At 43.5% G+C, this 65,745-nt stretch overlaps 4 protein-coding genes and 1 long non-coding RNA gene across 5 annotated transcripts in view; all 5 read left to right on the top strand.

Moving 5' to 3' along the window:
* Positions 1 to 5,448: 5,448 nt before the first annotated feature.
* Positions 5,449 to 19,519, top strand: LOC307077931 (ceramide synthase 2-like). The gene is made up of 11 exons (XM_079739448.1): positions 5,449 to 5,532; positions 7,099 to 7,308; positions 9,771 to 9,888; positions 11,260 to 11,378; positions 11,754 to 11,811; positions 12,193 to 12,243; positions 13,444 to 13,536; positions 14,251 to 14,379; positions 15,614 to 15,720; positions 16,113 to 16,269; positions 17,176 to 19,519. The coding sequence occupies exons 2-11, from the start codon at positions 7,100 to 7,102 to the stop codon at positions 17,398 to 17,400; spliced, it is 1,266 nt and encodes a 421-aa protein (XP_079595574.1). The 5' UTR covers positions 5,449 to 5,532; position 7,099; the 3' UTR covers positions 17,401 to 19,519.
* A 23,144-nt stretch (positions 19,520 to 42,663) lies between these two features.
* On the top strand, positions 42,664 to 51,916 carry LOC307078314 (lymphocyte function-associated antigen 3-like; the record flags this gene model as incomplete). Its single annotated transcript, XM_079740057.1, has 5 exons — positions 42,664 to 42,758; positions 49,983 to 50,123; positions 50,210 to 50,338; positions 50,833 to 51,005; positions 51,722 to 51,916. Exons 1-5 carry the CDS (start codon positions 42,677 to 42,679, stop codon positions 51,914 to 51,916), a joined length of 720 nt encoding a protein of 239 aa, XP_079596183.1. The 5' UTR covers positions 42,664 to 42,676.
* Positions 51,917 to 53,268: 1,352 nt separating this feature from the next.
* On the top strand, positions 53,269 to 53,818 carry LOC307077749. Its single transcript, XR_013811955.1, has 3 exons — positions 53,269 to 53,294; positions 53,412 to 53,475; positions 53,706 to 53,818. It is a non-coding gene; the product is annotated as an uncharacterized lncRNA (long non-coding RNA).
* Positions 53,819 to 56,290: 2,472 nt separating this feature from the next.
* Positions 56,291 to 57,423, top strand: lsm7 (LSM7 homolog, U6 small nuclear RNA and mRNA degradation associated). Its single transcript, XM_079739714.1, has 4 exons — positions 56,291 to 56,302; positions 56,562 to 56,652; positions 56,784 to 56,855; positions 56,935 to 57,423. Exons 1-4 carry the CDS (start codon positions 56,297 to 56,299, stop codon positions 57,075 to 57,077), a joined length of 312 nt encoding a protein of 103 aa, XP_079595840.1. The 5' UTR covers positions 56,291 to 56,296; the 3' UTR covers positions 57,078 to 57,423.
* A 646-nt stretch (positions 57,424 to 58,069) lies between these two features.
* The window catches only part of tmprss9 (transmembrane serine protease 9), a gene marked incomplete at its 3' end in the record, with an annotated part of 8,242 nt that continues 566 nt past the window's right edge, over positions 58,070 to 65,745 (top strand). Inside the window, exons 1-16 of the mRNA XM_079739498.1 lie at positions 58,070 to 58,185; positions 58,310 to 58,375; positions 58,983 to 59,185; positions 59,294 to 59,421; positions 59,519 to 59,586; positions 59,687 to 59,862; positions 59,964 to 60,008; positions 60,320 to 60,433; positions 61,313 to 61,478; positions 61,679 to 61,953; positions 62,277 to 62,419; positions 63,045 to 63,333; positions 63,727 to 63,840; positions 64,121 to 64,289; positions 64,613 to 64,878; positions 65,046 to 65,182. Of these exons, the coding sequence (XP_079595624.1) occupies positions 59,041 to 59,185; positions 59,294 to 59,421; positions 59,519 to 59,586; positions 59,687 to 59,862; positions 59,964 to 60,008; positions 60,320 to 60,433; positions 61,313 to 61,478; positions 61,679 to 61,953; positions 62,277 to 62,419; positions 63,045 to 63,333; positions 63,727 to 63,840; positions 64,121 to 64,289; positions 64,613 to 64,878; positions 65,046 to 65,182 (2,235 nt within the window). The 5' untranslated portion in view covers positions 58,070 to 58,185; positions 58,310 to 58,375; positions 58,983 to 59,040. The remainder of the gene's footprint in view (positions 58,186 to 58,309; positions 58,376 to 58,982; positions 59,186 to 59,293; positions 59,422 to 59,518; positions 59,587 to 59,686; positions 59,863 to 59,963; positions 60,009 to 60,319; positions 60,434 to 61,312; positions 61,479 to 61,678; positions 61,954 to 62,276; positions 62,420 to 63,044; positions 63,334 to 63,726; positions 63,841 to 64,120; positions 64,290 to 64,612; positions 64,879 to 65,045; positions 65,183 to 65,745) is intronic.

Here is a 65,745-nt window from a genome sequence, read left to right as displayed (position 1 = left end):
AAGGCCAAAGAACAGAAGGCTGACACGTGGAAAAATATTCCAGGGAAAACTGGAATGTGGGTCGAAAAGGCAAAGAAAATTTGACCTCTGACCTCAACTGTAAGGTCTCGCAAGGGAGTCAAAACAACAAGACAAAAGACTAAAGAAATCCAAGCAGTGGCTAGCTGTAGCTCCTTCTAGAAGTTACTGTAGGCTCTGTAGGGTCCTATAGAGCTGTCCAAGTAAGCAAGGCTAATGCCTTGCTTACTTGGACACATTTAAATTTTAAGGAATCGTTTTAAACTCAGATGATGCATTCCTATCTCCCAGCTGTTAAGGCCTACACACACGCACCATGGGAGAGACAAGAGAGAGAGAGATTCCCCACGAGGACCTCTCCTGGGGTATCTGTCTCAGGTATGTGGGATGTAAATGAGAGGGTATGACCAGCCCTGCTGGAAATTACAAGCGTCAACCTCCTCAATCTGTCAAACACAGGTTTTCCCCAACACCTACGAAAGAGAGGGCCTTCCTTTCATTTGTTTAAAACACAATGTCTTCTCAGGAGCAAACCGAAACACAGAACGAGGACGAGAGAACTGAGAAGTTGTTGAGGAAATGGTCGTGGTCTTTCCCCCCCCTTCCGGAGGAATTCTACGTTAGAGAGCTATTCCTGCGACCTTTGACCCGAGCAAATGACGCTAAACAGCAGTTGTACGTATAGTTGCGGGTCATCACCGCAAGTAACTGTCAGCTGGGAACAGAGACGGGAGACAATAGTGGTGATTTAGCGGCAGGCTTCACCTGGTTTCTCTTTCAAGGTGAGTCTGCTGATCCTGAGTGGGCAGGTAGGGCTGCATTGGTAGCGCCATTGTTCACAAAACACATTCTAGTTTCGCCCTATCAATGGGGTGATGGATCTCCTTTCCCAATGTGGAAAACGGTTAGGGGGTTTGGTTTGGTGGGGTTGGAAGTTGTTCTCCAAACAAAGGTTGTTTGTGATGTGTCATTTGTTCCATTGCCCCCCCCCCCCCCCCTCAACCATGTTTTCTATAAATGTTTCAACGACATGCTGCTTTGGTTTTTATTTGCACTGGGACACACCTGCAAACAAAGCCAGCTCCCATAAAGCTTAATCAAATGAAAGCATTTGGTCTGCTGTGTTCCCCCGACCGGGGGCCCAACAGGAGGCATGTTGTCCTGTTCCCCCAACAACGCCGCTGTTCCCGTCAGACGCCCGGTGACGCCATCTCTCTGTGTTGGTCGACGACCCAGCCGGCCAAGAACCGCAAAAGTACTTCCAGAGAGAGGGGCTGACGTGACGATCTGTGACTTCCCCCACTGACGCCACCCACCCCTGACCCACCCCACCCCGTCCACACACCACACCCCTGCCCCACCCCCCCCGCCCATCCACATCTAAACTGGCCCTGATGACATAGCCCTCCATCTGAGTTTGCATTTGCTTGTTAATTAAGGCCGTAAACAGGCGGGTGAGAGAGGCTTTGTAGGGGATCCGGTCCTGCCGTTTTACAGGGCCGTTACCGCCGATGACTTTCTACTTGACAATCAGGCCCCCCCCCCCCCCACGCCCGTCGCTGACAGAGGGAGAACTCATCACCAGCACACACACACAAACAACACCCCCTGCCGACAAAACCAGCACCATCAACCGCCTCACCCACAGCACCACGGCCTGGCCTGTAACTCACACACACACACACACACACGCACATATAAACAAAAAGGCACACACACAGACACACAAACTTACACACACACATGCAGATACGCATAAACAAACACACCAAGACACCCATAGATGCAGATACATAACCACACTCACGCATGCACAAATGCACGCACATACATACACATACACTTACACTTACACTTACACGCACGCACACACACACACACATACACACACACACACACACACACACACACACGTGCAAATGCATACACAAACAATTGATTGCTAAACAGCCGGCTTGGGGATTGGTCAGAAGTTCCCTCGATCCCCATCACTCCATTGGTCATTGTTTGTTTGTGTCGTAACTAAGAACATTTGGGAAATGTCACACTGATGTCATTGATTTCAATAGGGAATTAGTGGTGATTTGACGATTTATACAACAACACAAGAGCAATGACATTCCCCCAACGAGGTTAAGTGTTTCCTTTACTGAGTGCAAGAACACTCACACAAGAGGGCTACTCAAACCACAGCGTATCCATCAGGTTGAGTCATTACACTAGGGCTTTGTTACGCAAACCGTTTTGATTATAGTCAATTTCTATTCAGAAGTGTTTTATTTATTTAGATTCTTATTAGAATAACGTTGTTGTATTAAAATAGTTTTGATACAACTCACCACAACGCACGCCCTCTGACCTCCGAAGCGGCGCTACACTATGTGCCTCCCTCTGCTGGCGGAGAGCAGTAGCGCAGTTCCACCCTCCAGCGGCAGAGTTAAGTCGCACCTTAGCAATGACATACCTCGGTCCATTTGCTCTTGGTATATGCCTGAAGTTGTTGTGTTTAATCAGTCTCGTGGGATGTGTGGGGGGTAAAAAGTCAGCCCTGCTGTTGTTATTGGAGGGAAATAGTAAACCGGCCTTAACCTGGAGGTCTGAGGAAGGGCCAACGCCAAAAACAACAGGATGAAAAACAACCATGTCGGGTCACACACAGGGGGAGCGTGAATGAAAGGGAGGGAGAGAGTAAGAAAGCTAGTGTGTGTGTGTGTGTGTGTGTGTGTGTGTGTGTGTGCGTGTGTGTGCGTGCGTGCGTGTGTGTGTGTGTGTCTGCGTGCATTCATGTGAGAGAGACTGAGTGAGAGTGTAGAGGCTGTAGAGACGATGTCATTTAAAAATAAGAACAATAAGAACAAGAACAAAATATAAGTCATGAAGAAAAGACAGTGACACAGTGTGAGAAGGGTATAGTAAGGTTGACGAGGAAGAATGACATTAGGGCGGTAACCAGTCAAAGAAGACACCACTGAAGGGAAGAGTTCTTTGGAACAAGAAAGAGAGGAAGCAAATCAGTGACAAGGCGCCCAACCTGTCTTGCTAAGGCGACTGGGAACAGTAGCACTGTTTTGTAGGCAGTTGCGAGAGGGGAGAGGGCGAGATAAAGCGAGAGGGCGATATAGGGGGAGAGGGCAAATAGAGAGAGAGAGAGAGAGAGAGAGAGAGAATACAATAACTATTAATATAATAATTAAAAACAGAACACACAGATACAAAATGTTTGGCTGATGGTTGCTGGTGGATATCTGGACATAATTGTGTGTCTTTTTGTATGTCTGTGCGCGCTAAAGCTTCTGCGTGTGTGTGTGCGCGCGCACATGCGTGTCTGCGTGCATGCGTTTGTGTGTGTGCGTGCGTGTGTGTGCCTGCCTGTGTGTGCCTGCGTGTGTGTGTGTGTGTGTTTGCGTGCGTGCGCGTTTGTGTGCGTGCATGTGTGCATGTCTCCTGGAGGACACCCCATCACCTCCTATCCCTCCACCCCCTACTCACCCGCTCCGTCTCTGGCTTAAACGAGACCATTGCTGGGGCTAGCTCTTCAGAAGGGGGCCGGCTAAGCTGAGCTAGGAGCTCAGGGCCGCGCCAGCTGCTATCCGCTAACCGCTACTGCAGCCGCCGTGAGACAGAGCGGTTTCCTGTGCTGAGTCCCACTCAGCCCTGGCCTGTGTTATTGTTGGCCCCGGCAGAAGGGGCTCCAGCTACGAGGCTTGGGAGGCCCTACAGGGGCCCCAGACCCAGGCGGCCCAGCCAGCTGTGGCTGGAGGTTCTGCTGTAATGGGGCTGATATAAACACGCCTCTGGGGGGACCACAGCACAGGGGCGGCAGGGGAGACAATGGAGTGGCACAGTGCGAGCGCCCCGACCCCGACTCTGATGAGCTTTATTAGGTTTGGCTCAAAATCCGATCCTGTTTTCACATGTTGCCAAACAACGGGGACACGGACGAACAGAGAATACATTGTGCATTGTGTTCCCCCCTTTCCACCGAGAAGGACGAAGCTGGCAATGTTTCCTCATTGGGTTGTCTTGTCTTGTTTCGGATGCACTCTGCTCTGTCTAAGCTCCCCCCCCCCCCCCCCCCCCCCCTCCTCCCCCAGAATATAACCCGGGACCGCTCCTAGGTCCCTGTGGGTCGGACCGGGCCCTGTTGTCCCCTCTCCGGGTGAAACCCGAGCCCCGCTTTACTGTAGGTCACATCAAACGGAGGGACAAGCTGTCTGTGTTCCCGTGAAGTGGAGCGGACCAGAGACGAGGACTTTGATCAAAGACAAAGCCCTCATTATGGGCCAGAACCAAGGGCTGTGATGGAGAGGTGGACTGGAAGGGGGGGTGGTAAACAGAGAGAGGAGAAACAACCAACAAGAACAGCAAACACAGCAATAAAATAAGGTTTGTCACTGCAATACATGATTCACATGCGCTTTAGTCGCAACTCAGACTTGCACAATTGACATGCTTATTGAGTGTTGTTGTTTTTTGCACAATCCAAAAAAAAAGGATGAGCCAATATTGCCGATGAAAAACACAAACATCAGTGAACACTACCTTAGCATGGCCAGGTCATTCGTTGGCGCTGAGATGCTATCACATGCTATCATCACAACCCCATAAGCACAACACAGGCGCCTGTGTCAGGCAGCAGGCGTGTCAAGGTGCCCGCGTCGTGCCACCTCCCGAGGAGCACGGCAGTGGCTGTGCGCCCTGCGGGATCACGTGATCAACGGCGGCGTATCGACACTCTCTGAAGCGTGTACAGATAGTTACTAAGCAGCGAAACGCAAACCTCCCCGGTTCCAAAACTGCATATAATGTGATATTTTGTGTCATTTCCTACATTTGGAGTCCCCGTTAGAACAAGAACGAACCCTTGTGTGCCCCAAGGAATTTGCATATTTCAGAGCACTCCGTGCTGATAATGTCATAATAAAAAACAGATGTAAACAAATACAAATGGTCATTGATGTGTTCAACCTGTAATAAACCCTTGTTTCCATGTGAAAATGCATGCATAGTCGGTTTGAATCCCTGGTAGATGATAAGATGCATAAGTACACAGAAAGTTACATTGGCTGCATCCCAGACTGCAATAACATCTGTCCGTGTGTTTATAGGATGACATTGTAAACAAACCTGCATGATGCGAATACATTGGTAATGCCATATGGATGGGTAGTACTGTGCTCATATAACTCTTATCTTTCACAAGCAAATGAATCATAAGGATGGACAAATCCACTGGAATTCTGTCTAATCTTGTTATTGTTTCATTTCCAGAGAGGGCTGATGAGTCGCAGAGTGTTGGACTGGGAACAGCTCGCTCACAGCTCGCTCACAAAACGCTGACGGTGTTGATGACAGCGCACCGTCTTCCGTTTACATCCAGTGGGGGAGCAGCGACGCTCCGCCCCCCTCACCCACCACCCCTCCCGCCCCGTTTGGAAGCAGGTTGCGTCAAAACGCTCCTCCTCAGAATCTCTAGTCTGCCGCTGTGCTTTCCATCCTAAAGAGTGCATGCAGGTAATCAAAATATCTATTTTAAATCATATTCTTAAAAAATATATAATGATGATTAGTTTGTATGTTTTCTTTTGTATAGCCCAACTAGACGCCTTAGCGTAACGACTTTGGTGGGTTTGATGGAGATAGATGCTGCATACTTAATCAAGGCTGTTGTGGTATACATGGGGTAGATGGACAAGCTTCCTGGTGAAGACGGGACTCGATAATCGTTAGTGGATCTGGAAAGCATTTGTGTTTAAAGATGCCTCATATTGTATTTGTTTCTGTAATACAACGGCACGCAGTAGCCTGTCTCTGGCAGTGTTCTGCGTGCCCCTGTGTTTTGGAGTGTGTTTTGGTTCGTCCAATCAAAGCAGGGTATGGTGTCGCGATGCTGTGCTGATATTGGGATTGGGCCAGGACAGTTTTTTTTTTTTATTGTTACGTTCAACATGGATAAATAAAAGGGTTTGTGTGTGTGTGTGTGTGTGTGTGTGTGTGTGTGTGTGTGTGTGTGTGTGTGTTCGTATGTTTTGTTTGGTTTGAAAGTTAAATTGGTTTAAAACCAGCACAACCCCGAGGCTACCTTTTGCATTGTAATAATGCACTGTGCAAATATGCTTTCTTGCTCTAGTCCAACCGACACACATAACCCGTATGGTTGGGTTGGGGGGGGGGGGGGGGGGGGGGTATTTATTGTTAAAAACACAGAGCATTCAGCGACACTTTGATCTCCACTTGGATCCCAGCTGCTACCTCCCATCAATATTAAAACGGCATAAATGTTTTAGCACGTAGGGTCTGCTTTTAGGGCGGGTCAACAACTCCCCCAGCCCACCCTTCTCCTCCTCCTCCTCCTCCTCCTCCTCCTCCTCTCTTCTCCTCCACCTCCTCACTCCTCTCTTCTACTCCTCCTCTTTATTCTCCTCCTGCTCACTCCTCTCTCTTCTCCACCTCCTCTCTCATGTCCTCCTGCTCACTCCTCTCTTCTCCTCCTCCTCTTTACTCTTCTCCTGCTCACTCCTCTGTCTTCTCCTCCTCCTCTCTCTTCTCCTCCTGCTCACTCCTCTGTCTTCTCCTCCTCCTCTTTACTCTTCTCCTGCTCACTCCTCTCTCTTCTCCTCCTCCTCATTACTCTTCTCCTGCTCACTCCTCTGTCTTCTCCCCCTTCTCTCTCATGTCCTCCGGCTCACGGCCCTCTCTCCTCCTCCTCCTCCTCTCCTCCTCCACTGCTGAACTCCTCCTCTTGTCGTCTCTGTCTCTGTCCAATTCAAGATTCAAGAGTTTTAATTACACATTCAAAACCGAGGGTAGTTCTGGGTAATGACGTTCTAAAGACAGGGCACGCACATCTAGTTTTTAACCAAAAAAAAGAAGGAAAACTACACACATGAGTGAAATAATGAGTTAAAAAATATCAGATTGAAAGAAGTTAGACATTTTGATTAAAATATAATTACTCTCTCTCTCTCTGTCTCTCTTCCTCCCTCTCTCTCTATTCCTCCCTCTCTCTATTCCCCTCTCTCTCTCTCTCTCTCTCTCTCTCTCTCTCTCTCTCTCTCTATTCCTCCCTCTCTCGTCCAGCATGGAGGGGCTGTTGAATGATTGGCTGTGGCATCAGGACTACTGGTTCCCCCCTGGCATTGGCTGGAAGGACATGGAGGTGGTGGAGGTTGAGGAGGAGGTGGAGGTGGAGGTGGGCCAGGGGAGGGCTCGCTACCCGATGCCCAGAGACCTCCTGGTCACCCTGCCTCTGGCCCTCTGCTTCATCGCCCTCCGGTGCGTGTTTGAGAGGTGAGACGTAGACACACACACACACGTGCACACGCACACACAAATACACATGCACACACATTTATGCACGCACAAATGCACAGACACATAAAAACAACCACTCACATGCACACAGACATGCACACACAAACACACGCATGTGCACACACACATGCACACATACAAATACATGCACTCAGGCATACACATTCACCTACACTTAAGCACGCACAAACACACACACACATGCACCCACACATATGCACACACAAACACACGCATGCACACACACATGCACACATACAAACCCATGCACACACTCATACACATGCACACACACATACACACTTGCACACACACACATGCACCAACAAAAACACACGCAAGCACACACACGCACACACACGCATTCAAGCGAATAACACACACCACAGAGGAGGCCTGTATCGTTCTGCTTTAACTAGGCGATTCATATCTTGTGCAACGCTAGTATAAACCCATAATCGTATCACCAACTCTGCTTGTCGTTAATTGGCGGTTCCATTGATTGTGCTGCGGTTGCTACATAATTAGCTCTTGTGTGGGTAAAGCACTCCCATGCATTTCCATGCTTTCTACTGTTACCGTTGTCTCTTTCGCTTCCAAAGCTGTGTCTGCAGCTTGGTTGGTATCTAATGTATGTAAGTAAGCCAGAGACCCCTTCCAGTTAAAGCTGCTGTGATAGTGCTAGCCTGCGATCCTCTCAGGGGCAAATGCGTGTTTAATGCAAGTGATCAATATGTACCAAGTCAGACCTTTCATGACCACACCTGCTTCCCGTACATTCTGCTCGAATCTTTGAGGTTCCAGCCGCTCACCGTAGAGAGAGAACTGTTTTGTTTTGTGTTTGTGGCTGATGTATAATCAGGGATAGTAGTAGTTAAATCTAGACACAGGCAATGTTTCACAGCTGTTTCTACAGATACTACAGCAGAAGGGAAAAGGCGGTTGAACCATGAAAGGATTGTTGACGGCACCAATAATTTAAATGGTGAGCATTGCAGGGACATAAACAGAAAACCGCTTACCCTCTATCCGTCGATGGGGGGGGGGGGGTCAGCCCCAAGCCAGGCAGTCCCTGAAGAACAAGGATGCTTATGTTGTTCCTTATCTGACATCACTAATGGTGAAAAGCAAGAACACTTTGGTGAGGTTTGTTTCTGAGACAGAAAGACAGACTTCCATGCGCCTGTTTGTCTACGTTTCGTCTGCCACTTCACTTGACTCTGAAACAGCAGGGGGAAAACACAACCTTGTTTATAAAAACACAGAACGACATACAACTCATGAAGTATTCAGTCTCCTGCAGTAATTAACCCCCTGGCCTCTCATCAGCAAAGCAAAGAATTACAGAAAGTATGTGATTGCCATGTTAGCTCCCGACGGGGGCCTATTACAGGTGCCTTGAGGCCTGAGCGATGGAAGATCAAAACACTGCAGTAGTGGTGACGCCAGGGACTGAGTCCCCAGGTTTCTGGGGCACAGGCGACAAAACAATTAAACTATTCTTTAACCGGTGTCAAAGTGAAAGTAAGACTAGGGTAGGCTGGACACCGTGTCGAGCACATATGGCGCAAATTGTTTGAGTACTTCCCTTGGTAGGCTGCTCATCTGTCCTTTTAAGGAACGCCGAGCAGGTCTGGAGTCTTTGCACATCTCATGCTCCTGTTTTGTTAGTGCTCCGTCTCTTCATTATCTATTCATCTACACGAGAAGCTGTTAGGGTAGAGGCAGCTACCATAGTAGGTTAAGGAAAGACAGAAGCAACATAAGGATACTAGATTAATCTGTGTGTGTGTGTGTAGGCAAAGTCAAGACCTTTTTGATCAGATATGCAGCATAACATTGGCTTTCTGTACATTTAGATGTGTGTGTGTGTGTGTTTGTGTGTATGTGTGTGTGTGTGTGTGCGTGCGTGCGTGAGTGTGTGTGTGTGTGTGCATTGTTATCATGTAACCAGAGACAGCCTGTGTCTCTGGCTAAAGGCAGTCCTGACCTTCCTCTGAATGCTGACTTCCCACCTGCACGCTGAAGGGTGATCACCTATGTGTGGTAGAGTCACACAACACACACACATGCCCCCCCCCCCACACACACACACACACGCACACACAGACACACACAGATCAAGTGTGTTTGCATCAGCTCATGTTAAAGGCTGTGGACCAGTGTTGGTTATGGTAAAGTGTGGGATAAGGAGGGATCAGCTTACTGCTCAAAAAGTCGTTGTTGTTTAATGATAGGCTCGCTTATCTCACTCTGTTGTTGTTGCTGTTGTTGTATAATTAAAGCAAATTGGGATAGTTTGCATTCAGAGGTCGCTCGGCTTCTGATTAGAAACTGCTCTTTGTCGTTCCATCGGTTGAACCCCTTTAAAGTGTTCAGGTGTTTCCTGGTCTCCTGTTGACCCATCGGTCCCCCCCCCCCTGGCTATGTTGTTCCAGGATCATAGCGCTCCCTCTAAGCACACGTTTGGGTGTGAAGGACCGGATCTGGACTGAAGCCCCGTCCATCCCCAGACTGGAGGCCTTCTGCAAGCAGAACAACCGACAGCCTTCCCAGGTTGGTTTGGTTTCCCACGATGTGTCAAGAATACCAACACACACACACGCATGCATGCACGCACGAACGCACGCACACACGCGCACACACACACACACACACACACACACACACACACAGGTAGTTTTACACATGAGTGCACACTCACTTGCTTTGGAGAGCCCCCTTGTTATAATAGAAAACAGGCTGTATTTCAATCAATAATAATCTGGCTCAGCTGCATGGCTATTAATGCACATACACTTAAAGCATACATTCTGAGGCACTTCTGCCGGCTGCTTCTGAATCCCTCAGTCGCGGTCTATTACCGAACGCGTAGGATAGGACACAGATCAGACTTGCAGAACAGATGCATAGGCTGGTGAGATGGAGGGCTTGTTATGACCCTCCATATCAGAAATATAGAAATATAGAAAATGCAGAACCGTGGCCTGACGTTTTAGCAGGGGAACTTCCACCTGCGACTTTAAAAAGAATGTGTTGTAAAGGTTTTGGAAAAAAAAAGGAAATTAGTAAAGTTGTTGATATGTCAGCACATATCAACAACTATATAAATTCAAGTCAAAAAGATCACTGAAATGTTCCCCTGAAATGTTAAATTCCTCAAATACAAACTGCGAAGGTGTATTCTAACATGCATGAGTTGCATCGTATCATTTCCCTATTCTACTTTGCATGTTCCAGGACATCATGAATATGAGTGTAACAATAAACCATTATGGCTAACGTGCAATCTCAAAATAACGCGCCTAACCTTGAAGGGGTAATAACCGTGACCTTTTAGAATCTTGATTTGCCTGAGTATGCTGTCTGTGTTCTAAGTGCACCTAGCTGCAGTCATCATTCGTATTGTTTACTATTTTTATACCAATATACTATTTGCATACCTATTGTACTATACTGTATCCTAAGAGCACATTTGTTAATGAAGATACTGGAGAGATTTTCTGATAACTGTAAATACATTTTTCACTTTTCGTGCCAAGAAATACTTCAAACAACGTTTTTCTGTGGTTATATACCCTATACTAAATGCTAAAGATCTAACTGATGCTTCAGTAATAAAATCACAAGGGATTCTGGCTTAAACCAAGGTAAATTTACTGAGTAAATGTCTCTTAATGTACTGTTTTGATCTTCTCAAACATTAAGCTCTTCCATATCACCTGACCGATACAATGTCCTTCTCTACACAAACACTCTCCCGAGTGACCAATGAATGGAGGAAGTATAGAGAAAAGAGAGAGAGCGTCACAGATGTACATTAGAATGCAAATGTATTCCTAAATCCTAGTGTGTGTGTGTGTGTGTGTGTTTGTGTGTGTGTGTGTACATACATGCGTGCGTGCGTGCGTGTGTGTGTCTTTTCAGAGTGAGCTGGTGGGTCTGGCCAGGCAGTGTGGACTCTCTCAGAGACAGATACAGACCTGGTTCAGACACCGACGGAACCAACAGCGGCCCAGCAACACCAGGAAGTTCTGCGAGGCCTCGTGAGTCCACTGGAAAACACACTTTATGGTGTCTAGACATCTGCTGCTGCTGCCTGCTGTTCTCTAAACATAGTCACAGCTGCAGGAACGGTATTAAAAGAACGTCCAGCCAGGTCCAGGGGATTCCTGAGAAAAATGTGTGCTGCGGCTTGGCATCAACGCAGTTACAGGAAACAATCTAATATAGAATCTAGATATAATCAAAATTATTATAGTCATCCATATAAGCTTATCAACCTGTATCGATATTAACTCAATAATACTGACTATAAAGTGAGTTTGAAACAAATCATCCTCAAATACATTTCATATTACTGCAAAAATAATATTTCCCAAGATAACAATTTGAACGTTAATTGTTTGTTTTCTGTGCAGTTGGAGATTTGTCTTCTACCTTGTAGCGTTCACTGCAGGGCTAGCCTCTCTGATAGATGTAAGTCCCATAATTACGTTCATTCCTAGTGTTTTTGAGATGGTTACGACATTACTGACCAACAACATTGTGCCTTATGAATATATGTGCATGAATATTTGTAATTTATAACATAAATGACTGTGTTGGGATGCACTTGCCTACAATGTATAAGAAACAAATCTGCTAAGCATGTTCTGGTTCCTATAGCTGTACTCCGTCCAGGTTGTTTTTTTAAGAAGCAATTAGATGTGCCATAATATTGTTCTAAGCCGCACCTATAGGTCGCTTTTAACAAAAGGGTCTACTAAATTAAATACATGTAAACAGACCTGCATTTTTGTGAACTTAGCCTAGAGGCAAAGCACAATTTTAAACATAGATGCCGGTCTCCTTCATCAGACAACATGGTTCTGGGACTCCAGAGAGTGCTGGAATGGCTACCCCAAACAGGTGAGTCAACAAACAGAGTCTGTGTGATGTTATTACATAATAACACATAATTGAATTTTCATTAAATCCATGGAAAAGCCAACAAATATTCACAGTTTACGTCAGGGTGTAGGATTATCAATGCTCAAATAAGCTTTTTCAAAGGGTATTCTAACTGTTTCACTGTTGGTAGTGTCGCTTTTGAACTCTTGAACAAACATAAAATAAATTACTCTTCAAATCTTGTTTGGCTCCTACTCCAAACTTTACATCCAGTCATACAAACCCTGACAGACAGCCCAAGCAATCCTTTCATTCTCTGACCCATATTGAACTTCCTGGGATGGCTAGAAGTTATGTTTATTTCAACAGATTCATGGCTTATTGTGTTCTTTCTTCCTGCTATGCCTGGAGTTTAAAAGGCTAACATAACTGTTGAGCTTCCATTGGGAAGGCATCTAGGAATGCCTGGAAAAGCAGAGATCCTCCCCCCAAACTCCTTCCATGTCCCTCTTTTTCCGTTCTCTTCTAACAGTTAATGCCTTCCTTCCTCAAAAAGGGGTCAGGACCCCGAAAGAGAACACTGTAATCTCGCTATAAACCCAGCAGCCATGTCTCCGGCCCTATCTGTCCTCACATCCTGGTTGTGGTTGGCTAACCTTCTGCCTCAGTCACAATGTTGTGGACTTTATCACTTTTTCTGAGCCTGAAGCGGGGTGTGTGTGTGTGTGTGTGTGTGTGTGTGTGTGTGCCCTGAAACGTAGGGGTGTGTCTGTGTATGTAAGGGGGGTGAGGGCTCAGTAAACTTCCTTCCATTGTGTTTCTCCAGAGGGCAGAGGTTTTACTGTAGGTACGACATAACCACCCATTCTACATACATGCTGGGACGTTTCCTCCTGTTTTGAGGGTTAGCCAATGTGGGGTCATTCATTTATCTGAAGTGAAGGTTGAATAGAATGGAATTCGCCCCACCAACACACACACATGCACAATGACACAGAAGCACACAGTTACACAAAACACAAACAGAGTTGGCCACATTCAATTGTTTTTAACAATTAAAGATGTCAATCTGTTTCAGATGGAAAAGATAACCCATTTACCCTAAAAATGCATGAAGAGGCTATATTGCCAGCCGTTGAAACAAGGGTTTATCCATCCATTAAATCCACCAGGTGACCTGAAGCTATATGCTATCTGTTCCTCTGTCCCTGTATCCAGCCGGTGGCAGAAGCTCACTACTGGTATTACATCATGGAGCTGGGATTCTACTTGTCCCTCCTGCTGTGCGTGTCTGTGGATGTGAAGCGAAAGGTTAGTTCAACCATCGCTCACTCTCCTCTCATCCCTTAGAACCCCTTAGAGAAAGTGATCTGCTCACCCTTATACTGAATACCCGATTATTTGCTAGATCCAAAATGTAACTTTTTGACTTATAAAGCGGTTTTAAGAGCACTTTCAACAGAATATGAGTTCAAAGTGGAATTCACGATACACTATAATGAGAATAAAGAAAAAACTAAAATCTGGCACGTATTTAAGTAGCAGATATAAGAGGAAAAGACTTCCTTGAAAGTTTTGCTAATACCATTTAAGAAAATCTATATTTTCTCCGTAACATAAAAAATAGGACCTGTCCACTGTTGGCATCAACTATAGCACTGAGGGTTTAAAGATGCTGACAAGGTAATCTGAGATTGAATTCAAACAATAAGTCTGCCAGGGCAATGTGTAAATCAGTACAGTACAGCACACACAATACTGATTTACTAGACCACAGATACAGAACTGCTGAGACACACCCAATTCTTTTACTTTTCTAACAATTTGTGGTTGTGGTTTATGTGTTTGTGTCTGTGTGTCTGTGGTGTGTGTTCATGCGTATGTGTGTCTGTTTGTGTGTGTCTTCATGCGTGCGTACGTGTGTGTGTGTGTGTGTGCGCGCGTCTGTGTGTCTGTGTGCGTGCGTCTGTGTGTGTGTATGTGCGTCTGTGTGTGCATGTGTATGCCTGTGTGGGAGTCTTCTAGGATTTCAAGGAGCAGATTGTTCATCACATCGCCACCATATTCCTCATCGGCTTCTCCTACTGCGCCAACTTCCTGAGAGTGGGCACTCTGGTGATGCTGCTGCACGACTCCTCAGACTTCTTCCTCGAGGTGAAATGGTTAAATGTTCAACAATTTCACGACACGGTCACATGTCTACCTTTCTCACAATCATAATACATTAATGGAGGCGAGCTAATTAAACCTTGCTACACTACGGACCTACTCTGAGTCGGGAATCTTCGGTAATGGCAATGATAATCTCCCCAGAGATCCTTTAGAGACTTGTTTGTTTTGTACTACGTTGCTTTAGGGTTTTACAGTAGAACTAGGACTCTGTCGAGTGTTCCCAGTATTGCGCAGGTTTACCAACAAAACATGTGAGGGTGCATTCTTAAGTAGCCTTATTGGTAAAGCCCTATTGTTATTTAAACATTAAGTTTAGAATCACCAATAATGAGGACTAGAAAACAGATCATCTGCAAAGGCTCAAAAATCTCTGCCATTTTGCCATGCGTGTATTCCTCCAACTCTTCTGGACGTGGTTACCCACAAAGGTCATGTCGTACTTGACTTGAAGGAAAGCATTGTGTAGCCCCTACAGTAGTGCTTCCCCCGTCATAAATATACACACAATCCTCCTTAGTCCACTATGATTGAACACATTGGATTGGTAAAAAAGCATGCACTATAAACTAGAGGCAAAAGCCTCAGTATAATAGTATAACAGACCCCCCTGTCTATGTGTTTTGCATCGTGTTGGTACGGCCTGGTGACATATTTCCCAGATAACATCAGAGTGAGTTCGACTATATCTGGGATCTGAAGAAATATGCAGGAAAATTGACGAGCAGCCTGATTGGCAGTGCTCAGCTCCTTGATGGAAACAGGCCAATTGTGAACAAAAGCTCAGGAGTCCGGTTCTGGGACTCTGCTGACCACGTCTACTCATCCCAATGAAGGCCTTGTACTTGCATTGCATTCAGAGGTCAACACTGCCCAGATAAAACTAACTGTTCAAAATAAATTCAAACAGTTATCTTAAATGAGCTTTGAGACATTTCTTATTTAAATTAAAAGATGAAAGGTGATACATGAATATTGTTAATCATAGCAGTAAAGATGCATTATTGATAGTATAGGTGTCTACCACTAGGTGGTACGCGGAGACTGCTGAGTTGTTTATAAACATGGCCTCTGAGTGGGTCAAGTGTGCTTCAGTCCCCCTGCTCGTTCATTAGAGCTGAGCCTTGTCAATCAAAAAGGGGAGGAGCGATTCAGCGACATTGTATGCAATTATCAAAATACAGTTTTTCTTTTTGATTTCTATACTTACCTTCACCAGTCTGCAAAGATGTTCAACTACGCTGGCTGGAGAAAGACATGCGACATACTGTTTGTCCTCTTCTCTGTCGTCTTCCTGGTAACTAGACTGGTCATATTCCCTGGCAGGTAAGGCTTGCTGGTGGAATTTGTTACTCAACGCACTACTTTTCTCATTTACTTCCCTCAAATAGAATCACAATCAGCCTTTTACCTGAAACAATTTGAATGTCTATAAAATACTTTGTTAGCTTTCCTCCTAACATCAGGTTACTACATGGGACGATAAAACACAAATAAAAGTGTGTTAATAGGTACCACTGAGTATAGATCCCCATCCTGCAGACAATTTAACTGAACTGCAGATAACTTCACCTAAAGTGCGCATGTGCCAACAGTTGCCTTCTTTTCGTTATTCTTGTACTAAACATGCTTCAAACACGTAACTCCTTGAGTTACACCTTCAGAAGGCCTCAACGCCGCAACAGCGAGCTCCTCACGTTGTTCCTGTGTGTTCCCAGGATGATCTACTCCACCATGGTAGAATCTCTGGACTACTTCGACCCATTCCCTGGGTACTTCTTCCTCAACGCCCTGCTGCTGGTGCTCCAGGCTCTCCACGTCTTCTGGGCCTACCTCATCCTGCGGATGGTCCACAAGTTTGTCTTCCAGGGCAAGGTGATGGCGACGGCTGAACTGCAGTATTTCCACCCAACCACACTGAACACACGTCGTGTTACCATGTTTCTGTGTTTCCACGGCCCCAAATAAAGGCAGCACAAATGGAGATTTGTATAATTATATAAATGATAATACATTGCATTTATTTATTGCATTTAAATAGTAAAACCAGGGCTGAGTTTGTGCCGACTCGTACCTATTTGAGTGGCTTTGTCACTTTTCTATTGCATTTTGGATGCAAATCAGATTTAAAGTAAGGGAGAGGGTTATGTGAGGTCAACCCAGTAACGCCTGAATTCAAATCGTGACTGCGATTTGAATAAGGACACCCTTGGCAACAACAACGAGTAGCCCATGATCAGTTAATTTTCCCATATGCTCGGTAAATACAGTAGTATTTACTAGAACCAGCTGTCATGTCAGGGGATTTCACAATGTTTTCTATAAGTATGTTGCATATGGCGTGGTTCATGATGTCATTCTTGTTTCGTTTCAGCACAGCAGCACCTAGGTGTTGGGTGCAAGGCTCTGTGGTTGTCGTGCGTTCCGTGCATACGTTCCATACTGTTTGCTTACCTCTTAACACGCTGGTTCAGCAGCCCCTCTGTGTCTCAACACCTCCTGGTTTACTAATGAGCACTGGGTAAAAGCAACACGAAATCAACAACATAAAATAATCATGGGTCCCTATTGGGCAATTGAAAAAGGTGTGTTTGGAGCAGGGCTTTAAAAGTTTTGAGAAAGTCTACGTCGCTGAGGGAGCCTGGGAGTGTGTTCCAGAGCCGTGTAGCCACACTTACTCTTTATGGGCCATATATTATAAATAGACAATGACTCAATCTAGGGCTACCAGGCACATTCCGACCAGGACCCTGCATGATGCGTTCGACGTCCCCCCCGCAGGTGGAGAAAGACGAGCGCAGCGACGAAGAGAGCGGGGATGACGATGAGGAGGAGGACAACGACGAAGAGGAGTGGCCCGAGGAGGGAGAGGATGAAGGCTGCTGGGGGAGGAGCGAGGGAAAGGGTGCGATGAACTCCAAATCGGCGTCCCTGGCCGACCACTGTGTTCTGAACAATCTGACCCACCGGAGGAGCTCCAACAGCCCCTGGCCCAAAGCGAGGTAGTGAACCTGCCCCCCCCCACCCCCACTCCGACGTATCGCCACTGCTCCGTCTCCTCAACCCCAACCTTCCGCTTCCACCACCATCTGTTCAGCATCATCAGATAATAGGTGTGTCACTGTTTCAACCCCCCACACTCGCACACACACACACACACACACACACACAGAAGGTCTTGTCACTGGGAATACTAGACGCTGGTGTCGTTTTCATTCATAACCACTAAAGAAAATTCTCCTGGGTTTTATTTGCATGGCTGTGTACAGTATGTGGTTTAGTAGCTGACTTTATGACCTCAAGTCTTCTTCCTTCACTGCTATTGATTTTTGATGTGAAAAAAAGACATGACTAGTAGAAGTAGTAGAAGTAGTAGTAGTAGTAGTAGTAGTAGCAGTAGGTATTTCATACTAGATAGGATCCTCAGAAACAACACTTTTATTTAATCTGCTGGCTTTGACGCACAACTTGTTTGTGTTTTTTTGTTGTGGTGTATTGGGTGTGTGTATAAGTTAATACAATCATTACAACATTAATGGAGGTGAGCTATTTAAACCTTGATATAGTACGGACCTATCCAGACAAAACTCTGAGGGGGAATCTTCAGTAATGGCGATGATAATTGCACCAGAGATCCTCTAGAGGCTTGTATGTTTTCTACTACGGACATTCTCAGAGTTGCACAGACACAACATTTTTATTTAACAAAATAATACGGTCATCCAATAAAAATACATAAATGCTATGGACACATCTGAAGTCCTCTTATCAGATCCATTATCAAGTCCAGCCCAGATAATTACTCATCTTCATCCATGTACTTAACTTCTACAATACATCTATGTATTCAGTTCAATGTTACGCTGGTTTGTAAACTGCCAACTGAAGAAAAATGGATTGTCATAACGTATTTGATAAACTACTGTGTAGCCTCTTTTTTCCATCTTATCGGCTAAACCGATCATAATCAATCAATCAATAACCGCTCTATAATTAGCATTATGGATGTATATAGAATTGCTGCCTAAGAATTTGCTAATGAATTATCTGATGTACAGAAAAGCGTTTAGGTTGGTTCAGAGTAGAGGGTTCACTCTAGTTAGATTCTCTCTAAATGGCCCTGGGTTGGTTGAGTTTCATTTGAGTACCTTTGGCGCCCCCTGGTGCATCAACGACTCCTGAATTGGTGTTCCAATTAACTGATATGCCTTTTAAGAAGCGATTTAAAGTCGGGACTTCTAAAATATGTATGGTATTTCCTTTTGATTCTCTGTGCGAAAAAAGAGTGTATTATTATGGTTGGCTCTCACTGCAAGTTTGAATTCAGTTATTCTTGATAAAGGACTTTGTTTTGTGCCTTGACTCCTGTTTTGACACTGTTTTGTCCCAGCGACTTGTTCTTTAGCTCTTTGTGCTAATAGATAGTTTTACTTTATAAGTAGAAAGACAAGGATTTGCTAGTCTGTGTGTAAATCTATAGCCAGACAGTGCCTCGATAAGCTTTGCATTAAAGTACCATGTATGGAAATGTTAAAACATTTTGCTTACAACTTCCCTGGAGCCTATTTGTAGAGATTCTGTGTGTGTGTGTGTGTGTGTGTGTGTGTGTGTGTGTGTGTGTGTGTGCGTGCGTGCAGTGGAAAGGGAAGGGCTCTCACATATATGAAGATATTAAAAGTTTTAAGAAAGAAAACTTTCAGATGATTAAACTGGTTTCTGCCACAATCCCTGGAATCTAGTTGCCCTTGCCACTACAATACACAGAGGTTTTTGTCTACAAAATAACCCCTCTCCTTGGAAAAATGAGGTAGAATTCTAAGGTTGAAGACAGCATTACTATATTGTTGATAGGCTTCCAACCACTCAGCATTTATGTAATCCCCACAGTATGTATCACACAAAACTATTGTAATCGTCATTATCAACAATAGTATAAATCCTTTTAATGTATCAGGCAATGTATTTTTCTTGGTTTGTTTGTCTGAATGAGGAAACAAAAGGGCTCATCAATTCCCTGTAATGTCTAAGGACTGATTAGACAACCTTTATTTAATAAGGGAAATAAGTTGATGATGCTTTTACACAAGGGATGCCAGGATTACGTTGGCTTAATAAATAACAGGTATTTTTTTCACAAATGGACATTTGTCAAGTTTGCTCTGTCTGTTCATTCTTTTTAATAAAGAGCTTCTGAAAATTGTAAACACTGAATGTTGCCTCTTTGCCATTGTATGCAGATTGTTTGTGTAACTCGTTCATACTAAAATTAAAGTTGTTGCATGTGCATTTACAGTACTTAAAAAAACTAAAGATCATCCCGCAAATGCTTACTTTTATTACACATAGACATCTTTCGTTTTCTTTGAGTTGCTGGTATTTTTGTATTTACCTAATCAATTGTTCCACTCATCATACTAATAACATTAACTTTAATTATATAGCACCTTTCATGCATGAGGTTAGCTCAAAGTGTTTCACATTTTAATTAATTAAACAGTTAAACAACAGGGAAGAACCGCAAGTAGGCCTTTAATGATTTTAAAATCATCATTATATATTTTACGCCTATCGGACAACAATATTTTTGCCTCCCTTACCATTCCAAAATAGCAAATGCGCAACAGCGCCTCCATTTAGCCATGTTTTGCAGAATATATATAACATCCGTAGTGTAACACATTACTATAGAGAATGCATTGGAAAAGTTAAGAGAAGTTAGGCTTTATTTAGTGAGCCTAAACTAGTTTAAATACCATGATTCGTTTTGCATTGCTTAGTGCTTTAACACATATTTTAATTTAAGAGGACAGCCAGGTTTACATGTAGGCCTACAGTTTTATGCATTGGAAGCCGGTTCGATTTCAATAATACAGTAATGATTATGGTCATCGATAACAACTGGACTGGACTAAGAACACAGAAGTCCTTTACAAGAAGGGACAGAGCCGCCTCTATTTTCTGAGGAGGCTCCGCTCTTTTAACATCTGCCGGACTATGCTGCTGATGTTTTTTGAGTCTATGGTGGCTAGTGCTATTCTGTTTGCTGTTGTGTGCTGGGGCAGCAGACTGAGAGTAGCAGATGCCAATAGACTCAACAAGCTGATCAGGAAGGCCAGTGACGTTGTGGGGGTGGAGCTGGACACTTTGACGGCATTGTCAGACAGGAGGATGCTGTCGAAGTCGCGGGCGATCCTGCAGTATGGCTCTCACCCTCTCCACAACGCTCTGGTCAAACAGAGGAGCTCCTTCAGTGAGAGACTCATTGCTCCTAAATGCACCACTGAGCACCACAGGAAGTCATTCCTGCCTGTGGCCATTAAACTCTGTAACTCCTCCCTCTGACAATCTGACAAATTACTATTTAAAATAAACAAGCTATAATTTATTTATTCATTCATTTTCATTGCACATAAAACAGAATTTAGATATAGTATTGCAAATTTGTGAATATAACCCACTAAGAGATGTCCACTTTCACTTAGAGATGTCCACTTCTTACTTTATTCTTACTTTTATTTTATTGTATTTTATTTATAATTTTCTATTTTATAATCTTTACTTCTATGCTTGCAATTTCTATTTGTACGGAGCACCTCGAACGAAACAATTTCCCCCCGAGGATGAATAAAGTTTTCTGATTCTGATTAACATCGCAGAGGCTTAGCTCTTAAAATGGACCGACACACTTTTTTAAGAAACTGCAGATCAGTATTTGCCGATTGTGTTAGGCTTGCAATGTTGGATTATGAGGAGGAAGATAGGATGCCCCTGATAACTAGGTTAATCATACAGTTTTGCAGAATTACCCACAATGTTGAGCGATTGACTGAAGGTATTCATGGTCACCCATGCTGCCATGATATAGGCTATTACTATTTCGATCACTTCTGAAAATAAATGTGGGAAAAATATGTCAGTAACGCTTCAAATGATTCTCTGTAGAGAGGAGAGCACAAGCCTCTGCAACGTTAATCACTCCTGGTGCGTGCATGAATCGCGCGTCTTCTCAATAGAGATTCAGATAACTTTATTTATCCCAGAAGTGGACAATTCAGTTTGCAGTTCCCAGGGCGTCTACGAATAGTCAAATCTCCTAACCTTTAGGCCTCCTTTTCTTAACCTTTGTGGAAAACGACATCGGGGTAAGGAGAGATGAAAAGGGGCTTCCTTTCGAACATAGGAAGAGACAGCACTGTTTAAAATGAATTCGACTCCACTTTTCCTAAACAACGTCATTACGCGACGGCGAGTATTGCTGACCTCTAGCGTCTCTAGCGTGGAACTACAGTTTCCCGAAGTTGAACTACAGCAAGCGCTCTTTCCATCCATGCATTCTTGTCGAATTGATTTCAATCAGGTTGTCGTCGACAGTGAGAATCACTTAGGTCCAGGGGTGGACTGGGACAAAAAAAATCGGCATTTTCTGTCCAGACCAGCCCACTACATTATCAGCAGACACTACATAGAAGTCCACAAATCTCGCAGCATCTCCTCTCATGCATACTACAAAGGAGAGTCATATTCCTTGATAGCAGTTAACAAATAAAGCACGAAACTATGAACTCAAGGACTAAAATTGACAGCTATAGCAATCAATCAATCTTTATTCATTATAGTGTCAAATCACAACAGAAGTTATGTCATGACTAGGGGTGGGACGAGACTAACGGGAAGAACCCTCATGCTACACTTTCAGTTTTTAGTCTGCGACTGTGAAAATCTTTTGGTGTAAGCATGAAGACATGAATTACAGGTCTGAATAGATATGCATTCTCATATACGTGTATGTGCACATGTATATATTTCCCTACTTCCTCGTCTGCAGCCAGCCAGCTACACTCCTCACCAAATTCATGACCTGCAAGAAACAGCAAACAGAATTTGTACTCAGTATCTGTGTACTGACAAGTATATGTAGCCTTTTTGTGATGTAGTGACACTTAGTGAACAAATTTATCTGTCATGAAGGATGACTTAAGTCTCAAAAGAGCCCTACGGCCTACCTGCATAACTGTTAATTGAACTTGAAAGATATGAAGATGTTTGAAATTAAAATCATCAATATGAAAATCTTCAACCAGGAAATAATCATAATCAAACCTTTTGTTTCAATCTGAGACAAAACAAGTTGCATAATAAACTCACAAAGTCAAGACAAAGCTCTCTCTCTCTCTCTCTCTCTCTCTCTCTCTCTCTCTCTCTCTCTCTCTCTCTCTCTCTCGTCATAGAAGAACTTCTAGCAGGTCAAGAAAACCTGTTTGACAGGAGATGATGGAAGCAGAGAATATAAAGAGACATTTATGAATTACCAATTGTCATTTTATCACACATATAGTATGTCTCTTCACATAAACCTTTAAACATACACATATTGCATTCCTCTCACCACATGAAATAGTTATCACCTCAGTTAACAATAAATTAATTGAAAGATTACAATAAATTCAATGGCAAATATTGCAAATTAAACTAATTATTTCCTACAGGTTTACTTGTATTTTGTGCTAAAATTCAAAGTATCGCATCTGTATTTACAATACAACTTGAGTCTGCATCTCTATTTACAGCTCATTAGTGCATGTCAATGTTTACTGTTGCTATGGCAACAAGAGACTGCTGACGTTAGCAGCTGTTAGCTAGCTTAGCTAAATCATGAACAATAATAACACATAATATCACAATTCGGCATATTTAAACAAAATCAACCACAACTACCAACAGTCACAGCCCTCAACTTTGGGCTAATATGTTGCCACAAGTATGCAGTTAATTAGGTCACATCACATTCAATGTAAAAACGATTTCTACTTTGTTTTGGACATGTCTCAAAATGTAGCCTAGCTAGCCCCAGGCTAAAGTTACTTACCATATATGCCTCCACTCGCTCGTCTCCCGGCGCAGCAGCACCTGATGGGGTGGTGTCCCCGGCACCAAATAGGTCTGTCAATTTTGAACATTTAGCAGCTTCCGCCTCCAGAGACTTCAGCTTTTTAAGTCGCAGTTTTTCAGCGCCACCCGGGCGTTTCTTACGCTTATCCATTTTCAACTCCGTCCCGCGACTCCGGCCCATGCCATGAGGTCCCGCCCACCCTGGTTTGTGTTGTGATTGATAGCACTGTCAGGGCTCTCTGAGCCTGTCAGCCCATGATTGATTGACAATGACAAACATGGACCAATAATATGTGTCGATGCTGGCAACACACTGCTAGCCCTCTGTAGCCAATTGGCCGGCCCAATTGGAGGGAATTTAGAGAGAGAGAAATAGCCAGCATCAATTTTCTCTCTTTTTTTTCCGCCGTAAAGGATATGGGATACCACCATATTCTTTCCTTTCGTAAAGGTTGCTCAGGAGCAAGGCATGCGAGGGACCAGATAGATTTGGAGTTGGTTGGTGGAGTGTGGTTCTCGGTTTGTTTAAGGCGCGGTTGACATAAACTGGTTTGTGACTGGATCGGGATGGATACGCAAGTAGGCGAGGAAGAAAACGAAATGGTTTGTGATGATTGGTCTCCGGTTGATAGAGGGCGAAGGTAAAACAAATATGAGGCACGGTATGGATGCACGAGCTTCTGCCAGCCAGAATACTAAAAGAAGTCTAGAGGGAAATAGTTCAGAGGAGGATAACCGGACAGTTCGCAGGAAGGTGGAAAGGGAAGAATTTAAAATAATAACTAAGTTCAGGAAGGAAGATGAGCAGATCAATCTAAGTCCAATTGCGCTGACTAGAGAGCTGAAAATGAAGTTAGGAGAAGTAGAAATGGCTAAGATTCTTCGAGATGGGAACTTGTTAATAAAATGCGGAAATAAGGAACAGAGATAAAGCTTTGCATATTGAAAGTATTTGCAAAAAGGTGGTGACTGAAAGAAGAGTTCTGGGGGAGATCAAAGTGTCTCGAGGAGTGATAACTGGCATTCCCATCGATGAGGATTTGGAAAAAATCAAAAGAATTATTCAGGGAGGAGACTGAAGAGACTGTTAAGAACAGTGAATGGTGAAAAAGTAGAACGCTTGTCAGTCCTTCGGGAGTTCCAGGACTTGTTCCGGATAAAATAAAGATAGGATATATGAGTTTCCCAGTCAGGCCTTATGGTCCTCTTCCGCGTTACAAATTTCAGAGGTATGGGTATATAGCCATGGCTTGCAAAGGAAAGCAAAGGCGTGCTAAGTGTGGAGGGGAACACAGGTTTGAGGACTGTGGAGATAATGTGCAGGCGAAGTGTTGTAATTGTGGTGGCCAGCATAATGTGACATATGGGGGTTGTGAAGTCAGGAAGAGAGCAGTGGAAATTCAACAAGGGAAAGCAGTCAACAACATAAGCTATGCTGAAGCAGTAAAGAAAGTGCAAGGACAAAAGGGAAAGGAAGAAAACAGACAAAATCACCCAAAGTTCAAGATCAGGAGGAGGTCAAAGATGGCAAGCTATAAGGAATACAGAACTGGATGGGGATAAGTTGATTTTGTTTGTTGCCTATGTAATCAACTGTGCAGATCAAGTTAAACAAAGAAAGAAAATTAAGATAATTGTGAAAGGAGCTGAAGAACTCTTGGATATGAAACATTTATCCTGGGAACAAATCAACAGAAGACTTGAGGAAGTCGGGAATCCAGGGGTTCATGGGGACAAGATTTAGAGTGAATGATTATTCTTCAATGGAACACAAGGATTTTAGTAGCAAATGGTCAGGAATTTAAAGAATTTATTAATGGTCTCAGAAATCAACCAGAAATGATATGCAATCAAGAAACCTGGCTTAAAACAACATTAGACTTTGTAATTAAAGGTTATGATAGTATAGTCAGAGATAGGGTGGAGGGAAGTGGAGGGGGCTGTATAATATTTGTAAAAACAAGAAATGCAATATAGAGTATTAAAAAAAGGAAAAGAGTGGGAAATGATAGTGATTGAAGTTTGGACAAAAGATGGTTTAATCAAAATAGCTAACTTTTACAATCCTTGCAAGAAGTTTTCATTGGAATTACTGGAGGAATTAGCTGTAAATTTAGATGGAAAAATTATTTGTTGTGGAGATTTGAATGCTCATAGTCATTATGGGATAGCTATAACGATAAAAATGGAGAGGTGATTGAAGAGCTAATGGAAATTAAAAACCTAGTATGCCTCAATGATGGAAATGGTACGAGAATTGACGTTAGAAGTGGTACGGAATCTGCCATGGATCTTACTTTAGTGTCAGAAACAGTGGCAGGTATTTGTACTTGGGAAATTGTAAAATAAACAGTGGGAAGTGACCACTATCCTATAATAACAGAAGAAGCCGTGAGGTTGGAAGAGTAGGATACTGGAGGAGTAGATAGATTGGTTTTCAGTAGTGTTGACTGGGAAAAATTTAAGCAGACTAGTGATAAGGAAATGGAAAAAGTTGATGTTAGTAAAGATGTTGATGAATTAAATTTTTCAGTTTGTGTAGCCATTCTTGGAGCAGCAAAAACAAACAATTCAAAGTAAGGGAGGTAGAAGGAAAAAGAAAATTGTGCCATGGTGGACGAAGGAATGTGATAATGCAATAAAATCTCGGAATAAAGCTTTTAAAATGTTAAAAATAACAATTACCAGAATCTTATTGAATTTAAAAGGTTGCAAGCAAATGTGAGGAAAATAATTAAAAATGCAAAGAAGGATTATTGGAGGAAATTTGTAATTCAATAGGAAGAGAAACAGAAATAGGTAAAGTATGGGGAATGATTAAAAGAATGAATGGAATTAAAAGAGCGTATGGGTATCCAGTCTTAATTGAAAATGAGACTGCTGCAGTGATAGATGAAGAAAAAGCAGAGATGTTTGTACTGAATTTTGTTAAGGTTCATAGCTCTAGTAATATAAAGGAAGAGGGGAGAAAAGGAAGGGAATTTACAATAGAAGAGAATGAGGAACTATCACTACAAGATGAGGATGCCAATGATTTATAAATGTATCATTCACAAAGGCAGAACTGAATCGTGCTCTGAAGAAAACCAAGATGTCGTCACCAGGAAAAGATCAGATATGTTACGTTATGTTAAATCATCTTATTGAATCACCTAAAGACATTTTACTGGAGCTATATAATAAGGCTTGGAGGAAGGGAAAGTTACCACAAATTTGGAAAGAAGCTGTTGTAGTCCCAATACGTAAGCCAGGGAAAGATTGTAAAATACCAGGGAGTTATAGGCCTGGGTCATGGGCCATCCTGATTTTCCCGTTCACCTGCCTGCCAAGCTGATCTCACCAAATTAGCTCAACCACCTTCACCTGTGCTCTCTCTATATCAATCCTCTCTCTCTACTCAGTCTCTGCCAGATCGTCTCTTGTTACTCACAGAGCTTTCCCGCAACTCCAGAACTGTTTCTCCAACGCTGATCCTGCCTGTTACCGAACCCTCGCCTGTCTGACCACCCGCCTTTTGTCGAGTCCCTGCCGGCCTGTCTGCCCTCCTGTTTCCGGCTCCTCGCCTGGCTGTCTGCCCTCCTGATATCGACCCCTCGCCTGCCCGACTACCAGTGTTGTGCCTGAACGCGTTCATTGAACGATAGTTCATGAACTCGTTCATATTTTGGGCGAACGTGAACTGAACGTACTGTATTACTGCCTGATGAACGTTACTGTGAACTCGTTCATTCTGGTGTCTGTGAACGGCACGCTCACTCGGTTTTCCTTCGTTCAATAGGGGGGTTAATTGTTAATCAACACGGCGGATGCGCGCGCAGATCGCCGTGTTGTTTGACCGGTTGCCATGGTTATCTCCGTGTGGTTAATTTGCAGTTGCAGTGTTGTCAGCTTACCGTTACATTAAACTGTAATCAGAATACGCGGTTATATGCTATAGACCAGGGGTCAGCAACCTTTTCAACATGCAGTGCCAGTTTGACATTTTCTCGTTAATGAGTGTGCCTTAAGCAACGATATATTAAAAATTAAGCTGAATTATGACACAGCGACCAAAAACATTTCCAGAAGACCTGGAATTGTACTATTTCCATATAGTCCACAATCATGCGTCAACATTTTAAATGTTTTTTTGGTTGTTATATTTGCAACATGGGCTTACAAATTATACTTACATATCAGAAACATTCAGAAACTCATTCAAAAACATATTTGCACTGTGAGAAATGTAAAAAACAAGAATATGAGAATGTTGGAGCATCCACATCAATATCTTTAAGACATGTACAGCTTTGCAAAACCATGTGAAGGCGATGCATAAAGGCCACTTGCAACAATATTGTAAATATTTTCTTCTCTATTATTCACAACATAGGTTTAAAAACTATTAATTGATCCCATTTCAGAACACTGCTTTCTGTAACTAATTTAAACATATTTGCACTGGGAGGAAATGCCCAAAACAGAATAAAGTGCAAAAAAAAAAAATGGTTTCACAGCACAATGTGTGCTGTGAAACCAATGTGTGCTGTGAAACCAATTTTTAATAATAATTAAAAAAAAAAAAAAATGTTTTTCAAGTGTGCCAATGATTATGCTGCCCCGTGCCAGTGGTGGCACGCGTGCCTAGGGTTGCCGACCCCTGCTATAGACCCTATAGTATCTGTGGTATAAAGGCTAGGACGAATTTCAAATTATAAATATATACACTTTATGTTGAAAGTATAGACCGTCGCGATTCCCATTGAAACAAATGGCGCAGTGATTATTCTTCAAAACGAGAGCTGTTAAATTGTGAAAAATGAATTAAACTGTAATCAGACAACGCGGATATATGCTATAGACCCTAGAATATCTGTGGTTATAAAGGCTGAGACGAATTTCGAATTATAAATTATGTACAATCCATAACGTTAGCTCACTGGCTCATAGCTCAGCGGCCTAGAATACCTCCTAGAATCATTGCTTGTTGGCCGGAAACGGAAAAGAGGGCCGTTTACGTTTGGTTGTAGTCTTTTTGCTCGGTTCTCCGCCTCAACAGTAGGGCTAGAATCGAGCGAAAAGACTACAACCAAACCAGAACACCCCCCTTTCCGTTTCCGGCCAACGAGCAATGAGTCTTCCAACAGAAATCAGGATTTACAAAATGCACTAAATGTGCAATAAAACGCGATAGAAACTGTATTTCGCTACGATACTTGATTCAACCACTCTATTCATCCTAGACAAACCACAAAGGGGGCTCAATCAATGGCGGTTCTACACGGGGGCCCACGGGGGCCCGTGCCCCTGTGGACATGTCCCTGGCCCCCCCTGTGGCCCCACCGTGCTGACCAAATAAAACAATTATGAATTGATTATGATTTTACACGCGAGTGCCAAAAGCGGAACTAATGCGACGCAACGTTCTACACGGGTAAATTAGAGCGGCGCACCCAAACGGCGCACCCAAACATTGTTGCTGCACGTTCTACACGGGTAAATTAGAGCGGCGCACCCAAACGGCGCACCCAAACACTGTGTTGCTGCTGCTCGGTGAATGCGAGCTCAGCAAATACTCCTGGAGAAAGAAAGGAGCTACGATTTCTCCTGTTGCAAAAGTCGAAGGTAAGCAAAACGATTTAATCTTTTATGTGACTTGTTGTTCTTGTTGATCTTCCCGTGTTAAGTAGGGAGAGATGGTTATGCAACGAAGTGTAATGCATGCCCCTACGATTTTTTCTTCTAATAGCAGCTATCATGAAACGAGGAAAGAATATAGCATCCTTTTTTGCCCCAGTAAACAAAAAAGTGAAAGAAACAGCAGTAAGAGAAACAAGTCAAGGTATTGAGAGACCTGAGGAGCAGGAAGAGGGAGAGTCGGAGGAGGTTGGAGAGAGGGCATGTGATGAACGTGAGGGCTCTGACACAGAGAGGGAAATTTCAGAGAGTGAGAAGGATGAAGAAGAGGGTGAGGAGGAAGAAAACATACAGAGACAGAGAGAGAAACAGCCAGAGGTACAGCAAGTAAATCCATGTGGATCAAGTACTGCAGGTTTTTGATGAAGAAGGTTATTTCTGTTTGCAAAGTAGTGCAATTACAATTTCATTGTAGGTCTACTGTGTATCCTTAAAATTATGCTTTCTGCTGTAAATTCAATTGGTGCCAATATGGCACAAACTTGAACTACATGCAGATATACATGCGTAAGTAAATAAATGTTGTAGTTGTGCTCTATGTTTACTGTACATCTTTCTACAGATATCAGCAAGTCCAAGAATGATGCACCAGTACAGCCGAACTTGAATATATTCCCAACCACTTTGATGGGGGACAGAAGACGGTGCTTCAGGCGAAACTGGTTTACTCTTCATCCATGGCTTGAGTATTCTGTCATAATGGACTCTACATATTGCTATGCATGTAGACATTTTAGCACACCAAAGGCCCCTGACACTGTTTTTGTTTCAACCCCTGGGTTTAGAAACTGGAAAAATGCAACTATGAGAAAGGCAGGGTTTTCAGTTCATGCAAAGTCTGAGCGACACAAGTGTGCGATGATAGCATGGCGGGATTATCAAAGTGCTGTTAAAAATGATGCAACACTAGCAGATATCCTTAACAAAGAACACACTAAACAAGTACAAGAAAATCGGGCATACATTAAAACAATTGGGGAAGTGCTGTTACTTACAGCTACACAAAACATAGCACAAAGAGGGCATGATGAATCTGAAGAGTCCAATAACAAAGGAAACTTTAGGGAAATTCTTAGCACAGTTGCTAACCACGACCCACTTGTTAAGAGAAGATTAACTTCTATTAACAATGCAAAGTACACAAGCAAGATCATCCAGAATGAGGTTTTGGGTTGTTTGGCAGAAATGGTTCGCTCGAAATCATAGAAGAAGTGAAGAACAGTGAGGTTTTCAGCATCATGGCAGATGAAACAAAGGATGTTTCAAAAAGTGAACAGATTTCTTTCACACTCAGGTACTATTACAATGGGGCCATTAAGGAGAGTTTTCTCCATTTTGAATCTGCAGAGAGGTTAGATGCAGCAAGCCTAACTGGAAAAATAGTGAACTTACTGGAAAGTGACGGCCTGAACTACAAAAATAACCTTGTAGGCCAAGCATACGATGGCGCTGCCGTTATGAGCGGTAAACATTCAGGGGTTCAGGCAAGGATCAAAGAACAGGCTAAATTTGCCTTCTACATTCATTGTAGTGCACACTGTCTCAATTTAGTGTTAGTTGATGTAGTCAAAAATGTCCCAGAAACAGAGGAGTTTTTTTCTTTGTTACAGAGCCTTTATATTTTTACCTCTGGCTCATATGTGCACCCAAAATGGCTGTCTCTCCAAAAAGAAATGTATGGCAAAACAAGAGAGTTGCAACGTTTAAGCGACACACGTTGGGCATGCCGATTTCTAGCACTACGCAACATAATTGACACTCTACCTGCCCTTAAACGACTACTGCAACAGATTGCTCAAGAACGCCACGGTGAAAGAACTGTTGAGGCCCGAGGTCTTCTGCCTCAAATTGACCTACAATTTGTTGTGCACCTTGTCACTCTTAGTAAGTTGTTTGGGGAGACAAAACTACTGTCTGACATGTTACAGTCACAAACTGTTGATCTGGCTAGAGCTGTTGACTTGGTAAATGCTTTAGTCCAGACATTGAAAGACCACAGGCAGGAGTCTTTCTTTGATAAGTTGTGGGATGAAGCATTGACTATTTGTGAGCACTGTGATTCTGCACCATCAGTGGCAAAACGTCAGACAATGCTGAGCACTAGGCTCAGTGGCTACTGCACACTAAGCACTGTTGGTCAGAGGGAGGTAGAACGTGACAAAGCTATGTTTTGCACATCATTTTTCTATCCTGTAATTGACAGCATGCTCAAGGAGTTGAACAGACGTTTCTCCAATACCAACTGTGAGCTCATGACAAGCATACAGTCTCTCAACCCCCAGAGTGATGCCTTTTTAAAGGAGACAAATGTTTTCTCATTTGGCCGTTTGTACAATGCAGACATTGATGATTTAGGGCATGAGCTCCATCAATTTAAGAGAGTTTTGGACAGAAAAATACAGAGTGGTGAAATTACAAAGCCATGCAATACAGTTGAGCTGGTTTGTTTTATTGAGCCATACAGGGAAGTTTTCTTTGAACTCTTTAGACTGTGCAAGATTGCCGTAACCCTTCCTGTAAGCTCAGCCTCTTGCGAACGCAGTTTCTCCACACTGAAACTGATCAAAACCTTCCTGCGGTCCACCACTACTGACATGAGACTCAGTGATCTTGGTGTCCTGAGCATAGAGTCCAGAAGGGCCAAGGCTCTGGATCTGGATGCATTTGTGGACCGTTTTGCCAGACAGCACAACCGCCGTATCCTGTTGTTGTAGTGTAGTGTTTACATTAATAGGTAATGTCACATTTTTATATCCTTTGTTGTACCCTGGAGGTTTGTTCACATTGAATTGAAACACTGTATTTGTACCCTGTACTGTATTTTTCATTTTTCTACGGCCCTACCTCCTTTAGCTTCAGGATTTAGGGCATGAGCTCCATAAATTGAGTGGTTAAGTTAAAAAGCCATGCAGTACAGTTGAGCTGGTTTGTTTTATTGGGCCATACAGGGAAGTTTTCTTTGTATTTTAGTGATTTGAAAATAAAATAAATAAATCTTTAAATATCATTTTGTGCCTTTTTTTTGTGCCCCTCTGGTTGAACACCGGCCCCTCTTTGGCCCCCCTAGTAAAATTTGTCTAGAACCGCCACTGGGCTCAATGTTCAAAATACCGGAAAAAAATAATAGCTCACAGCATCATATTAAAAAAAATAACTAGTTCATTTTTTTGAACTGTGAACTTAGTTAAAAATTTTGAATTATGAACGTTTAACTGAACTAGTTCATTTTAAAATTTGTGAACTGAACTTTGAACTAGTTCACGCAGAAAGTGAACTTTCCCAACACTGCGACTAGCCGCCCGCCGACGGTAGGCCTACCCACAGTCTACCTGATTGCCTACCGGTCCCCGAACTCTTGCCTGTCCCCGTTTACTCTGCCTGCCCGATCCTGATCATCTGTGCAATCAATAAACCTTTGGACTGCCCTGTCACCATTGTCAGTATGTGCACTTGGGTTCTGCCTAACCCCCCCGTTACAAGGCCTATTGCTTTAACATCTAATGTATGCAAAATAATGGAAAGAATGATAAATGAAAGATTAACATTTTACTTAGAAAACAAAGGTTATATATCAGAATATCAGAGTGGATTCAGAAGAGGTAGAAATACTATGGACCCTGTTCTATGTTTAGAACATGAGGTAAGGAAAGCACAGATAAATAGGTAAAGTGTAGTAGCCAACTTTTTTGATATAGAGAAGGCTTATGATATGATGAAAGAGGGATTATTAATTAAATTTAGTAAATTAGGGATTAAAGGCCCAATGTATAGGTGGATCAAGGATTTTTTGGTGGGAAGATCTATTCAAGTAAAAATAGGGAAGTGTTATTCAAGGAAATTTGGTATTGAAAATGGAACGCCTCAAGGGAGTAAAGTGAGCCCTTTGTTATTTTCTATTATGATAAATGATGTTTATATGAGTTTAGAAAATGGGATGGGATTTTCTCTTTTTGCGGATGATGGGGCAATTTTAGGGGTAGGAATTTGGAATTCATTGTGAAGAAACTACAAGAGGCTAATATTAAAATAGAAGAATGGTAATTTAAGTGGGGATTTCAATTTTCCATAGATAAAACAAAGATAATGTTCTTTACAAGGAAAATAATTGTTGGTAATTTAAAACTTAGATTATATAATCAAGAATTTGAGAGGGTAAAACAACTCAAATTTCTGGGTTTGTGGTTTGATGAAAGAATTACATGGAATGTACATATTCAGAAAATAAGTGACAAGTGTAAGAAAGTTTTAAATGTAATGAGATGTCTGGTAGGAAATGAATGGGGAGCTGAGAGAACATCACTAAAAAACATTTATATAGGATGAATTAGAGCAGAGCAATTAGATTATGGTTGCATAGCATTTGGATCTGCAGCAAACACATCTCTGAAAAGGTTAGATAATATTCAATATCAGGCTTTGAGACTATGCTCAGGTGCTTTTAGAACGACCCCAACATCAGCATTACAAGTCGAAATGGGAGAAATGCCACTGGAATTAAGGAGAACACAGCTATCTATAAACTACTGGGTTAATTTAAAAGGACATAATAAAGATCATCCAACACAAGATATACTGAAACAATGTTGGGAGAAGGAGAGAAGAGAAACAAAAAGTTTTGGATGGGTAAGCAGAAAGATAAAGAACTTGAAGTTAATGAAATAAATATTGGTCCAACGGTCCACTCTCAGTAATACATCCATTGGTACTTCCTGATCCTATTGTTTATCTCACATTGCTTGACAAAAAGAACAAAGGTAAGGAATTTATTTTACACCTACAGGTAATAAAGACATATATAGAGAATAACTATTATAGTTGTGTTCAGATTTATACAGATGCCTCAAAGAACTCAACAAAATCTGTATTTCATTCATAGTTCCAGAGTTCAGCATTAAAATTTGCAAACGAATCAGTGATAGACTGTCGATGTATACAGGAGAGATGATGGCAATTTTGTTAGCATTACAATGGGTAGAAGAGGTGAGACCTTTGAGAGCAGTAATATGCTCTGACTCCAGTTCTTCATTAATCAGCTTGAAGAATAACAAATCAGAGGGAAGACCAGATGTTTTAATAGAAATGCAGCAAACATTATATAGAATTCAAGGGACTAAGTATAATACTTGTATGTATACCAGCGCCTATAGGAATCAAAGGAAATTAAGTAGCTGACAAATGTGCAAAGGAAGCAACAAAAAAGAATCATATTGACATCACGGTTCCCTTTAGTAAAACGGAAATGAAAACTACAATCAAGTATAAATTGAAAGAAAGGTGGCAAAAGCAGTGGGAAGAAGAGAGAAAAGGAAGGTGGTTATACAGAATTCAAAGAAAAGTAGGCGTGATGAGAAGCACGGGGAGAACCCGGAAAGAGGAAACAATAATATCCAGGTTACAATTTGGTCATACAAGATTAAACAGTACATTATTTAAAATAGGAAAACACAATTCAGGAAGATGTGAATATTGTAATGAAGAAGAAACTTTAGAACATGTTATGCTTTATTGTCAAAAATATGATGCTGAGAAAAGGGAACTGATGGTGAATCTTAAAGAAATTAAGTTGAATTATAAATTATATTATTTACGGGATCTTTTACAACGAAGTTCTGAGGAGAAATGTTATGCTTTTTTATTTCAGTATTTTAGGAGAACAAGCTTGATAGGGATAATCTATTATTATTATTATTTATTCTTTTTGGGTTTGTTTTGTTTTCGTTGATCGATTGATTTTATTTATGTATTAAGAAAATTCAGGAATGTGTAAGAGTCCCGATCCCCACTCCATACCAGTAGGTGGCGGTAATGCACTATTAAGTTGTTTGTCAACCACCATAAAACATTAATAATAAGAAGAAGAAGAAGCAGAAGGTTGCTCAGGAGTAACCTATGCTAAAGGAGGGTTAAAGGAAGCATCGAGGCTCCTTTCCTAAGCATTTTTAAAATTCGAACCACCTTTCCTCCAAGTACTTCAGGGTTGTGGTTCCGAGATGATGCCTCATGAAACGTCAAAAGCTGTGTTCGAAATCGTTCCATATCACGGATATAGTGCACTAGATAGGGTGCTCGCCATTTTGTAGCGTGTTATATCCTTACTTCTTCACATAAACACGGACAACGACGTTGCGTGAACAGTGGTAACAACCGAGAGGGACTTCCCGCCAGAATATTACCCAGAATACCCCGGTGCTTCGTAACTACGGAATCATAGTGAGCCCAAAATACACAACATCTCCTCCCCTCTTACAAAAAACATACTTTTGTGAAACAACCATAAATTATATAACATTGCAGATGTCTAACACATCAACCATTAAACAGTTATGAATAACGTAAAATTTACAATACAGGTCAGCATTCTCTACATAGCTACCTAGGGGCAAGGGTGAACTACCTCAGTCCCCTGACCGTACCCACGGGGATTATTCTGCCCCAGCAACTTGGGTCAGTCACTAACTAAATCTCTACAAGTCCATGCGAGCAGGAGGCCGTCGCTCTCTGGTAGGGTATCTATTCTCCGAAGACACATTAATCTCTTGGTCTTCCAAAGGTGAGCTTGATGCAGGTGCTACTGTAAGGGGCGGTCTCTCAGCGTATGCTACAGCCGTATCCTCCACTGGAACAGTTGTCTCTGGTGCAGTTGGGTCCTGCACTTGTAAGGGTAGATGAACCGGTGTAGTGACAGGTGCATCTGGAAAATTCCCCAGTATCGGCACCGCCGGCACTGACGGAGTCTGCAGGACTTGATCAACGTGTCTTCTCCAAACACTATCAGCTGTCTGGACCGTGTAAGACACCGGACCAGTTTATGCAATAACAGTGGCGGGAATCCATTTAGGTTCGCCACAGTAGTTCCTTACCAGCACAGATTCTCCTGCGGTGAAAACTCTTTCTTTGCCCTTCTGTTCTCTGTACCCAACCTGTTTCTCTTGTTGACTTTGGACAACGTCCTTCACCGATGAGGGTTTTAAGAGGTCAAAGGTGGTGCGCAGGTCTCTCTTTAGCATTAGGCTGGCAGGAGAAGTCTTGGTGGTTGCATGTGCACTGTTGCGGTAGGTCAGCAGGAAGATATGCAGTCTCTGATGTAGTGTTCCTTGTCCCTGTGATGATTTCAAAGCATGCTTCATGGTCTGAACGAACCTTTCAGCGAGACCATTCGTTGCGGGGTGGTAAGGAGCTGATTTAATGTGTTGAACTCCATTAGCTTGTAGGAACCCGGCCATTTCCTGTGAGACAAATTGGGGTCCATTGTCAGAGACGAGCTGTGCAGGAGATCCAAATCGACTAAACATTTCCCCCAACTTCTCAATAGTCTTCTCTGCTGTGGTTGTTCTCATGATAGCCACCTCCGGCCATTTACTGTGTGCATCAACAGCGATAAGAAACATTCTGTCCTCAAATGGTCCCGCAAAATCAATATGCACACGCTTCCATGGTCCTTGTGGAAACTCCCAGGGGTGAAGAGGTGCGGGGGGAGGGTTGTTTCTGACTTTTTGGCATGATGAACAGCTTTTGGCAAGCTCCTCAATTTGGCTATCCATCTTAGGCCACCAAAAGTAGCTTCTTGCTATTTCTTTCATACATACTATTCCACTGTGTCCCGAATGTAGCTGTTGCAGCACTTTTGTGCGAAGTGACAAGGGAATGACGACCCTCCTCCCCCACATCAAACACCCAGACTGGACAGACAGCTCCAACCTCCTTCCGAGGAAAGGTTTCAAGTTTACGTCATCACCAGCAAGACGACCCTTGACAATGATGTCCATCACAGCAGACAACTCCGGGTCATTTCGTGTCTCCTTCTTAACCTGTACAGCTGAAACAGGTGCTTTTTCTACCTCCCTAAAGTAGAATATGTCCACTGTGTTAGACTCCGGCTTCGTGACAGGCAGTGGCAGCCTAGATAAACCATCCGCATTGCAGTGGGAGTCTGCCTTCCGATATTTGATGTCATATGTATGTGCTGACAACAACAAAGCCCACCGCTGCAGTTGGGAAGCGGCGAGCGATGGTATACCTGTGTGTGGACCAAGGTTGTGAGGGGTCTGTGGTCAGTTAGGAGTGTAAACCGTCTCCCATATAGGTATTGATGAAACTTCCGAACTCCGAACACAATGCTCAGTGCCTCCCGTTCTAATTAGACTGAGCATAGCTGAGCATAGCTGAGCATAATTAGACTCTGCCTTGTTTAATGTCCTTGATGCAAAAGCAATTGGCTTTTCCTCACCACTTGGTAAAACATGAGAAAGGACAGCCCCTACTCCGTATGGGGAGGCATCACAGGCGAGCTGAAGCTGAAGTGATGGGTTAAAGTGAGTCAGGACCTCGGACGACGTCAGCACCATTTTAGCCTTTTCAAAAGCCTCCTGACAGCCAGCCGTCCACTTCCAATTTTTATCTTGGCGTAGCAGTTCGTGCAGCGGTCGTAGCAGTGAAGATAAATTGGGGATGAAGCGCCCATAGTAGTTCAACAGTCCTAAGAAGGATCGTAGCTGGCTGACGTTCTGGGGCGGAGGTGCATCCACGACTGCTGCTACCTTGGATGGTGCAGTGTGTAGCCCATCTGCATTAATTACATGCCCCAGATATTCCACTGATGGTCGGAAGAAGTCACATTTCTCCTAACGAACTCTCAAGCCGTAGTCCTTCAGTCTTTGGAGGGTAGCGTCCAAGTTGCGCAGATGTTCATCATCACTAGTTCCGGTGCACAAGATATCGTCGAGGTAGCACTGTACCCCTGGTAATCCACTGAGGATCTGATCCATCGCCCGTTGAAAGAGTGCTGGGGCTGAGGTGATGCCAAAAGGCAGTCTGCAGTATCTTAAAAGTCCCTTATGTGTGTTGATGGTCAACATTTCACGTGACTGTTCATCCACATGCATTTGTAGGTAAGCATGATTGAGATCTATCTTGCTGAATTTTTTACCCCCACTAAGCCCAGAAAACAAGTCATCAATTAGGGGAAGGGGATATTGTTCTGCTAGTAACACAGGATTAAGCGTTACTTTAAAGTCTCCACAGGTCCGAATTCCCCCGTCTTTTTTTGGTACCGGAACGATGGGCGTGGCCCATTCACTGATCGTCACAGGCTCCAAAACGCCATTCTTGACTAGGGCATCCAGGTACGCTTCCACCTTGGTTCGGATTGCATATGGCACTGGTCTAGCTTTCATGAACACAGGCTTGGAATCAGCTTTGACATGTAACTTCACAGTTATATCCTTCATGCTGCCTAATTCGTCACGGAAAACCTCTGCGTTTTTCTCCAGTATCTCCTGTAGGGGAGTGAGACTGTGTGACAGCTTCCTTAACACCTGCCAGTCAAGACGAATTTCACGTAGCCACGCACGTCCCATTATAGCAGGATGATTCCCCTTGGTCACATAGACTGGGAGCTTTTTTTTTTGTCCATTGTGGATTACAGTCACATCTGTCAGGTGTCCGGTATATGCTTTAAACACAGTGTCTGATGGCCGCAGTGGAAGGTGCCACATGTATTTCTTGTACAGTTTGTGCGACAGTAATGATGCTTTAGAACCCGTGTCTATCTGCATTTTTGCTGAGTGCCCTTCCAACTGTGGCTCAGCCCAGTAGCCATCTGAGCTCCTATCCACACTCATTATCCGCACAGTATTTACTTCTTCTGAAGAGGAATCACTCCACTCATTTTTATGCTGGACTGTGCGCACATGTCTTTTCTGTTTGTATTTGACATTGTCTCTTTTGTTCTATCTTTGAGCTTGTGCCTGTGCTTGTATTACTTCTGCATGCCCGTTCTACGTGGCCCTTTTTTCCACATTTATGACAGTCCAACTCTTTAGCCCAGCATGTCGCTGAAAGGTGTCCAGATTTACCACAGCGAAAACATGGCCCTTGTACGTATGTTTTATCACTGACGAGTTGGTGTACTCTTCCTGTAGCATTTAGTTGTTGGGCTTCCTTTGATGCCATTTCCATTGTCACACTAACATTTATGGCTTTTTCCAGCGTCAATGTTCTTTCTGTGAGCAATCTCTTCTGTGCTGCTTCATTTCTCAGTCCACATACCAGCCTGTCCCTTAGTGTGTAATTTAACACATCCCCAAACTCACAGTGTTCAGCCAACTTGCGTAGGGCTGCCATAAACATAGTGACAGACTCACCCTCTTCCTGGCCACGTTTGTGAAATCTGAATCTTTCTGCAATTACCAGGGGTTTGGGTGAAAGGTGGTTTGTCAGTATATCCACTATTTCCTCGTCTGTTTTACTGCCTGGCTTTACTGGTTGTAGCAAATCGCAGCAGGTTAAACGTTTTTGGTCCCATTATACTCAAAAAAGTGGGCACCAGTTTCTCATGTTATTCAATTAGCCACGGCAAAGTAGCCAAAACGCTCTGTATATGAGCTCCATTGCTCAATGCTCTCATCAAAGGTGCCGATTGAGCCAATAATTGCAGCCATTTTAAGCCCCTTGCTATAAGTGCTGCTTCCCCCTCAAATAAAACTCACAATGTCACCGATTGTCCGTTCTTCCCTCCAGCTGACTTGTCCGGAGCACACCCCGCACGCTGAAGTCGGCAGTCATGCGAATCAGCGGGAAACAGAAAACTCAGAAAACTCCACTTCTAGTAGACAACAGGCGCCGGTTCAGACGTCCTCGTCGCCAGTTTTGTTATATCCTTACTTCTTCACATAAACACGGACAACGACGTTGCGTTAACTGTTTATTAAGCCACCACGGCACGTGAACAGTGGTAACAACCGAGAGGGACTTCCCGCCAGAATATTACCCAGAATACCCCGGTGCTTCGTAACTACGGAATCATAGTGAGCCCAAAATACACAACATAGTGGTGTTCGAATTCTCAGTGGTTAATTTCATGCACTATATAGTGCACTTAAAATACCCAAAATTTGAGTGTACATACGATGTTCCCTACATGTTACTTCTGTATACCACAATGCAATGCGGTCGTGTTTTTCCGAAGAAAAAGCTGAATAACCGCGAAAACTAATACATTTAATGATGGAGTCTCCGGCTTTCGTTTAGAAATGTCAACATTTTATTTTGGATTCAACATAGAAAATTAAACATTCTAAATTAATAAAAAAAAATTCATCAAGGAAATGTAACATTCAACATCAATACAACCTCCAGCTTTCCTCGTGAGTGCCCGTGCCGTGTTCCAATATCCATACTTTCATGAGTACACTTAAACGTAGTACACTATCCGTGCTCACTAAGTGCGCTAATTTTCAGATGTCAGTGTTGTTCCAAATCGAATACTCCGTGGGGCACTAACCGGAAATGACGATCACGACTGTCGCCGCGGCTCCGCCCCCGCAATAAACATCCCGCTTTGAACGGTGAACTCTTTACGCCTAGCAGCTATAAAAAGCTATAAAAACTACAAAATGACTATTAATGCAGGCTATTTGGAAAATGGGCTGACTTTGGCAGGCCTGGCTCCGCCCTGTTCCGCTACGTAGCTAAGATGGCTGCCGTTGAGTACGAAAAGTGTACATTGATCCACACTTCGCGATTTGACCGTTTTGAGTACACCATCCGGGTCCTTTCAGTACACTTATTTTTGCCCGATCTGAATTGGAACGCCCTACGTACTCAAACTAAGGCTAGTAAGTACGGATAGCATGGATGTTGGAACACGGCACCTGTTTGTTTACATGATGTGGGCGCATCTGTCTGTGTCTCACAAATACCCGGCACATTTACTGACGCAAATGACGTTTAGAAATGTTTAGCGTAGTGTCTGAATTCTCGTTTGTTCGTTCCCTATATAGTGCACTATATCATGAACACTATATAGGGAATAGTGAGTGAGTGAATAGGGAACGATTTCGAACACAGCCCCCAGGAACAGTGCATACTTCCGCAATCCACCAGTGCTCAGCGGCCAAGCCCGGTATTGCAGCTGTTAAAGCGGGCTGTGGACGGGTCCCTCGATTCAAGGGGCCCAGAAGTAAATATCTCCGTTCACTCTAATACAAGTGGGGAATAGGAATATGTCTCCGCAAAAAATGACTGGATATCAATCAAAGGCTCATAATTATCTTTATGCCATGTACTAAAAATATGTAAGTTTTCTCTTTTCAAAACGCCACCTCAAACGTTTTATTAGCCGTTTTATGTTATTTTTTGCTGGAGAAGGAGGGTTGGGCAGCTGAAAGGAGTCGTAGTGAAACAAATGTTGTTTCGGCCCTGCATTCGAGAGGGCCTAGTGCACGGCTCCGTTAACTTCTCGTGTCCGAGGTTTTTCCTTTTACTTAACATGAATGACGTTGATGGTTTTTAGGCACTGTGGTGACTTTTTATCACTAAAAGTGTTTTAGTGATAATGGGATTTGTAGACTGGTTCAGCTGCTGCTCAATGACTCTCACGTTCCTCTGCTTGCGATCATTGCGATTCACCATTTATTGATCCATTTATTCAAAAGATCCAAAGACAAAAAACGGGTGCATTACGGTATCATTTTTATAATATTGTTAATAGCCTGATAAACATTTCAGTTGTGTTAGTATTACATTTTTCATTTGCTTGTTTAGCTATGTATGACAGTAAACAATGTTGGTGTAGGCTACTCCAACCTCGTTTCTGATCGATATGTAACCATTTATTTGTATATAAATTATTGATAGCATTTTTTGTAAATAGTTGGATGGAATCTGTTACTTAAGCAATAACATTGCACTGTATTGTTTTCATGGTCTTGCGCCATTTGGGAATCCGGTGTCCATTCTATAATATGTCCATGCTCACAGCCAGATGAACCACCAAAGTGGTTCGACCTCGAAGCTTCAAATGAGTACGCTAGTGACACCTAGTGGTGAATTAAATTATGATGAAAGAAAGAGTTCCCTTTGATGATGTGATGTTTGCTTCGTACAACATCAAAACATTTGAGAATTAAAGTCATTTCAGTGATACGTGTGAGGGTGCCGTTCATAAATATCTCCCGAGCTCATGATAGAAAATAAATCATTTGACAAAGATTTTAAGTCATCCCGGGCAAAATAGAATGTCTTATCAACTACAGCAGCCTACTAATAATTGTAATAATAAAACTGCATGATGACTGAGAATGAGTGTGATTAATTCAATAGCCATTAAAGTGATCTTGGAACTGGGTAGTGTCTTCTTTTAGTAAGTTATGTGCCAATCGCTGGGGGGAGGAGCCGAGGTTCTACACAAGCCTCGAGGCAAAGGTCTGGGAGGAGTCGAGTCTGAGAATGAACAAGACGAATCAGTTAGGGGACTTTGATTATGAAGTTAAGGACAGCGCTGTTCGTTGTCGTGGCAGCTGTTGGTTGTGTGCGTGTGTGCATGAGTTGTCATAGAGAGTGGTACGCACAGAGTTGAGGTTTTCCATAAGTCTCTGTTTCTTTTACCAACATAATATTGGCGACGAGAATGGCCGTTTGGTCTACCCCCACCTGCCCCAGTTCCATGTGAAAACTGGCTGGAGAGTTTCACGGTCTAACTGGACGCTTTGTGCTATGACGATATTCACCGACATGAGGAAAATGACGCTTCCTCGACATTGTCTTGTTGGAGAGGAGGGACAACGCCCCTTATGACGACAGAGTTCAGTTGTCACTCAAATGTCGCGACATGTTCATTCACGTCGACTGAACTACACAGAGTAGGTAGTCCTCCAACGAAAACAGTTAAACCCGAATGAACTAGCATTTTTTCCATTTATTTATCACTTTTATAGCCATGGTTTCGCCTAGGGATCTGATCTTGTTCATATTTCTACTGCCGCTCCACTGGGTCTTGGGAAAACTGGTGCAGCCGGAGGGTGAGTTATATTTTATTGCAATATTAATAATAATTCGATCTCGCTAATGACGCTCATATTTTGAGATGGGATGAGCCTTTACTGGGAGCAAACTGCCTGCGTCTGCCTTGTAAAGGCTTTAATCCTTCATTGGGACGAGTGAGATAGAGGAAAAACAACGGGAAAGTGTGCGTGTGTTACACGGTTCTGAATAATATACTTGGTTCTCAAGTATATTATTCTCAAGGGGGGGGGGGGGGGGGGGACAACGTGAGGGAGGGTCCGAAAGCGGCGGATTGTTGTAGTGAGAACTGTTACGGCTTAACGTACGAGTGGTCACGGCCAACAGTGATCAGAGATAAAACTTGGATTTACTAAATAAAGAGCAGGATTGCAAGCCGGACATCGACTGTTTATTCGACGCTGCACCACGTGAGGTGAACGTTACAATATTATAGTTACCTTATGTAACAAGTGTTGTATGTTGTGTTATAGATTCCGCCCCAATTCATTTATTGATTTAGTTTTACTGTATTACCCGTTGTGGTGTTTGTGTTTTTATTTTGAAAAGTCTTGGAAGTTCGCGCTGTGTCTGTAACGCCAGTTGACGCAACGTCCGGTTGTCTGATGTCAACCGGATAATTGGTGAGTCGCGCTCCTCGTGGCTCCTGTGTCATATGTTGATATTATTCTGTTTAATTGTATATATTGCCGCCATACTGTCATTGAAATGTGTTTTATACGATGGATGACAATGTACATTGCGAGGGTGGGGGGTAGTGTCGGCTGATGTGTGGGATGCCCGTTGATATATCTCATCAGTGTTGGGAAGTTCGACTCTTTTTACTGAATCGGATCTTTAACTCTCGGTCAGTAAATTGAACGAATCTTTTTTTGAGTCATTTCGTTCATTTCGTTCATTTTTACAGCGGGTGGCGATGTAGCCCCCTTGTGGGCGTTGTAAAAAAGGCTGCGGTTCTTAACGCTTAACACTGAAGGCAACATGGTTTGCTTCAGCTGAGCTGCTGAATACACACAATGTCACAAGCAATTCAAACCAGTTTAAGGCCTGCTCTAAGGCAAGTTGGCATTGAGAAACACAAGCTCGCAGACCTTGGAGGGGCTGAGCCTGTTCCGTCTGTCAGTGATGATCTGCCCAGTCTTTGAGAAAATTCTCTCAGAGGGCACAGATGTGGCCACAATGCACAGTCTTGTCTTCATCACTTCACACAGACTTTTAAATACTGGAGAGCACATCCTCCACCATGCCAGAGGGTCTGATGTGCGGGGTAGGAGTGGCTCTGCAAGGTAGGCCCGTATCTCCATCATGGCAGCAGTTGAGATGCTTGATGTGGCAGAATTGGATGAAGTGGAAGCGCTTGTGTTTGCTACCCTCTCATCGAAGTCTTCCCAAAACATGGCCCCTGCGCTGGCAGCCGCAGCAGGATCTTGACCCTCCTCCTCCTCCTCCTCACTGTGACCAGGGTGATGGTGTGCTGCAGTAGCTGTAATCCTCTTTACAGCATCATCTGCTGCCTTGTCGTTCACAAAGGCTTGCTTTTTGAACCTTGGGTCCAAACAAGTAGCATCAGCAAGCTTCTCAATTTGCTCCACCTTGCTGAACCTCTTCTGCATCTCTGCCATCAGACAGTCCACCAGTTTTTGAACTGGTTCATGGATGGATGGATTCCTTTGATGGCGGGCAACAATCCTCTGAAGACCCCTTGCCATCAGGATCACTTTGGAGGCAGTCACAAACCTACAGACAGAGTTGAATTATTCAAATGTTGTTCTTAAAAGCAGTTATAACAGTGTACTATTACAAAGTCAATGTCATGCTTCTTTGTTAACAGTAAGGATGCAGTTAAAAATCTATCACTAACTATAATTTTTGTTTAACATATGAAGTTTGTGCTTATTATGTGCATGTACATTGAGAGCAAAGTTAGATAGGAGTCAAATTCATTTATGTGTACACTGATTCATCCAATAAAAGTGATTTTAATTTAATATAAACATTAATCACTTTATCTACATACTCTTAGCGCTCACTTCAATGGTAACCTCCTCAAAAGGCTTGATAATGCCCACTGTTTCACGGGCAATTCCCCATTCCTCTGTGGACAGTGTGGATAGCGGTGCATTGATAAGTGCCAGGGTGGAGATGACTGGATCTTTCACTTCAATGAACCTTTGCAGCATGTAGAATGTTGAATTCCACCTTGTAGCTACATCCTGCTTCAAACGCAGTTGCTCCTGGCCCATCTGTTGCTGTGTGGCCTTCAGCTTGTCTGAAGCAACTGTGCTTCTGTGGAAGTATTCAACCACAGCTTTTATTCTTTGAATTGTGCCCTGAACCTCCCTAAGTGCAGCTCTAAGAATGAGGTTCAACACATGTGCAAAGCATGGTATGTGGTCCCAGTGCAGGTGATCTCTCAGGGCTGCCACAATGTTGCTGGCATTGTCTGTGACACAAGCTACAACTTTGTCTATGACACCCCATTCGGTTGAAACTCTCTTCAGCTCACTTGCCAGGTGAGCTGAAGTGTGTCTGTCTGTCAAGGCAAAACAGTCCAGGAGATGGGAGGTCATAGCAAAATCCTGAATATAGTGGCAGGTCACAGACATGTAACTTGTGGTCGTCACAGATGTCCAGCAGTCTGTTGTGAGACATACAGCAGGAGCACTCTTGATTTTTTCAAATAACTCAGCTCTTAGTTTTCCATACATCTTAGGCAGTAGAGCTTGAGACAGTGTTTTCCTGCTAGGCAGAGTGTATGAAGGGTCCAGGGTCTTTGAAAAATCTTTGAAGCCTTTGTCCTCAACGATGGAGAATGGTTGATAGTCACAAGCTATCATTTTTATCAGTGCTTCATCCAGTTTGGTCTGCCTGAGCGGATCCATTGGCCTTGTTAAATAAGTGCCCATCAGTGTTTGTTGAGGCCTCCGTGGCCTAACTGCTGCTTGGGTGGTGGTGGTGGTGGTGGTGGGTGCTGCTGGTGTACTGGATGTTGCAGAAGCTGTAGCCAGTGTTGCAGCAGCAGCGATTGGAGGTCCAGATGAAGTGCTGCTGGTGGAGATATTTGAAGCTGCTGCAGTGGCTCCATCGTCACTCTCTACCCTCACTTGTGCTAACTGCACAGTTGGATGTGCTGCTTTCAGGTGCCTTCTCAAATTCGAAGTGCTTCCTCCTTGCACTGATAAAAGTCTTTTGCAAATATTTCACTTGGCTTTGGTGGCTGAAATTTCACCAAAGTGGTTCCAAATGTCACTTCTTTTCCTGCCACTCATTTTCCTGACCTGCTCAGACCTCTGTTGTTTGTGTTCTGATTAAACCTGACACCTAATGTAAATGTATGGGGATGAGTGAGGGATGGGTCACTGCCCCCGCTTGGAGCCTTGGATGACGGGAGCACTCAATTTGTGGGACAGGATCTCATTACTCCTAGTAGCCCAGTCTGTGCAACATTAAATTGTGACGAGGTGAAAAGCTGTCTCATGAGAGTCAAACAATTGACACTTTTCACACCCTTTCATGCCAAACATCAATTAGCTCAGGCAGTGGAAAAGAAATATATAAATAATAACGTCAACTCGCGACGTAAATCAGATTTTGCCTGGCCGATGCCGTGCGAACAGCGATACCGGCATATGCCGTGACTGTAACCAAGTGAATCCCGTCTTGCGCTGTTAAAGTGTGAACGCTGACAGTGTGTGACAGTGGTCTTTAAACCGAGATGCAAACCTGGTCTGTGTGAGCTGCACTTTATCAGAGGCTCTGAAGTTAACATTTATGGAGGATTTGTCGTGCTTTTTCACCTCCTTTCCTCATCCGATCCTAAATGGTTGTGTCTGTCACCGCAGCAGCAGAGCAGGGTAGGGGAGAGCCGGGTCGATTATTTGAAACACGGGACGATTGAAACACAGTTTTCCTCGAAAACCACGCATGGCTTTTACGTCGTCACTACGTTCAGCACGCAAGACTGACCAACCCCGGGAAATTTACGTCCCACCGGTCAAATGTTATCCCCCAAACCTGTTTTCGAGAGCGCTAAGTAAAATCCTTCCTGCGGTAGTGTTTTTGTAATAGATGTGTTTTTTGTTTCATGCCATAATAATATGACTATACAACAGATGAAAAAGACGTTTAACTGAAAAGTGTTTCAATCGACCCGGCTCTATTAGTATAGCGCAGGTAGACTTAAAAAAAATAATTCTCATTATATTGTAGCGACCCTGGGACATTTAAATAGTTTGTGTTATGTGTTGCATTGTATTTCGTTGTCCGTTATGCAAGTTGTTCTATGCGCTTGTATTGCAATGTTGTTCTTGTCAATCAGTGTGGGGGCGAATCATTAGGTCAGCTGGGGGAGGGGCCTTGGAAGAACTGGAGGGTGGGGCCTGGCACGTGCGGCTGACCGTGCGGCGGGTTGGGGAGTACGGGTTTTTGCTTCGTGTGGGATTTTCGCCGTGGTTTACGTGTTTCAGTGACCTAGTTTGGTACCATTAAAAAGTTTGTTCCAATACCGATGACTGGACATCGTTATGTCAGCGAGGTCATTACAATATGTTTACTTTTTCTCCCGACATGTCAGAGAACACAGATGTGCAGAAAGTAAAGAAAAATATGAGCAAAAACGCATTGTAGACGAAGTACATGAGCAATTAAAGTTCAGAAGTTTAACTATATATATAATATAATTCAAATTAAAAAGATTACAAGAACTGAAGGCCACTGATTAATTATGATTTCATGAATGAATAATGTATTATGATATTTTATTATTCTATGGTAGAGTATAACACAAAATCAACACGTTGATATAATTTTCGAAAGTATTTATTTACAAACACACTTTACATTATATAATCAATAACACTATACACATCTACAAGAACCGAAGACCACTAATAATTATGATTTCATGAATAAATAATGTATGTCGGGTTTCACGTGACAAATGAATGAACGTCACAAATCAGATATCATTCATTTCCTTGTTCGTAGCTGGCCTACAGCTGTCACGTGACAAATGAACGAGAGACCGATCCATATGAACGAATCGTATGAACGAATCGTATGAACGAACCGTATGAACGATCCGTATGAACGAACCGTATGAACGAACCGTATGAACGAACCGTATGAACGATCCGTATGAACGATCCGTATGGCTGTCACGTGACAAATGAACGAGGACCTGAGTGAGTCGTGAACAAATCATTTCTGCTTCCTCTCCTACTGACTGAGCTTATGCAGCTGCCTGCCATGTGGCGAGGTAAGGTACTGCATCAAAATGAACGAATCACTCACTGAGATGACTCATGACTCCCGAGTCATAAGAAAGATTCGTTCATATTGAACGAATCGTTCACGAACGACACATCTCATCCGATCACGTTGTGTTCAGGTTTCCACAAGTGAATCTGACGGCGGTTGCGCCCCCTACTGTTTCTGTGTGACACAGGTGGGTCACTGTATGTACATTTCCCATTAGAGGTTTCTTTGTATGTTTTATTTCTGTGTTTTTTATTGAGATTTTGTAAACGTTTATGTTATAAATGCGTCCGGTGGTCTGATGTCAACCTGATAATTGGTTTCCACAAGTGAATCTGACGGCGGTTGCGCCCCCTACTGTTTCTGTGTGACACAGGTGGGTCACTGAGAAAATAAAAGTGCTCGTGTGGAGATCAACCCTGTGTCCTACTTCTCCGTCGTCACATAATGGAGGCTGCTTGAATGAGGCCGGTTACACTTATATTAAAGATACCTTAAGGCTTAAGCAAATACTATTTGGCGAAGGTAACTGCATTAAAATAATAATTACCTATAATTGACCCCCAGATGGCTCAAATTACCTTTAAGTTGTGTCACAATAGGTCGTATTTTCTCAGTTCATTTTAGGCTACGTTTACATGATGACGTCTGAACAGAAGACGCAAAAGTGGCGTCGCGTCTTCACTTTTTATTCCGTGTGACCAGCGTTTTCGGGTTGAAATCTGCACGCATACGGTGACGCAAAAGTGTGTGGATTTCGATTGGGTATGCATGTCAGACGGCTAGGTGGTGCTGTGATACACCATCACACAACACAACCATGTCTGAGCGCATGTGTAGAATCTTCCTTCTTCGCTTATCTGCGCCGTGAAAACCAAAACAGAATTACAGATCCTTCTCTGTTCAGTAATACTATCTGTTGTTACGTATTTTAAGCACATAAGCTGCCCCCACATAGCAACAAGGAAGCAGGATCAAACATACAAGCTGTAATTACTATACATAGCCACAAGGGGAGCAGGACCAACATAATCTGCAATAACAACTCCAGCCACATATATCAGCACATTTAGACTGGTGAGGAAGCCGGAGCCAATACGTCACATAGACCACGCCTATTTCACATAGGCCACGCCTACTTGATACAAACGGTGAGCGGGAGTCAGATGAGGTCAGAGACATATGGCAGACCCGTTGAGAGCCCCGGGGAAAGCCCCCCGGGGCTGTAAGATAGCTCTGCGGTATTTCTCCACGCGTGTTAACAATTCCCTCCTTTTGCTTCATAGTTACCATACCGAAATACTTTAACAAATAAAGTGAGTTAAAAGCGACCCGGATTAAACTACTTTCTTCAAGAACACGACACTACATATCCTGTACATTTCGTGGAAAGACTCCTGTAAGTTTATTAGAGCTGCCAGAGCAGCTTGACGGTCTGACTCATGGAAATAATACAACATGTTTGTTTATTTCCCTGTACTGGCGCTGTATGTGATGATCTGAGCAGAGTTTTGCGTCTTGGCAGTGTAGACGGAAACGCTACGGCGGAGCGTATGCGTCGTGTGTAAACGATGCCTTAATGAACAGGGGACATCCTGAAGAAAGGCAGATGTTTTCATTTGACATCTGTCTTCATTTTCCTTGCCTAGAGGACTACATGAGTAAAAGTTGGCTCATTTTACCCCACTCTGCCCTATACAGCTTAAAGGAGATATCTTACCACCAGGTGTGAGTGTGATTAGCCGTTACAAGACATTCTGAAAATCTGCCAATTCTGACTTCACAAATATGATGGCGGCTAATCACACTGACACCTGGTGGTATTATATGTCTCCTTTTAAAATATTTTAGTTGTGGGTATGACCCACTTTTTAAATGACAATAAAACCCTTTGACTTTGTCGGTCATGGCAATTACTAGCATACTGCTGCTACACTTTTTGCTCATGCTGTTTTTCTTCTTTTTAGGATATCATGCAGTTGGGAGCAATGTGACCCTTCGAACCGGGTATGGAGGCAATGACCTCACTAGTGTTGAGTGGAACCACGGTGACGACAATGCTGTGAAGTGGATCGAGCAGAATACTAAAGCCTACCGTGACTTTGAAGGTAAGTTGCGAGATCTTACCGGTCCATATGATGTAACAGACATGTCCCATGTCGTTAATCGTTAATTATAAATTATATTTTTGTAGGTCGCACATTTCTGAACCACACCAACGGAGATCTGACCCTCATCGGTGTGACTGAGTCAGAGAGTGGGGAATACACCGTATCACTCAACGGCAAAGACAGCGACACTAAGCTCTTTATCAAAGTCATCCGTAAGTATGGGCCAGGCGCGTATAGCATTGGATGACTATTTCTATAGTACAATTTAGCAGTTTCGGGTTGGCTGGTAACCGGAAGGTTGCTAGTTTACTTGACACTTGCTGAGTGTCAAGTTGTCCCTGAGCAAGGCACCTCACTCTGACTGCTCCCCAAATGAAGGTTGCTAGTTCGATCCCTGGCTCCTCCTAGCTGAGTGTCAAGGTGTCCCTGAGCAAGGCATCTCACCCTAACTGCCATCTTAGGGAAGAATGCTAGTTCAATTACCAGCTCCTCCTAGCTGACAGTGGAGTCGACCCCTCAGGGCGACAGCCAGCTGGTCGGGAGCAGTCAGGGTGAGACGCCTTGCTCAGGGACACCTCGACACTCAGCTAGGAGGAGCCGGGGATCCAACTCGCAAACCTGGGCTTACCAGCCTACCCGCCTCTACCTCCTGATCGACTGCCGCCCTGTGACTAACGACTAACTGCGAACGTGTCTCTGTGTACAGACCGCGTGCCCGTCCCCACGGTGAAGGTGAACTGTTCGTCCGAAGGTGAACAGAGGTTCTGTCTTTACACCTGCGCCGGCGACACCAGCCAATCAGAGCCTGTCAGCTACGAGTGGAGCCACCCCAACGCTCGCCCCCTCTCGGTCTCCAACAAGACCATCAAAGTCACCATGGTAATCGGGTGTCGGTGCATCACCGTTAGGGCTGGGACTAAATATCGTCACGGCCATAAATCGTCGCCCTTCTGCCTGTGATACGAGAATCGATACACTGGCGCCAAATATGGATATAATATTAAATAAATATATTTATTTTTTGTATTTTATGCTGTATTCCTGAAGAGTTGGCCCACGATACAGCGATTCTGCGATAATCAATATTTTGTAAGACAATCCGATAACGATGCATCACGATGCATGTCCAACGATGAATACAGAATGACTGTGAAAAGGTAAAGTGGTGATTTCCGTCTTTATTCACGGTCCAAACTGAGTTTTTAAGTTAAGAGTTTCCTTCATTCATGTGTAGAGCGCCACCTGAAGGAGCAGGGAAATATGTTTAAAGCGCCTTATTTTATACATTTTAACATCGATATTTGGGCAATATTTCTTGTCAAACTCTAAAGGAATGAAGCATACAAGTGCAAAATATATATATATATATATTATATAATGAATTAAAAGTAGGAAAATATTAGATATTTGGCGCCAGTGTATCGATTCTCATATCGAACGAAGAAGGGCGACGATATATCGCTGTATCAATATTTTGTCCCACCCCTAGTCAGCTGGGCTCCGTTCCAACTATGGCTCCCTGGCCACAACCCTTCCTCTTGGGTAGGGCTCCATTCCAAATGTGACTCTTCTTTTTCCCCCCGCTCTCCTTGTAGCCACTGACCGGCCTCCCTGACCAGTTGTTCTGTACCATGAGGAACCCTGTGAGCAAGGCCACGGCCACCACGGCCCCGCCCACCACCACCACGGCCCCGCCCACCACCACCACGGCCCCGCCCACCAGCACCACGGCCCCGCCCAGCCCTCCTACGGTGTGGAACGGTTGTATGTACACCTTCCTCCTAATGTGAGCGCTGCTGTTTTAGCTTGTTTAGCTTTAGAACCTGCACTGCACTTTCGGGGTGGCATGTCGCTGAGGAGGTAGAGCGGGTTGGCTGGTAACCTGAAGGTTGCTAGTTTGATCCCCGGCTCCTCCTAGCTGAGTGTCGAGGTGTCCCTGAGCGAGACGCCTCACCCTGACTGCTCCTGACGAGTTAGCTGTCGCCCTGCGGGGTCGACTCCACCGTCGGTGTGTGAATTAATTGGTGAATGTGTGTGTGAATGGATGGGTGAATGTGTGGGTGGGTGGGTGAATGTGTGTGTGTTTGTGTGAGTGTGCATGAATTGTTGAATGTGAGGCAGTATTGTCAAGCGCTTTGAGTGGCCACTGGTTATAACAGAGCTGTATAAATGCAGACCATTTAGCATTTTAGAAATGTGCTTCGCATGCAATTTATGTTTTTCTTTGTCGGATCTCTCCATAGATTTTTTCCTCGTGATCTTGGCGGTGATATTGTTGCCGCCATTTGCAATAATCGGCGTTCACAGGCTCATGAAAGGTGCGTATTGCATTCATAGCGTGTTCTTTGAGTTATTTTGTATCTCCCGTTCGTTTGAACTCTTGATTGTCTGCGCCAAATGCAATTGTTTTATGATAATTGTTTTTGTCTTCCAGGGGTCTGGATCTGGAAAAAAGGTTAGAAACTTAACTACCACTGAAATCCTATTACATTTACATTCAGGGCGTTTAGCAGACGCTTTTATCCAAAGGGACTTACCATAAGTACATTTGTCAGAAGAAAGAGAAGCAACAATATCTCGCTGTCGGTACAGTAAGGATGTTCATAGAACCAAGTGCCAATCACTAACAATAACTAGGTTAACCCATTCCCCTTACACAACAAAGCTAGGATACGATGCTAAGTACTGTTTTTAAGTAACATAAAATAAGTGTGTACATTAAGTGCCAGGACATACAAACATACAATACGTGTGTACATTAAGTGCCAGGACGTACAAACATACAATAAGTGTGTACAATAAGTACCACTGCTATTATCATTATGATGAACCATGTATGAATGAAGTACCAACTCTTTCACCTACGGCATTTGAGTTGCCATGACAGGGAAGTCAATTAAAACCTCTCTCACATTTATGTTTGCATATCCAAGGATATGAAATGTGAGAGAGGTTTTAATTGCTTTAAGGTGAGATTGAGCATCAGTTTTATGTATTTTATGTATTGCATATCTTAATTTGTATCATGAGCTGGACTATAATACTTCATTGTAATTAGTATCACTACTGATACTAATTAATGTACATATACTAATGTATAAACTACTGTACCTTTTTTTTCATCCATTGTTCTAGACATCTGGGAGAAACGAAAGGTTGAAGGGAATGGTACGTTTTCATTTGAGTGATTGAACTCTCTACTCATTTAGGAGATTTTTGCTGATGCTTTTATCCAAGAATTCTAGCTGACGCTTTTATCCAAGACTTATCTTCACTCTGTTCCAGGGTCTCCCAAAGCTAGGATCGAAGATGGATCTCCGATACCTCTTCTCGACCAGAATAAGACAATGTTAGTTTTATGGGACTTCGGGGGGACTTTACAGCACCTAAAACGATTTGTAAAAGCCCAACTCTTATCTGAGTAGAACCAAATCAGGGGTGATGCCCCCCACACACACACACACACACACACACACACACACAGTTAGGGCTTAATTGATACTAGCTGGATTGTGGGAATGAGCGGATGTGTCTGACAGAAAGTTCTCAACATTTTAACACTTTCTTCTTGTTTATCAGGAACAACTTGGAACACATCGTGACCACGCAGGACAAGGAAACTGCTCTCTGAACAACCACAAGGATCAACTACTGTCCACTGCATTAAGGCTATTGCAGTAGTGCACTTTATAAGAACACACAAAAACCAAACCATTTACACTTGATTCAGTTGCCAACCTGAATAATGCACAATACTATGGTGGTGTTCAATTTTTTGGGGGAAAAGTTCGAAAACTAGAAGTAGGAATCGCTTTAGAAATGGTATGTGTAAGTCAAAATCTATATTTATATATTAAAATCTATATTTATATGTAATATGTGGTCAGAACTTGATGCTACGATGGCAGTATTTCCCACCAGCTATTCTAACGTTGAAAAACTCCTCAGGGACTTAGATGCACTCAAAGCCTCAAGTATGAAAATGTGAATTGTCTATAGAAGCTGAGACAGAAGTCAGCAACTTTTTTTACATCACAGACCTGTACTACCTTAGACGATACCTTCAAAGCATTAAACTGGTTGATATTTGTAGCATACGTGCTATATTCTGCTGTTCTCTCCCCTTACCAACATGCCTGATGCTATCCGACCCCTTCCTAGTTTGGGAGGAGGTTTTTAATCTACTGTACTCTGGATTGATTGTGCGTACAAAGATTTTTTAACAAATTTTGTATTTGAATTTGCACTATACCTATATGAAGTACATACTGTTACCTCGGCCAATGTGTCTTTTGAAAGGCCTGCTGTTAAATCTTTGTACCTTTTTTTTACATTTCTACACCTACTCGTTATTTTCTTATTATGATGCGTTATGCATGCATTATGATCGTAATCAAAGAGATAAATGCTGTGAGGTCAGAAACGTGAATCGTGGGAAAATACAGTTTTGTATTTTTTGTTTATTTGTCTGTTTGCTTTAGCTTTATGCTGTTTCTACAATGCATATTTTTTACTTTGCCTTTATTTTATTTTACATATCCATTTTATTTCCTCATTTTATTGTATGCTTGCTTTAGCTTTCTGCTAAATCTTAAATAAAAAAAAATAGATTCATTTATTTTACATTGCCATGGCAGGTTGTCAAAGTTGTATGTAAAATAATAGGAAAACACAAAACACGCGCGTGTGTGTGTGCGCGCGCGCGCACGTGCGTGTAGTTGCATTTGGAGTGTAATTGTGTGTGAGTGTGAATGAAAATTGCTATTAACTTTACTTTCCACAGTTCAACACTAATCAATACGACACTCTGAACCCTTTACAATGGTTAAGAAGTTAATAAGTAGGCCCATTGCATTAACTAAGTATGACCTATTTGTCTATCGATCAACAAAGTATACGTACGTTTACAGATTGTCCAAGGGATGACAACGCCGCTGACCCCACTAATTTCAGTCAAGTATACGGGCAGTAAATCGGCACACACGGTTATAAGAATACATATGAAACAATCACTAACGGGGATTCATAAAACCACATGAGAGTGACACATATGTACAGTGTCAGATATAGGATTGTCCGAACAGTTAAGTAACATGATACATGGTTCCAAAATGCTTTTGGAACCGACAATTGATTGCATTTTTATCGCTTTTCGTTCACTTATATTCAGGGCGTTTAGCAGACGCTTTTATCCAAAGCGACTTACAATAAGAAAAAACGCATAAAAAAACCCAATCATTTCATTAAGCAACCAAATGTAAATTGTGAAGAAAAAATGGGGAGGCGTAGAGAGAGAGAGGGGTATTGGGAGAAGGAGGGAGGGGGGTAGAGAGAGGGAGATTCCCGCAACACCCTCCTTGCGTCCACCGCAAGGCGTGCGCCTCCCAAAAACTGATTGGTCGGTTTTCTAAAACCCAATGCATAAAGGTTCGAGAGTCCGGGAACGTGGAACCCTAAAAAACCAAGGGCTGTTCATGGTCACACGTTTACGCAACGGTGACATTTGGTGACATTTGTCCTCTAGGGGTGCATTGTTAACAGCAAGTCTATTCCAGCCCGGTTACTTTATAACAGTTTTGTGTAACGTAGTCTGTATAATAAGGACATGGTATTTATTCGACTGGTGGGGCTGATGAAATATATTCTCCTTTGGTGCCCTCTCCTGGTTGGTAAAGGAAACTCACTTTGCCACCAGCGGTAGAAACACCGTCTGAATGACTCTTCTAATACCAAATTGGCTGGCTTCCATTCCAACAAGCAGAAAAAACAAAAAAATAGGTATATCGTCTCCCTGTTGGAAATGTATGTGCGAGCGGCTGCTCCACTAACCTAGTAGAAAATTAGGTCAGCTCAAACACCCAATGCTTATTATAAAAACATGGAAGTTCTAAATAACAAGCATCATAACCCATGATTCTTTTTTTTAAGACTATGTTTGATATTACCGTACATTTATTTGAGAGAAATTCGACTACTGAAATCAGCCATTTGAAACACCACGTTCATATATTTTTATATCGTCGGTCCGCAACCGTAACAATTATATATTATAGTGGTCAAATAGCGGAGTAGGAACCTACACATCATTTAGCATATGATAGGATGCTCGGCGATTTGATTGGTGGAAGAACCCACGTGGTACAAGTCAACTTCCGTGTCATTCTGCGAAAATGGCGGTGAGTTCGTATGCTTTTCGTTTTCATTGAAACAATTCAGTCATGTTTTACGTTCTCACCCTTCCCTGTTGTTTCTTCTGCATGCGTGTCTGTTCCAAGAAACGCAAATTCAAATGAACCCCTTCTGTGCTAAATGTATCTCCACCTACGGAGTTAACAAACTGTTTCGTTTGCCTTGTTAGCCATGCAGAGCTAATCACGTTAGCATAAATGTAATGGCATTTGTATTTCCTAAACACACTTTCCTCGTGTTTTGCAGGATAAAGAAAAGAAGAAGAAGGAAAGCATCTTTGATCTGTCAAAGTACATCGACAAACCAATTCGTGTAAAGTTTCAAGGAGGTCGAGAAGGTGTGCAACATTGTGGATAGTTCCATCAGTGCCTCACAGTAACCCAATCAGCGTTAATTAAATAGATGGGAAGGCATTTCATGATTGAAGCAGTCTCCACATATTCTAACAATGGTATTTTGTGTTAACAGCGAGCGGTGTTCTAAAGGGATTCGACCCCCTATTAAACCTGGTGTTGGATGGCACGATCGAATATATGCGTGGTAAGAGCAGCGTCTTTGGTCCGAATGTTAAAATTGAATGTTAAGCGTGGTGTATCTCACCATCGTCTCACTTCTGCAGACCCCGACGACCAGTTGAAGCTGACGGAAGATACGCGGCAGTTGGGACTGGTGGTGTGCAGAGGGACCTCAGTGGTGCTTATCTGTCCCCAGGACGGCATGGAGTCTATTCCTAACCCCTTCGTCCAACAGCAGGACGGATAAAATGCAGCCCGTTTCCCTCTCAAGCACGCACACACAGACATGTACACATCCTCATACATCCATACATTTTATGAAACGTTATTTTACAATTATTTTTCTCACTCAATCATGTCTTGGCATTGATGCATGTCGCATTCGATGCAGGTTTTTGTTGTAGAAAAGGCATGTTGGTATTTGATATGCCTGAAAGCACTTCACTTTTTCTGTTTATACCTAAATGAAATGACAAGGAAAAACATGTTTAAGTTGTAAAGAGCAATTTGGGCTTTTCTTTTTATTCAGAATAAGTACAGTTTTTACTGTTTTCTTGGTTTGTTTTTTGATAAAATAAAATTTAAAAAACTTTCATTTTTTAAGTTTTGTAGTTTCATCCAAGAGGATCAATGAATTTAATTATCTCTAGTGTATGGAGATGGAGGCTGCTGAGCTTTGAGGCACTCAAGCCTGTCAGCTCCCTGACAAAGAAGTAATTGTGGTTTTCCATGGATCCCTTCAGGACTGCTCTAAGCAGGGTGGTAGGATCAACTTATTTATTTGCGTTTGGATCGTTCCTTTGGGCGGATGATCTTAAGGAAAAAGGTTACTTCGGAGCCCACTAGGCAAGCGGTTTACTTCTAATAAAACGTGGCTTGTGTGATCGTTTTATTTCGCAGATGTATTCAATAAGAGTATTTCGTAACTGCCATAACTGATCCATTCGCCCCGGTCTCCATATTAGTTTAACTGTGCAGTTTAAAGTTTCTGCATTTAGAAACGGCAATCTTGGTACGCTAAATTAAGTCTAGCGTTGTGTAGCAGGGGTTGCAGACGTGTAGCCCCTCCTTCTCTATGCAGTCTCAACGGACCACCGCAAGCTAGAACTGGGGTAGTAGTTTATGGGTCATAATGAGCCTTTATACAGCATTTAGATGTACAATCTCTACACTGGTGTTTGTATATGTCAAATAATCTCAGTGTTATTTACAAGTTGTCTCAGGGTGTTATTGTTGACAACACAAATCCCTGTACACACCTGGGTGTAACCAAACATGATCTCGATGGATCTGGACCGGTGGGAGGGGGTAGCCATGACGGGACTTTTGAAGCTCGTTGGGCTGCCTGCGAAAAGGTGAGTCGTCCTTAGCGTTGACACGGCACGCCCCTTGGCAGGTGGAATAAATAGCTTACCTCTTTGCCCTGTCTGTTCTCCTCCATCCGTCTATCTATTCTTGTATGGGACATTTCACACCCAGAGACCTTCGACGTCCGAGAATAACTTTGAATGCGCACTGCACGGGCATCAGCGACAGAAGTGGCAAGTGAGTTTTCTGGTCGAATATCAAGTTTTAAAATTTATTTTTGCGTCAATTCTATTATGCACCTGTCGTCGACCGGAGTGAATCACTGTGACCCACGGTGTCTACCGCACCACTGGGATTTAGGGCTGGTTAAATTTGTTTAAAAGAGTTTTCTACTCGGGCTGTCAGACCCAATTTCTGTCCGGATGGTAATATGGCCTCCCTGATCTAGTTTACTCTCCCCAACCCCCCATCCCAGACAACTATGCCAAATGAAACCTTCAGCCGCTGTTAGACTCTTTTATACATGTTGATTATCATAGTACTTCTTTATTTAATACGGGATGCATCTCTACAAAAGATCCAATACTTTTCCACGAGAGTACCAATTCATTTTCTTTGCATAAAGACCACCGTTATTATTCACACTGTGTCAGACGATCCACCAGGCTCCCGCTGGTAGTAATGCAGAAGATGCATACCTTACAGGCAATAACAGCTTCCCTTTGACCTTACTATGACTTTCTGTTAGTTTTTTATGTTCTTAACTCATAATATATGCAAAAATATCGTTGGCCAAAAGACTTTGATAGACTATGCTTAATTGTACACATTCTTCCGGGGCAAGTATGACATTCAAGACACTAGACTGCGAGCTGTAGACTTGGTGCTGCTGTAGAGCCAATATGGCGGACAAGAAGGATGGAGGAAGCCAATGGTCCACCACAGGTGCTTCCTCTGCTCCCTCCAACCATGGGTCACACCGGACCACCCTTCTTGTCTTCGTCCTCCTCTTCCTTCTCATTGGAGTCCTGGTCGGCGTGCTCGTTGGTGGGTCCAACCATCGTGACACAAAAGTGACATACTTGTTCTTGGTTTGAGTGTTTACTTTGTTACGTATCCTTTTTAATTGTTTTTTTTCTACCCCACCATTGCTAGTATACCTAGTGCAGGAGCAGCATTACTTTATGGAAACGGTGGAGTTGAAGGGTCTGAAGTATAACTCCTCGCTGCAGGATGAAGGCTCTGCTTTCTCCATAGTCCTCTCTACCATCCTGAAGACCAAGGTAACAGCTAAGTAGTACCATTGAGGTGTCGCCATATCACCAACGACCACTGTCCACAGTGTGTCAATTATCTTCTTCATCGTTTATTCTTTTGCAGATCAAAAATGTCTTCATCGCCTCATCAGTATCCCACCACTATATTGATTGTAATATTGTTGCCTATGGGTAAGTCAGAACCAGATGGTTTTCCTCCCAACAGTCCACCATCGTGTTGACAACAGTTCCACAGAAGCAGCCATGAGCATGTGTGTCCTTGTCGTTCCAGTAACATCAATGAAGATGTGATGGCAACGTTCCGCCTGGTTTTCCGTGTTTCCAAGGCCTGGCAGTATTCCGATAACTTTGTCCAGGACTTGCTGAGGGCCGGGCTGAGTTCAGCGCTCCATGGAAGGCCCATGGAGGTTCCTTTGTTTGGCAAGATCAGTGCAATCCTCTTGCTGGGTACGGTGGTCACAGAAAGATGGTGCACTGCTCGCAGCTCTCATGGAACCGTAGGATCGAGATCACGATTCAATTAACGTTTGCCTTTGTCTACTGTTAAGGGGCCAGCGGGAAGTCCTTCTACTCCATTGGAGATGAGATTAGTGGTGAGAATGAGTTATTCACAAAGTGTACTCACTGTGTACTTAACATGCTTTATCCCTTTTTAAAATATTGATCTATCTGTCTGTCTGCCTGCCCGTTACATTCATGTGCTTTGAATGGCTGCTTCTATAGGTAATCACAGCACACCTGAAACAAATCATTGACTCTGTGTTCATTTTGTCAAATACAAATGAAAGCATTTCCCTATACTCCTTATTAACTTAAAACAACTACTTCTACCCAATGATTTGTGCAAATGCTTCTACTTCTGTGCATTTACCGTCTCTGCCCCCCCCTGGCTGTGTTTCCGTAGCCAGGTGTCCCAACAACACCTTCGCCTGCGACAACGGGGAGTGCGTCACAAAGTTTAACCCAGAGTGTGACTTCGTCTCCGACTGCTCGGACGGATCGGACGAAGCTCGATGTGGTACGTAACTATGGAAACTACAAATACAGTCCGTCCAGTCAAAAGTGTAATCATTTCGATGGGCCGGTTTAAATTGTTGCTCACTTGCAGATGCATCGTCTCTCTTTTGGAGTAGATCGATTGAATGCACTGACGGGTGCATTTGCTGCACATAATCACTCAACCTCACATGCACATTACGTCACATTCCATAATCCTTAATCATTGTTCAGTACAACATATAAAAGTTAAAACACGGTGAGAAAACATTTGATGTCAATGCTTATGCTGCCCATTGATCACACGCAAAACTCTGGTTCCTTCCACTGATGCATTGTTAGTTCTAGAGTATTGTAAAACACTGTAGAACTAAAAGGTCAAACTAACATAAATCAAAATAAACTATTAGTTCATACACTAAGTTCACACACTTTCATACAAATAGCAAACAAAATACTGACCACTTTGCCTGCTTATCAAAAAATGAGGGGGTTAATTAAAAAATGACTCTTGAACAAGTCTTCAATATTGAAGATCCACTATTAGCATTCCTTCATTTGTGAATGAAACACAAAAAACGTGAAAAGTGAACAAGACCATCCAGCAACGACGCACCAGAAACCAATGAGTGCGACATTATTGACAAGTGGTCAATGACTGCAATTACAATGTTAAAGGCGTAATAAACACCAAGGCTACCAGAGACCTCAAGAGTACAATTTTTGCAAATGCTCTGTGGAACATCTAGGCGTTATTAACCTGCCACAAATATCCCTGAGGAGGACTGTCCTGTCGGAGTACTTCCTCCTACCTCCATACCGTGGCTAACTTTTGTCTTCCTCCTCTCTGGGCTCGACACTCCGGGCTCCACACTCTGGGCTCCGCTCTCCGGGGTCCCAGCCTGCGGTACGCGCCCTGCCATGGGGACCCGCGTGGTGGGCGGCGTGGACGCCCGACGGGGGGAGCTGCCGTGGCAGGTCAGCCTGAGGCTCCAGGGACGCCACATGTGTGGGGCCTCCATCATCAACGCGCGCTGGCTGGTCAGCGCGGCCCACTGCTTCGAGAGGTCAGTACTATTTTCAAGTGCAAGGATATAAAGCATGCAATAGGCACGTACATTAAGTACAGAATGTACAACATACAATAAGTGCGTACATTAAGTGCCAGGACGTACAACACACAACGAGTGCATACATTAAGTGCCAGGACGTACAACACACAACGAGTGCGTACATTAAGTGCCATTAAATGCCACTCTGCTCTCAGGGACAACGACCCCCGGGAGTGGACGGCTCTGGTGGGGGCCAGCCTGGTGAGTGGGGAGGAGCCAGAGTCCAGGACGGTGAACATCAAGTCCCTGGTGGTGTCCCCGGACTACAACCCCCAGACCACGGACAACGACGTGACGGTGCTGGAGCTGGAGACCCCCCTGTCCTTCAGCCCCTACATCCAGCCCGTGTGCCTGCCGGCCCCCTCACACGCCTTCACCCCCGGGCAGACCTGCCTGGTGTCTGGCTGGGGGACGCTGGGCCAGTTCAATAGTGAGTACCCCCCCCCCCCCCCCCCCCCCCCCCCCCCAGGGTGGAACACACACACACGCACGCACACACACATGCATGCACACACGCACGCACACTTACACATACACATACACATACACACTTACACACTTACACACACACACACACACACACACACATGTACCTATTGGCAAAAGTTTGAAATAACAAAAGATATTCTCATATATTTTTTCATAATATTGATAGTATTATTCTGGCTTTCTATAACAATACTCCTTATTGTCGTCATTGTTCTTGTATTTTAGCCTGTCGTAATGTGTGAATGTGTTCTATTCTTTATCCAGCTGAGGTTCCTCCTGCATTGCAGAAGGCCGTAGTGAAAGTCATCGACTCCAAGGTGTGCAACAAGTCTGCAGTCTACAGAGGAGCCGTCACTGACAACATGATGTGTGCTGGATTCCTGCAGGGCAAAGTGGACTCGTGTCAGGTTAGTTCTGGGGAATACGGATAGAACATTTGAATGAAAGGTACATTACTTCACAGAAGTAGTGCGCATAATGTGAAAATGAATGTGAGAAGCAGACTTTTAGAGTCTAGGTTGCCGAGACGTAGCCACCATAGTTAAGTCTGCGTGCGAGTGTCTGTGTGTGGAAGCGCATGACATCGCTCGTCAACCCATTGTCCATGAGATGTATCCGCTTACATGATCTGCCAAACAAACAACATATTCCTTACAGGAAGGCTTTCTCCCAATACACCAAATCTGTTCGAGTTTTTTCACCCTTGTCCTTGCCTGAATGCAAACCTTATACATGTTGCTACCAGTATGTCACTTCAGGTGAAAGGTGGAACCAAAGGAAGCCTAGAGGAGGGATATCTTTACCTAGCTATTGTCACACCCACTCATTAGATTTTGCAACATGGGAATATGTAGGTTTAAAAAGGATAAAATTGGGAATAGTGGAAAGGGGAAATAGCCGCTAGAGAGCATCATAGCCCTTCCTGCTCCACTTTTACATTTACACCTAATACATTTGTCACAAGAAACTTCTAATGGGTAAATCTTGGTGACCGCTTGATGCATCTGAACCGTGCTGTGTGTGCTCCTCCAGGGGGACTCTGGAGGGCCCCTGGTGTGTGAGGAGGCTCCCGGCAGGTTCTTCCTAGCCGGGGTGGTGAGCTGGGGGGTGGGCTGTGCCCAGATCAACAGACCGGGGGTCTACTCCCGGGTCACCAGGCTCCGCAACTGGATCCTCAGCTGCATAGAAAACAACCTGGCCCACCCGCGTCCGGTCGTCAGTCAGACGGGGCCCCTGGTGCCCCCACCGCAGGAGAACCTGATCCGTCCGCCACAACCAGCGGCTATAGACCTGGATGCTGCGCAGCCGCTACTCACACCCGGTAACGTCCACGGTGCATCAGCTTAACTGCTGATACATGCATTTTATATCTGTCCTTTTAGGTTGCCTTTGGAATATCTGGCCGTTCAACAGATGTAAACTAGCCTCTGGGGCCGACTGTTGATAAGTGTGCAATGTCCCTGAAATAAACCGATAAACAAAAGAAAAGAAATAAGAATGTATCATCCGATTTAAAATGTAGAAGAACGGCAGCACTCGTAAAAGCTATTCACGTAATTCTGTGCAACATGGCAAAAAAAAAGCTATTGGAAATGGAGCAGAAATATTAATAACCGCATCTATTTCTTCATCATCTTTATCTGAGGGAACGAACCAATGCAAACCAATTTAATGGCTGATGCTTAGCTTACCTCACTATCCATGTGTCTGCCAGCCTTAAACTGCAGTGGGAACTTCCGGTGCAATGCCAACTCTTGCATTAGTAAGGTCAACCCAGAGTGTGATGGAGTCTCCGACTGCCCCGACCAAAGGGATGAAAGAAACTGTGGTAGGTTAAAAAATATATCATTGAACCAAATAAAAGAAGACTGTACTAACCTGTTCCTTATTTATATTGTAGGATTGTTGTTTATATTTTCTCCTTGTCAGAAAGAAAAACCCAGTAAAATTTTTTTTTTGATGAAGTAAATAACTAAGACGTTAGAGTCTCACGAGGAATGTAGATGGTTAACGCAAAGAAAACAAATGCACCCACAATTATTGAAATTATTGAACTGGGGACGGCAAAAAAAAACCTATTCGGAATTATACCATTCTGCTTGTTACAGACTGCGGTCTGCGCCCTGCGATTGGCTCCCAGAGGATTGTGGGAGGAGTTACAGCCCGAAGGGGGGAGTGGCCTTGGATCGGCAGTCTCCAGTACCAGAGGCTCCACCGCTGTGGAGCTACGTTAATACACAGCAAATGGTTACTCACCGCAGCCCACTGCTTCAGAAGGTACCTCTGCACTGGACTAAAAAACAAACGAGAACACTTATGCGTAAACACAACATGCATTAACAAATTACATCAATATTACTGAAAGCAAGGGTTTCCTTTGAGGTACGTAGGATGAATAAAAAAAAAAGCTCTTTTAAAAAAGTTATGATTTCAGTAGGAGAGTAGTCTACATTCACTAATATGGAAAATGGCACAAATGTGAAAGGTTGGCTGGGGATTCAAGAAATTATAAATCCTTGGGTGGGGTTTCGTAGGGTCTGTATGTGCTTCCTACCAAAAACTGCATACTAACTTACTTCCTCATGTACCAATGTGGAAAGTGACCCCAGCGCTACGAGCTGGGCCGTCAGCCTGGGCTCGGTGCTGCGTTCAGGCGTGGGGGCCCTGGTCATCCCCGTCCAGAGGATCATCCTGCACCCGGCCTTCAACAGCACCAACATGGACCACGACGTGGCCCTGCTGGAGCTGCAGGTGCCGGCCCCCAGGTCCTACACCATCCAGTCCATCTGCCTCCCCTCGCCGGTCCACCACTTCCTGAAGAACACAGAGTGCTACGTCGCCGGGTGGGGGTCAATGAGGGAAGGAGGTGAGAAGACTTTGAAGTCGTCCTGCCGTCGGTTGTGTGTTCTGAAGACATGTGTGTCGTAACTAGCTAATTCCCTAATAAACATGAACCGACTTGCAACCATGGTTGATATGGTTGCACGGCTCTGCATTGACCTACGAGACTTAAACACAGACTTGTTTTCACAGGTTCATTGACCAACCTGTTGCAGAAAGCTGCCGTGAACCTTATTGATCGAGCGGACTGCCTGCAGTCTTACGGCAGTGGCCTGACTCCAAGCATGATGTGTGCCGGCTTTATGGAGGGCGGCAAGGACACCTGTCTAGTGAGTTAAAATAACGCTTCTTCACAGTCTGGGGAACCACTGAGCCTCCAATGCATCTAAGTGGCGCGATCGAGGCAGATTATGTAATGGATGACAGGTTTCGGAGTACTGTTTCCAAGGCGGATGATTTAGAGTTTTTTCTCTTGCAAGCGCTGAAGACTGAGGTGTGTGTGTTTAGATTAAGACATAAAAATATATCTATAAATAATTATCATACCAATAGTAGTAGTTTGTGTGGAAAAGAGAAAATAATTAGAGCTCAGCAATTACAGGTTATTTCGAGAACACTGTTGCACTTAAGGGAGATGCTTATCTGACAGAAGAGAGAGACTTCTTCTTTACTTCCTCAAACTACAGAGCTCCCTTTCTCACCCTCTTCCTCTTTGTAATCTTCTTATGTAAGTTAAACCGCAGGCATTCCTGTCTCGGTCAAAGCACCTGGCATCTCCCCCCTCCAATCCGTGTGACATTTCCCAGTAGTACTCGCTCTCCCTCTTACACACACTCTCCCTCTCAGCCTCTGCTTTTGCTACTCTTCTCTTCTTTAAAGTAGTCACTTGCCA

This window comes from Pollachius pollachius, assembly GCF_949987615.1.
Source record: "Pollachius pollachius genome assembly, chromosome: 7".
NCBI lineage: Eukaryota > Metazoa > Chordata > Actinopteri > Gadiformes > Gadidae > Pollachius > Pollachius pollachius.
This window is presented reverse-complemented; position numbering and strand designations above follow the sequence as displayed.

What these genes read in the sequence shown, in the direction of transcription:
- LOC307077931 (XM_079739448.1), top strand. Translation starts at nt 7,100, where the DNA reads ATGGAGGGGCTGTTGAATGATTGGCTGTGGCATCAGGACTACTGGTTC. An exon ending in CCTCAGACTTCTTCCTCGAG is followed by an intron (nt 14,380 to 15,613) that starts GTGAAATGGTTA and finishes TACCTTCACCAG; the next exon opens with TCTGCAAAGATGTTCAACTA. An exon ending in CTGGTCATATTCCCTGGCAG is followed by an intron (nt 15,721 to 16,112) that starts GTAAGGCTTGCT and finishes GTGTGTTCCCAG; the next exon opens with GATGATCTACTCCACCATGG.
- lsm7 (XM_079739714.1), top strand. An exon ending in GTTTCAAGGAGGTCGAGAAG is followed by an intron (nt 56,653 to 56,783) that starts GTGTGCAACATT and finishes TTGTGTTAACAG; the next exon opens with CGAGCGGTGTTCTAAAGGGA. An exon ending in CACGATCGAATATATGCGTG is followed by an intron (nt 56,856 to 56,934) that starts GTAAGAGCAGCG and finishes TCACTTCTGCAG; the next exon opens with ACCCCGACGACCAGTTGAAG.